General features: G+C 39.4%; 2 protein-coding genes and 1 long non-coding RNA gene across 4 annotated transcripts; 1 reads left to right on the top strand and 2 right to left on the bottom strand.

The window, feature by feature from the left end:
* Positions 1 to 32462: 32462 nt before the first annotated feature.
* Positions 32463 to 60458, bottom strand: LOC139457251 (uncharacterized). Its single transcript, XM_071238662.1, has 10 exons — positions 60395 to 60458; positions 38857 to 39180; positions 37990 to 38088; positions 36432 to 36530; positions 35662 to 35775; positions 35435 to 35480; positions 34801 to 34847; positions 34473 to 34559; positions 33701 to 33805; positions 32463 to 32599 (listed from the first exon to the last, which is right to left on the bottom strand). Exons 1-10 carry the CDS (start codon positions 60456 to 60458, stop codon positions 32463 to 32465), a joined length of 1122 nt encoding a protein of 373 aa, XP_071094763.1.
* Positions 39797 to 44099, bottom strand: LOC139457746 (uncharacterized). The gene is made up of 10 exons (XR_011652628.1): positions 44044 to 44099; positions 43680 to 43718; positions 43102 to 43134; positions 42816 to 42857; positions 42365 to 42394; positions 42215 to 42253; positions 41617 to 41677; positions 40619 to 40721; positions 40041 to 40110; positions 39797 to 39890 (listed from the first exon to the last, which is right to left on the bottom strand). It is a non-coding gene; the product is annotated as an uncharacterized lncRNA (long non-coding RNA).
* On the top strand, positions 46920 to 54574 carry LOC139457745 (uncharacterized). Of its 2 annotated transcripts, XM_071239096.1 has the most exons (5): positions 46920 to 47077; positions 47204 to 47281; positions 53639 to 53695; positions 54090 to 54347; positions 54553 to 54574. In XM_071239096.1, the coding sequence occupies exons 1-4, from the start codon at positions 47074 to 47076 to the stop codon at positions 54293 to 54295; spliced, it is 345 nt and encodes a 114-aa protein (XP_071095197.1). In that variant the 5' UTR covers positions 46920 to 47073; the 3' UTR covers positions 54296 to 54347; positions 54553 to 54574. The 2 variants fall into 2 exon arrangements, 1 of the variants encoding a protein (XP_071095197.1); XR_011652627.1 differs by lacking the exons at positions 46920 to 47077; positions 47204 to 47281; positions 54553 to 54574 and adding an exon at positions 47400 to 47628 and having other exon boundaries at positions 54090 to 54119.
* Positions 60459 to 72089: the final 11631 nt, after the last annotated feature.

The following is a 72089-nucleotide window of genomic DNA, read 5'->3' as shown; positions in this document are numbered from 1 at the left end:
ATGACAAGACAGCTTGAATAAATACCCGCGAATGACAACCAGACAGCTTGAATAAATACCCGTGCATGACAACAAGACAACTCAATGAATACCCGTGCATGACAACCAGACAACTTGAATAAATCCCCGCGCATGACAACAAGACGACTCTATGAATACCCACACATGACAACCAGACAACTCAATGAATACCCGTGCATGACAACCAGAAGGCATAATGAACACCCAAACATATGACACAAGAATCTTCAAACGATAAATATGAAAAGATATAAATGTCTATTTGAATTTAATAAATATAATATGTATATGTAACTTAAACAAGTGAAATATCTTAAAGATCTTACGAATATCACCGGTGAAAGTCATGAATCCACACAGGCAACCTCAGTGGTCGAGAGATGGTACCTGAGCTTCTGAAGACCGATGCTACAGAAATAGTCCCGAGCTGTCAGACACTATCACTATGCCACTGTTGGCAAGAACCCTTTATTTTAGTCAACGTGTCTTCACTTATTCCCCGAAGGACAACAATGGATCGATAGTGTTTCGTTTCAAACCGTTGTTTTTATTCAATGCACGATCCCTTGGACAATACAAAGGGTATAAAAGTATCATTCCATCTTTGTCCCTCGTGGATATGGTAAAGATCAATGCCCCTTTTGTCTCTTATTGTTCCAGAAACTAGCAATGATGCAATGAGAGATATTATTATCTCACGTTGTTTGTCGTGTTGATTGCGTGCCTGGTTAAGGTTACAAACCACTCTACGTTCGCGTATTCTTTCTCAAACAAATTGATTGGATACACAGGGCACAATGACCTGCTGGGTTAATAAAACACGCCACTTCATAGTGTAAACGGACTGTTATATAGGTGTCACAAACGAACCGATTATATATGGAAAGAATGAAACTAAGTTTTTACTAATATTTACTTACTGGTTTGTGAAGAAACGGAGTTGGGGAGTTGTGGTTAAAGCGTTCACTCGTCACACAGAAGGGTCTGGTTCGATTCGGGAAATGAGTACAATTTGTAAAGCCCATTTCTGGTGTCCCCGACGTTAAATTACTGTAATATTGTTTACACCAGGTCACTCTATGTTATGGAAGTTATGGAAAACGTTATGGGCTCAAGTCCTGTCAGCCCCTACCTTATACGGAGGAGTGGCCCTAAGTTATCATCCAAGGGTTTTTTCATTACCGATATATGCGTCTCGCTGCTCTTCCATCTCGTGACATCCACTGAAACAACTGAATTACTGTTCAATACGGCCGATAACCGGACGCGATTACAGGTTGATACACCAGCTCTCGAAACACCACAACAAAACTTGTCGGAAACACCGAAATAACAACATAACTATGCAAAGAAACCCCTTTTGATGTCCAGACACAGTGAGAAATTATTGAAGTTTTAGGCTTAGAAAACGTAATAGTATCTTCCGGACGCAAGGCAGTTTACTGATAGTGAAAGCCTTGCCAAACCAGGCTTATGTCCCTTCTATGTTCCTCCCATTGACCAATCAGATTCAACCTCTCTTATCACTTGCATTTGCTTCTCGTAAAATGGCGGCGCCAAGTTAATAACGATTTGATCGATTGATCTTTATTGTAATATAACAGGGTCCTATCTTGTGAAGTGCATCAACACACTTGAGCACCTTGATTAAAAACTTGAAAAGATTTGGAAAAAATGTTGACGCCCAGTTGACGGTACGCAAATTCTGCCATCGTCTGTACGGCAGTCGCCATGTTGTTTGAGAACCGGATGGTGAGGTGAGGTGAAATGGGATTTAACGCCGTGTCCAAGTGTGTGTGTGTGTGTGTGTGTGTGCGTGCGTGCGTGCGTGCGTGCGTGCGTGTGTGTGTGTGTGTGTGTGTGTGTGTGTGTGATGGGAGTCAACCATGGTCAAACTACATTGTTTAGTCGTCAGACATAATTGGAGGGCATGACCATTTAGTAATCATAAGAAATCTATTCTCTGGCAGTAGCTTTTCAAAGCTGATCTTCCTCTAACATATACATTTCATGGCTCTTACATTTTCAGGAGAAACCTGTTCCAAAGTCTGCAAATCACAGGGTGAGACTGGATACCTTTCTCCAGTTTGAAACATGAGTTAGGGATTTTTTTGAGAGTATATATTAAAGCCGCACTCTCATATCATACTGCTAGCAACCATTGCTTCGGACGAAAAAAATTATATAGAGTGATTATCATTTACAAAAACGATGATGCATACACATATGTAGGAAAAATACACTTCCCAGAAATCATAACCTGTTTCAGTGTGTGGGAAGCATCGCTCTTACTCCACGGAGTTTTAGCTGACTCGGCTAGTACAGTCCGTTTGACTCCAAATGAGAACGATGAATTGCAAAATAACTCGAAATCCAGAAAAGAGTATGAAACATCAATACGTCCCTGCTTTGCCTACCAAGTCTCTCATTGTCATGGACAATGCACCGTATCATAGTGTGCAGGATCCAGAAAGCAAGACTCCAACCTCTTATAACCGTAAAGGAGACATGGTTACTTGGCTGCAACGGAGGAACATTACCTTTCCTTCTCGAGCGACGAAACCACAGCTCTATGACATCATCAAAACTATGAAACCTGACCCCGTGTATAAAGTTGACAGTTACATCAAGGGCCAGGGTCACGCTGTCTTACGACTGCCACCTTATCACTGCGACCTGAACCCAATCGAGTTGGTATGGGGCATCGTCAAAGGTGACGTTGGACTATCGAACACAACGTTCAAATTACGAGACGTTGAACAACTCGTAAAGGAATCCCTTGGTCGGGTAACAGTAGAAACATGGAGGCGTTGTGTGGCCACAGTCGTTGACGAGATAGAGCCTCGTTATTGGTCACTACGGCCAGCAACAGTCCAACCTATAATATTGGCAGTCGGTTCAGGCACCAGCAGTTCTGACGACGAGATCTATGGCATGAGTGAGTCAGATTACGACTGAAATTATCATGAGACGGCCCCTCTAACGTCATTTCCCCTACCACAGAACGTGCAGTGCATGTACGGTTTGTCCCCCTACGTGTCATATACACATTTCTATACAATATTACATGATAATTTCTTAAAGAACTTCATCTGTCATGGGTCTTAAATTAAACAAAATTCAGATTTTGTTGAGTACAGGGTATTCATGGTCAAGTACCGTATTGATGTTTCATACACTTTTCTGGATTTCGAGTTATTTTGCAATTCATCGTTCTCATTTGGAGTCAAACGGACAGTAGCTTAAAACTGTTTCAATATCTGCTGTTCAGGAAGACACAGCCATCAAAGAAGATGCTTGTGTTCTTCGGTGGGCTCATTATCAATCAATAAGTAACACATATTGAAACACAAAGGATTAGGTTTACTATCAAATGCGGAAACACAATTGTTAAAACATGTACAATAGATAACAGGACTCTCACCATCATCCAGAATTAATTCATTGTTACGTGTAGCATATGCACAGTTCTTGAATTCCAGAAACTGTCAGGGAGTGGGTCTTTTCCAATAGGTAGGCTATCTGCACTGGCAGATACATGTGACGCAAGTCCTGTCTTAAAATACCTCGCGAATTGTCCTCGTCTCGCTCTTATATAGATACAGATTGCCTGCAAGAAAACAGTAACCTGGCGGGACTCCTCGAACGATGAAGTGAAGTGACCAACACTTAAGTAGTAGATGGATATATTTTACGGCGCATCAATTAATTTGCTGTCACTGACAATGGACACTTCCTCTCCTGCGGCTGCTACTTATATTACCACCTACTGCAACTTATAAACCTTCTACTCTGTCATAAATATAGGTTCGACTTCTCCCACTGAGCTACTGGGGCAGGTGATAAGAATTATTTCAGATCATCATGTCGTCCAGGCTACACGTGTTTTCCTTCTCGCACGCTTTGAGCGAATTCCTTTTATATTACAACACAGTTACTGAAACTGGCGTGGTGAGTTATTTATTCAGGTATGTGATTATCAATAAAAATACTTATTGAAATATGAACCTGTTCTATTTTCGAACAAAATACACAAAAGCGACATTTTATGAATATTTTTTATGTAAAAATCTTGCATCAAGGTGTCCTTTATTTCTTTATATTTTCAGGTAAAATTGTATGCTGATTGAAGTACTACCTGAAAATAACTATTGTGTCAATGAAAACAAAATCGTGAACGGAGTCATGATTAGTTAGACATTAAGAATGCACGGTTAAAGAGGGCTGTGACAGTACATCAAATGGATATGAATATATTTCCACCGAAACATACGAAGTGCGCTTCTTAAGAAATGTTCATTTTGCGAACGATAAACGTCATCATAAAGTTTTGATCATACAATCACTCTTTATAGTGTTTGCCATGTGACACCATGTAGCGGTGTAACTCGGATATCCTACTCATGATATACTGATCCCGAGTCTACCAGTCCTTGTTTTATCCCATTAATGCCGAGGGCGAAGCTCAAGGTATGTCGGTACAACGCAGCCGGTGATAGAACCACCGACCTCCCGATCTCCGGGCAGACGCTCTATTTACTGTAAACTATGGAGGCATTCCTTCTTAAAATACTTGGTCAGTAATCGACTATTTTATGTATATATATCTTGTTACTTTGGATATCAATCTACTTTGGTAAATCGGAGAATCACTATACCAAGTCTCTGATTAAAATCGAAAACAACAGAAATCGACATCCCTAAGTCCTGATTCACAAATATTTTCCCACAGGACTAAGTTGTAGTACGTTGTATCGTCATAACAGTCGTGTGAAGTATAATGTTGATCTTTCAAAGTTTCTTTTACAGTCACGCTTATCGAGATCGGATTCGGGTGTACGAAATGTTTGGAAACACATCTCACTTATTTTGGTAATATCCCTGTGGGCATTAAAGGTAACAAATAATCCCCAGTGCATACTGCCTGTCGTAATATGAAACAAAAAAAACAACGAACGGGTGGTCAGGTTTTGTGACCTGGCTGATTATAAGAAACACCGCACAATTGTTTAAGGACGTAACAGCAAATTACAGTACGATAGGGGGCCCTAGATTTATCAGTCGTCAAAGGCGCCGCAATTAACTGTGCAGGGTTGCGTCCCATGACAAACTATGATCGTGGGTTTCACCGAAGTGGTAAAGGTCTGAGATCTGCATCACTTCGGCCTTTCCTCCCACATAAAGCTAACACGCCGTGATATAACTGGAATACTGTTCAAAGCGGCGTGAAAAGCCAATCTCGCCCACTCACTACAGACCTATACCGACCATATATGATTGTTGTCATATAGTCATCACTTACTGAAGGGCTGCTATTTGAAATACTTTGTAATAAGAACAAATACATCCCTGTACTTATACCGTAATATATATTTACTTATGATATAAAAGTTGAATATAGAAAAGAATCCGCGCTAATCTGTCAAAGTTGGCTTTAATAGAGGGACTAAACAATTGTGTTGCATTCATTAATTCTATTGAACACCCTACTCGTCTCACTCAACGCATTCCATTTCAAAAATTAACTCGCTTACAACAAATGTTAAATCTCCAGGTAACACCGACCTCTAGAGGTACAATAGAAACACAACGCTGTTGCCAGTGCTGAACAGCCGAAATCAATAATACTTCAACTGATGAGGATAGAATTGAATTATATAAGAAAGTATTTGTTTTCTAAACCATTGGTGGTAATCAGTTTCCGATAATCAATTTGGGGTGTTGTTGGTTGTACATTTGCGAATATTAAAAGTTTGTGTTGTGGTTTATTTTGAACAGAAACATCTACTAAGATATTATGTTCAAGTTTTGTTTGAGGAATTCACCAAAGTTTTAAACACGCAAGATATTGCCACTAAGGGTAAATGATGTCATGGATGAAACTGTCGCAAATAAACAAGATGGCGATATATTGTGCCTTGAGCATGGTTTCGTGGATCTGAACTACCAGCCTCCAGGATTATCTTACTTCAATATTCATATTCAATGTATGAACAATAGTAAATTCCCTAGGTCCACAGACAATAGACAAAGTGGTCAATGTTGCATGTCTTGCGAGTTTATAATAAAATGAACATTGTACAATGAATTATTTACCAATGCGGTCAGGCCGCATCGCACAGCTGATGCTTGACGAACACGCACCTAGATACAGAAAACACACACATCCTCCACTATCACTGCTATACTAAACGACATGGCAACACTCATCATACTCTGTATACTGGTGATACTAACGTCTCCATGTGCAACCAGCCAATTGCTTCTTGTCATGCCGACGTCATCACACATTCAGTGTAAAGCCCTGTGTGTCTATTTTACCCGGTGTACCGGGTACAGATGGGGTAGAGGGGCGTGTACCCTGAATTCCACCCCGCATGGCGACCAAACAACAGATGTTTTCTTCAGAACAGATGGGTCTAGTCACTCCATCAACGAAAACGTCCAGGTGAGTGTGAGATTGTAAATACAATTATAAGAGGTTACAATAGAAGACCAATACAGATTGAGATAAATTAGAAGAAAGATAAAAAGGGATAAATAAGAATAATTTATTTCGAGTTTAAAATTACACATGATATTTCCATGTATGCAAAATTAACAAATCCCCTTTTCTCAAAGTCCGGATAAGTCGATATCTGTTAAATTGTAATAAAATTACGCATATGTCCATGTTTCCAAAATTAACAAATCCTTTTTCTCAAAGTCCGGATAAGTCGATATCTGTTAAATTGTAATAATATTAGTAATACACATATTTCCATGTTTGCAAAATTAACAAATCTCTTTTTCTCAAAGTCCGGATAAGTCGATATCTGTTAAATTGTAATAAAAGTACACATATTTCCATGTTTGCAAAGTTAAAAAATCTCTTTTTCTCAAAGTCCGGATAAGTCGATATCTGTTAAATTGTAATAAGATAAAATAAATCTATCGAGATCATCCAGCATCTGAAAACCTTTAGCTGACCGACCGATATCATGACGTCATAAGTGATATCATGGTCCCCTATGCAGATACTATTCTCCTGAGACATTATAATGAAGGAACACACGAACCCAGGTTGTGTACTGTAACAAGTCCAAATATTCTATTTTTATCAGTATTGGCAGTTGTTAACGTTATATTTTAGGTAGGTCTTGCAGACTGTTAATAATTTTGACACTGGTTTATTATTTAGACATTTTCCACACGTACATGTGAAGACCGCCCATGCGCAGTTGAAGAAGTTTGCGTCCCAGTGACCGCTAGCACAGCTCACATATGCCTCACGGCGCCACCGCGTTACATTCCCACGTTCACCTCTACGCCAACTCCATCTTCAATACAGCCAGTTGATTATTCTACTACTCCGGAAACTGACCCCTCTGTCGCAACAGCTTCGACTACTGTCGAACACACCGATGTCGACATACCCACTGACACTACTATACCCTCAGCTGATACTACTTCCCTCACACCCAAGGCAACTACTACATCTGCTGCAATGACGACAACTACTACTGCCCCTGCAGCTGCTACAACAGGTGAGGTCAGGTTGACAATGTAGTGTTGTTTCTGCACAGTTGGTAAGGGTTCATATTTCGCCATTTTGGGGAATGGCATGCTTCGAAAACGTCAAATCTATAATTTGTTCTTCCCAAATAGTGAATTCAGTATACCATTAACAGCTGAATTAAATGCGCAAATCCACATTTTGCCTTTTGAAAAGAGAACGTATGGTATATTGACTAAATCTTGAGAACTGAAAAAGTTTATTGAGATAATAGGAAAAAAGCTGCCCCATTCAGGAAAATGCCATTGTCGATTGATCCTCATGTGATATATAAACTGACGTCCAAAAGAAACTTTACCAACTGAAAATATAAATTTCAGACAAAGTATAATTATTTTTTCGATGAAGTCTATCTAAAACACAATCTATCTAAATACAACAATAGTGTATGCAGAAAATGTTAATCGTCTGTTACATGTTTGCGAGATAACACGCGAAAAAGTGAAAAACACGTGCACCACGGACAACTGCAAATGCACGTTCGGGTAAGTGTATAAAACGATTGCAACGGCAAGTCAAACATCCACAGTGATAAAAAAAACACAAAAGAAATGCCACGACTCAGAGTCGAACAACGTGAACGAGCCTTTGGTATAGTACAGATGGGAGCCACCCACGTCCATATTGCACGAACCTTCGGTTGCTCCCGTGTTGCCGTTACCAACTTGATGCAACGTTACAGACAGACAGGGCGGACCGCTGACAAGCCAAGAACAGGCAGACCAGGCGTGACCACGCCCCATGATGACCGGTACTTGCGTACCTTGCACCTCCGAAATCGCTTACTGACAGTGACGTCATCGGCGACAAATGCCTTAGGTCACATAGTTAGTCGACAGACAGTGGCCAGGAGACTCAGGGCTCGTGGAATCAGGGCTTTTAGACCATACAGAGGACAGCTATTGACAGCGCAACATCGTCGTCTGCGATTGAGATGGGCCCGCACTGTACGACGTCGGCAACGACGTGACCGGCAGAGGGTTGTCTTCACTGACGAAAGTCGATTCTGTATGTTTAGGGCTGATGGAAGACAACGTGTTTACCGCCGAAGGAGTGAACGAACGGCGGCGTGTTGCGTGCAGGAGGTCGTATCATATGATGGAGGGAGTGTCATGTTGTGGGGAGTGATCTGTGGGCAGGAGAGGACACCGCTGGTCATCGTTGACGGAAACTTGACAGCTCAGCCTTACATGGATAATATTTTTCTTCCAGTTGTCCTACCATTTCTCCAACATCAGCCACGTTGTGTCATTTATCAGCATGACTAACGCTAGAGCCCATACAGCCAGAATTGTCACTAACTTCCTCGCAGCCAACGACGTCCACGTCCTGCATTGGCCTGTACGCTCACCCGACATGTCCCCCATAGAACACCTCTGGGATCCCGGACTTGATGGATCGTCGTGTTCGACAACGACCACACTCTCCAGCCAACCGGCAAGAAATGATCTTGTCCCTCCAAGTCAAATCCCACGTGACCTCATCAGACTGACTTTTTCTGTGCGTCGAAGAGTTTTTGCGTGTATTGAGGCATTTGGTGGTCACACACGCTACTAATGACTTGTTATTGAACGTGAGCGATTGTATATGTACTCTGCCTATTGTCCATGATTCTGAAAGCTCGAGTTTTGTACCACACCCACCTTTGGGGGGGTCTGACGTCATTCTCAGCGCGGTATGATTGTCATTTTCATATATCGATCTTCTCAATACACTTCATGCATGAATGTTTTGTTGTTTTTGAGCAAGATTGATTTCAAACTCTGGTAAAGTTTCTTTTGGACGTCAGTTTAGTTATATTTGCTTAAAATGCACTACAAATACTTGTCAAACTAGAACTAGTCAAATAAAGGATCGGCGTCTGTAGGATATCCCTGTACATTCAGGCCTGACGCCAATAGCCTCTTTCATGTTTACATGCATGTTCGGTATTGGAACTATTTACTTGATCTATGACATATCCTTCTCTTAATTGTATCTTAGATACATATCTAGTTTGTGGTTTTATTGCAATAACTGAACACGACTGTATCACAAAATATGTTTGGATATACAATAGGTCTGTTAAGGCACTTCAGCAGGGAAGCAGGTCAGAGAAGGTATTTCAGCTGCTGAAAGTATTGCACCTACCAGTTTCCTCTTTATTTACACATATGCTAACGGGCCTATAGTACAGCTTGCACGGATAGTGTAATATACATATTCATAAGTCATCCTTCGACATACATTTTTTATATTTTAATTTCATGAAATGCATATTTTGTCACACGTCTTTACACTTGGAGACATTTGGTGGCTGGAACATATAAGGTGCTTGATAATCAATACGGCTCATATACTATTAGACAAGGTGGTTCTTCTTCTTCTACCTGCTTATTGCATCCTTGACAAACTCTAATACTGTGTGCATCTTCTCTGTTCAGTGTTTAGTGGATGCGATGGGCATCTTAGTTGAGAAAAGGATATTCTTCCATTTTTCCATCCGGTAGAAACCTACCAGAAAGATGGACCAAGAGGAATTTAATGTAAACATGTGGTTTGTTTTCATCAGTGGTTGTCAATACATTGCAGATGTGGGACAAAGACTGCTCCTTTAAATCGGAACAATATGTAAGAAACTCATGTATGGATATAACTTGTGAGTTCCATGTAAGCAATTGCTTTCTTCACAAAGATGTGTAAGTATAAATTTCCAGTTTTACAAACTGTCAATGTCTTGTTATTCAAATACTCATTTCTTCTCAGTTTTAGACCAGTACGTTGGCTGCTACACAGACAATAGTCTGCGAATTCTGCCACAGGAGGCAAGGATATATGCGCTTTTGACGACAACAAAATGTTTACTACACTGTCAAGGAAAAGGATATACATATTTTGGAACGCAGGTAAACTTCTTGCCTTGGTGTAGTACAACATGGCCCTGGCGCATCGTAGACAAACAAATGTCACTTGCAAGCAACTTGGAGCCAGGGTCACAGCTTGCTCACAATTCAGCTAGGGGTCACGGGTTGTTCACACAATTCAGCCAGGGGTCGCGGGTTGTTCACAATTCAGCCAGGGTCAAGGGTTCTTCACTATTAAGCCAGGGGTCTGGATTTGTTCACAATTTAGCCAGGGTAACAGGTTGTTCAGAATTCAGCTTGGGGTCAGGGGTTGTTCACTAAAACGCCAGGGGTCACGGGTTGTTCACTATTAAGCCAGGGGTCAGGGGTTGTTCACAGTTCAGCCAGGGGTCAGGGTTGCTCACAGTTCAGCCAGGGGTCAGTCTTTGTTCACTATGTATCCAGGGTAACGGGTTGTTCACTATTTAGCCAGGGTACGTAACGTGTTTTCACAATTCAGCCAGGGGTCACGAGTTGTTCACTATTAAGCCAGGGGTCAGGGGTTATTCACAGTTCAGTCAGGGGTCAGGATTGTTCACAGTTCAGTCAGGGGTTCGGGGTTGTCTACTATTGAGACAGAGTTACGGGTTGTTCACAATTCAGCCAGCTGTCAAGGGTTGTTCACTATTAAGCCAGGGGTCAGGGGTTGTACACAATTTAGCCAGGGGTCACGGGTTTGTTTACAGTTCAGCCAGGGTTCAAGGTTTGTTCACTATTTAGCCAGGGTAACAGGTTCTTCACAGTTCAGCCAGGGGTCAGGGTTTGTTCACTGTCTAGCCAGGGTAACGGGTTGTTCACTATTTAGCCAGGGTAACGGGTTGTTAACAATTCAGCCAGAAGTCACGGTTGTTCACAATTAAGCCAGGGGTCACGGGTTGTTCACAGTCCAGCCAGGGGTTTTGGGGCTGTCTACAATTCAGCCAGAGAAACGGGTTGTTCAGAAATCAGCCATGGTAAGGACTTGTTCACATTTTAGCCGGGGTCAGGAGTTGTTCACAATTCTGCCTGGGGTCACGGATTGTTCACAGTTCAGCCAGGGGTCAGGGGTTGTCTCTATTCAGCCAGGGTAACAGGTTGTTTACAATTTAGCCAGGGTCAGGAGTTGTTCACAATTCAGTCAGGGGCCACGGGGTATTCACAATTCAGCCAGGGGTCGGGGATGTTCACTATTGAGCCAGGGAAATGGCTTGCTCAGAATTTAGCCAGCGGTCACGGGTTGTGCATCCAATTCAGCCAGGCGGCAGAGGTTGTTCACACAATTCAGCCAGGCGGCAGAGGTTGTTCACAAAATTCAGGCAGGGTAACGGGTTGTTCTCAATGTAGTCAGGGATTGTTCACTATTAAATCAGGCGGCATAGGTTGTTCAAACAATTTAGCCAGGGTAACGGGTTCTTCTCAATCTAGTCAGGGATTGTTCACTATTCAATCAGGCGGCAGAAGTTGTTCACACAATTCAGGCAGGGTAACGGGTTGTTCTCAATGTAGTCAGGGATTGTTCACTATTCAATCAGGCGGCAGAGGTTGTTCACACAATTCAGCCAGGGTAACGGGTTGTTCTCAATGTAGTCAGGGATTATTCACTATTCAATCAGGCGGCAGAGGTTGTTCACACAATTCAGCCAGGGTAACGGGTTGTTTTCAATGTAGTCAGGGATTGTTCACTATTCAATCAGGCGGCAGAGGTTGTTCACACAATTCAGCCAGGGTAACGGGTTGTTCTCAATGTAGTCAGGGATTATTCACTATTCAATCAGGCGGCAGAGGTTGTTCACACAATTCAGCCAGGTGGCAGGGGTTGTTCACAATTCAGTCAGGGGCCACGGGGTATTCACAATTCAGCCAGGGGTCGGGGATGATCACTATTGAGCCAGGGAAACGGCTTGTTCAGAATTCAGCCAGCGGTCAATCAGGCGGCAGAGGTTGTTCACACAATTCAGTCAGGTGGCAGAGGTTGTTCACACAATTCAGTCAGGTGGCAGGGGTTGTTTACACAATTCAGCCAGGCGGCAGAGGTTGTTCACACAATTCAGCCAGGCGGCAGAGGTTGTTCACACAATTCAGCCAGGGTAACGGGTTGTTCATAATTCAGCCAGGGGTCAGGCTTTCTTCACTATTTAGCCAGGGTAACGTGTTGTTCACAATTTGGACAGGGGCCAAGGGCTGTTAACTATTCAGCCAGGGGTTAGAGGTTGTTTACTATTCAGCCAGGGTAACGGGTTGTTCACAATTTAGCCAGAGTAAGGAGTTGCTAACAATTCAGCTAGGGGTCACGGGTTGTTCTCAATGTAGTCAGGGGTTGTTCACACAATTCAGCCAGGGTAACGGGTTGTTCACAATTTAGGCAGGAGTCACGGTTGTTCACAATTCAGCTTGGTGTCAGGGGTTGTTCACAATTCAGCCAGGGATCAGGCTTTCTTCACTATTTAGCCAGGGTAACGTGTTGTTCACAATTTGGACAGGGGTCACGGGCTGTTCACTATTCAGCCAGGGGTTAGAGGTTGTTTACTATTTCGCCAGGGTAAGGGGTTGTTCACAATTTAGCCAGGCAGCAGGGGTTGTTCACTATTCAGCCAGGGGTCACGGGCTGTTCACTTTACAGCCAGGGGTCAGGGGTTGCTTACTATTTAGCCATGGTCATGGATTGTTCACAATTCGGCCAGGGGTCAGGGTTTGCTCAATATGTAGCCAGAGGTCACGTGTTGTTCACTATTCAGCCAATGTTACGGGTTGTTCACAATTCAGGAGTTGTAAACAATTCAGCTTGGGGTCACGGGTAGTTCACTATTCAGCAAGATGTCACGGTTGTTCAAAGTTGAAGCAGGGGTCACGGTTGTTTAAAATTCAGCTAGGGGTCAGGGTTTTTTCACAATTCAGCCAGGGAAATGGGTTGTTCACAATTCAGCCGGCGGTTGTTAACACAATTTAGCTTGGTGCCACGGTTGTTCACAATTCAGACATGGGTCAGGGGTTGTTCACAATTCAGCCAGGGGTCGGAGTTGTTCACTTTTGAGCCAAGGGTTGTTCACTATTCAGCCAGGGGTCAGGGGTTGTTCACAATTCAGCCAGCGGTCAGGGGTTCGGAATAATTCAAAAGGGGTCACGAGTTGTCGTCCAACATACGCAGAGTCCTGGTTTTCATATTCATCGTTACCATAAGAAAACTCTTATTTAATATATTTTTGATATGGAGGAATTATTACCAACACTTTATAAACTCCCAAGACTGGGAAAATACTATTGGAAACCCTAGGGTTGAACCGTTAGGTAAACACCGACCCAGATCTTATCGACAAATATTGTTAAACAGAGAGCCTACTGAACTCAACACTGATTTGTGGAGAGGAATCTGAATCGCAGATTTATGCCGATCTTGCATTGGAACATGTTAAAGGCTTATGCCACACCTTGAAAAGTTGATTTCTAGAATACTTCAAAAGGTACATAATATTTCAAAAGTCCCTTGTTACTGCTAGCTCAAAATTACTAAATAATATCGAGATTGCTGGAAACATATGTATCGACATATCAAGTATTAAAAATTAAACGCCATAATATTAATCTGGAAATACATAAAAACGATTGGGAATTGTATGTGCAAAAGAAACGATTTAAGTGTTTCAAGGAAAATGTGGGACAAATATCTAGTTTAGTTTATGCGACTCATTTGACAACCAAAACTATACATGATTGTTAATTATTGTAATTATACTCTTCAAACCAGTATACTTATCAACTCAATATCGTGTAATTACGTAAAACAGGATAAGAGTCTCTCTTCTGAACCAAACTAAATGCCAATTCACAGTGTACTCAAATACGTCACCGCTCTGTCACATCGTCTGGTCTCCACGATACGCATGTTCTTACGCATCTTAAATGTACTACATTTGCATAATAACTGTGTTCGGTATCTTGTGAAGCTGGTCGTGGTATGAAATGTTTATTCGTTCCAAATACGACCTTTGGTATGCCTGCACAATCCCAATCGTCATGGTTTCACAGTACGTATCTTTGATCTCTCCCACGTTCGGTGCCTCACATACAAGTTGGCACAGCTTGATATAACAGTTTATACAACATTTCTACTCAACTTGCGAACGTTTAGCTTACTGCAATTGACATCAGTATGAATAATATGACCCGAGTGATTTGATTGAGTAACATTATTCAACATTTCAACGTTAACTCAACAGGGGCTGTTCATAATGTCAAGGTCTCTGTGTAGGCTGCTAAACATACTACCAAGAAACATGTTCCTAGCAGGTGCCGAACAAAATTGACTCTAATTAATTGGTCTAAGAGACAAATTTATTACAGAATATGGATGCACGATGAGACCCCCGATAGTAAACGATATGCGTCAATTCTTTTTTGTTAGCGGGGATCCCGGGAGCCTGCTGCCTCTACAGATGACTGATCTTGCCCGTAACAAACAGACGGGTATCGACTTCAGATCACTGATCTTGCCTGTAACAAACAGACGGGTATCGACTACAGATCACTGATCTTGCCTGTAACAAACAGACGGGTATCGACTACAGATCACTGATCTTGCCCGTAACAAACAGACGGGTATCGACTACAGATCTCTGATCTTGCCCGTAACAAACAGACGGGTATCGACTTCAGATCACTGATCTTGCCCGTAACAAACAGACGGGTATCGACTTCAGATCTCTGATCTTGTCCGTAACAAACAGACGGGTATCGACTTCAGATCACTGATCTTGTCCGTAACAAACAGACGGGTATCGACTTCAGATCACTGATCTTGCCTGTAACAAACAGACGGGTATCGACTTCAGATCTCTGATCTTGTCCGTAACAAACAGACGGGTATCGACTTCAGATCACTGATCTTGCCTGTAACAAACAGACGGGTATCGACTTCAGATCACTGATCTTGCCTGTAACAAACAGACGGGTATCAACTTCAGATCATTGATCTTGCCCGTAACAAACAGACGGGTATCGACTTCAGATCACTGATCTTGCCCGTAACAAACAGACGGGTATCGACTTCAGATCTCTGATCTTGTCCGTAACAAACAGACGGGTATCGACTTCAGATCACTGATCTTGTCTGTAACAAACAGACGGGTATCGACTTCAGATCACTGATCTTGCCCGTAACAAACAGACGGGTATCGACTTCAGATCTCTGATCTTGTCCGTAACAAACAGACGGGTATCGACTTCAGATCACTGATCTTGCCCGTAACAAACAGACGGGTATCGACTTCAGATCACTGATCTTGCCTGTAACAAACAGACGGGTATCGACTTCAGATCACTGATCTTACCCGTAACAAACAGACGGGTATCGACTTCAGATCTCTGATCTTGCCCGTAACAAACAGACGGGTATCGACTTCAGATCTCTGATCTTGCCCGTAACAAACAGACGGGTATCGACTTCAGATCTCTGATCTTGCCCGTAACATACAGACGGGTATCGACTTCAGATCACTGATCTTGCCCGTAACAAACAGACGGGTATCGACTTCAGATCACTGATCTTGTCCGTAACAAACAGACGGGTATCGACTTCAGATCTCTGATCTTGCCCGTAACAAACAGACGGGTATCGACTTCAGATCACTGATCTTGTCCGTAACAAACAGACGGGTATCGACTTCAGATCACTGATCTTGTCCGTAACAAACAGACGGGTATCGACTACAGATCACTGATCTTGTCCGTAACAAACAGACGGGTATCGACTTCAGATCATACTATCTTGATACTTTTCGTGTGTATCAACATATTTTATGTGTTTGTGTACACAATTATTATTATTACTATTATTATTATCATTATTATTATTATTATTATTATTATTATTATTTCCTATAAACCATTCTATCTGTTTTCTTGCAGAATAGAGTCGAATGTTACTGTGGAAACAGCATCAAAAGTGGATATGAGATGGTATCAGATGATGAATGTTCAGACAAGTGTGCTGGTGATCCCGGGACAATGTGCGGGGGCGCCTGGAGGATCTCCGTCTATAAAATCCCTGTTAATGCATAGGCCATAGGTGATTCTTCCGTGAATGTTAAACAGACGAGTCGACCACGTGGCCTGCATCACATGGGCTTTCCTCCCACATTAATCTGACACGCCGCGATATAACTGCAATACTGTTAAAACCCGACTCACTCACTCACTCGGACGGACATCATCACAATACTCGCCTCGAAATTGCAGAGTTGCTGTAACGTGAATATTGAAGGATTTCGTTAACAAACTATTTGTGAAGAAACACAATAGAGGTCGACACAGAGTGATTTTCAAGAAGCTTGAAACTAGGCGCGTTTTGTTTCAAATAGCTTTATTGCGGTTAAATGTACATTGTATGTTTATCTCTCAAAATATTGTAATAACTCATACGACACACGTCAAACAGCCGAGATATCCGACGTTCAGTTATCTCCCACGGACACATTTGAAAATTCAATCTTAAACAAACCGTTCTTCATGACCCGCCATGTAGATTTATGCACTGAACAGGGCAAGTTAACAGTTTCATAACGGTAACAATTACTCGCTGCAAAGGAAACCTCTTTGGGTTTTCAAAATAACACACACGAGTATACTCAGCGTTTAGTGGTAATTTGAATTATTGAATTATACTTACAGTGGCCTGATCGTTTTTGGTTGACTTGCTTTCTGAGACCCTTTAATTACGCGTGTTCACTGGTTTCGAAGACTTGATCGAGTTTGATCAGGCTTAGAGAGTTTGATTGCTGCAAATTCTCCATGAAAGTGATGGCACTTGAATGTAGTGAAATATGAGATGGAGCTGATTAAAATATACTCAGTTTTCCTGAATATTTTGAGCGAAGTTACTTATCAAGACCACATGGACTACTCCCATTAAGAATATTTTATTTAAATTAGGTTATGGATAATTTGGTTAACACAATCTGTTGGCAATGTGAAGATATTCATTCATCTTTTTAAACAAAGATTATTTTATAACCTTCAACAATCATGGTGTAGTTCTATCAATAGTATATCTGATACCTTTTAATATATTAAACTTTTTAAATCCTTGTTAAATGTAGAAAAATATCTTACACTCCCCATACCAGAGAATATGTATGACTCGTTTCAGATGTAGCAAGTTTAAGCTTGAAGTAAGACGAGTTCTATGGATGATCAACTTCTTTATTACAATTGCTGCGACGTTTCGGTGTAGATCCTAACACCTTTATCAATCACTTGCTTGATAAAGGTGTTAGGATCTACACCGAAACGTCGCACCAATTGTAATAAAGAAGTTGATCATCCATAGAACTCGTCTTACTTCATCACACCAACTTCTAAATGCCACTCAAAGAAGTTTAAGCTTGCAGTTGACTTGAGGAGATACACAAATGTCCTATACACTGAACGATTATGTAAATATTTTATAGAAAATGGTACTTTTTTATTGAAGATGAATTTCATGTTTTGCTTGTATGTGAGGGTTATTCAGCCCTAAGAAATATGTATCTTAAACAGTATATCAAGTTTCAAACTGTAACATCTTTCACTGAAATTATTTCACCAGAAAACTTTCATGTTGTATATATATAACACATGTTAATATCTATATAAAGTCCAACGGCTAAGAGAAACTTAAATCGACTACTTCCTTGGCATGCGTAATTCATGCAATCAACTATTGTCTGTATTGTGGGCCTATGGCCTTTCTACTGAATAAACTGTCTGTCTGTCTGTCTGTCTGTAACTGATCAGAAAATGTCGAGTGACAGTATTATGGACTTTGAGCAATGAATACTGTTCAGTTATAATCTTTTTCTGTGTTATGTTATATTCCATTTGACATAAAGCCCTGATAGAATCTGAAACGATCCTAAATATTGTGTGCAAGTCATGTAATAAAGAAATCAAATGCTTTTTTGTTTCATTGTCACATCTACATCTAGTCCACATTATACCTATATTCCATTATACATATTTTCTATTATACCTATCCTTGCTTAATAAGCTTTTTCAGTATTAGCCGGTCACGGCCGCGTCATACCAAAATACAATAAAATATGGTACTTGTTGTTACCCTGCCTGGCGCTAGGCATTTAGGGGCTAAAACAAGGACTGGTCGGCTCGGAGTCAGTATACTGTGTCTGAGAGGGGTATTCATCTTAAACTGCGGCATGGTATCTCAGTTGGCTAGCACTATAAATCGGCATCAGTCCGGACTAGTTCAAGCAGCCACGCACACACACACACACACACACACACACACACACACACACACACACGTGCATGCACGTCACTATTATGGTGTAATAATCTTGGACGCGACGTTGAACCCCTTTTCACTTCACCTTAGCGGGTGACGGCCATATGAGTTATACACAGTTCGGTGTGCATGCAGTTCTGTAAAAGTGCGACATGAGGATCTCATAGTACATCGCTGATCCCGGCTGGTATGTTTGAGAGCTATATCGTATGCCACTCTAAAATGATAATGACGACCACTTTGGACACGGGCAACTTTCTGGTATCTTTACATGCTCAGGGTCCCGATGGTAGGCCGCAGAATCCACACTCGGCAAAGCTACAGAATGTAGATCAAGTTTGTTGGGCTACAAGATGTTGGCTCGAACTGCGTTTAACGTCATCCGTTGCATATTCAATTTCTTTTAATGAGGGACGTTTCGCTGACCAAGCCATCCCGTGTTACCCTATTCCGTAAATCATCCATTCACAATTGAACTCTGTTTTGGTGAGAATTATCATATTTAGTTTCAAACTGGTCACCAATCCTTCGCGCAAAAGGTACCACGATTTGCCTCAGGTCGACCATAAAGACGGTGATACAAGCCTATGCTGTCAATGAGCCACAACACAATCGGTCATGCTTATCTCATGGTGAAGTCCTGGTTAACGCTCGTGAGCACTGACAGCATTGTAGATTCGGGAAGCTACTTCAGTTCGGTGAACACGATATGAAGCCATAGACGCAACTTCCTGATACTGTGACGCAACTTCCTGACACTGTGACGCAACTGCCTGACACTGTGACGCAACTTCCTGACACTGTGAGGCAACTTCCTGACACTGTGACGCAACTGCCTGACACTGTGACGCAACTGCCTGACACTGTGACGCAACTTCCTGACACTGTGACGCAACTTCCTGACACTGTGACGCAACCTCCTGACACTGTGACGCAACTGCCTGACACTGTGACGCAACTGCCTGACACTGTGACGCAACTGCCTGACACTGTGACGCAACTTCCTCACACTGTAACGCAACTTCATGACACTGTGACACAACTGCCTGACACTGTGACGCAACTTCATGACACTGTGACGCAACTGCCTGACACTGTGACGCAACTTCCTCACACTGTGACGCAACTGCCTCACACTGTGACACCGTGAGTATGTTCATTTATAAATCTCTGTGAATGTCAGTTACCTTGTCGATATCACTGGTCAAAAACCTTTAAAAACCTGCAAATTTCCACCAATTGATCACTCACCGGACCTCAAAATTATCGTTTAATCTTGATGATGATCTGAATATATGAATCCTTTGTGACGTCATAACGGTCTGACGTTTTCTTTTTTTTACGGCTACCATCAAGGCCAGGAAAAAAAATCCCAGTAGTATGTAAATCCCATATCCTTAAAGTCACACATATTGAATTGTTGAGATTTATAGCGACAATTACCTCCCTAATTTACCCGTTATGTGCTCGCTACTGTCATGTGTTGTCTCGCTATTATGGCCTCTGGTACAAGGCAAACATTTCCCTATTACACTAGTACCGTATTAACGGTAACAAAGGTGACAAAATGATGTTGATAACAAACAATGTTTGTTTGTTTGTATACCAGAGAATACGTCGCGTCTGGGGAGAATGATACCTTGCACGTGTAACCGCTTTCCTAATCTTTCCCATAAATACGTTACCCAACTAAATGAAAACAAGTTCAAATGCGTACATTTATCATACATAATGAACGTAATAGTACGCCGAAGCACTGGGCTGAACGACACTGAACGCAGTAACTGTCTTGCTAGACGATCAGTCAAGCAAAGTGATTGTTTATTCGTTTGTTTCCTGATTTCCTTTTCATGCACCTCCTTAACAAAGCAACACCATGCCTCGGGAGTAAACAGATTTGTCGTTGTCATATGAACTGGAATGTGAATACTAAAGGGTCAAAGACTTGTTTTGTCCTTACTGGAAACATTAAAGAACAACACATGCACCGATTCCTAAATACTTAATTAATGACGACGAGAACTCTATTTGGAACACTCTATGAATTGACGTATGTGAATAATTTAAAATGGTCTGCCCGTCAGCAGTCCGGGACGCGAGGAGCAGATGCTCCAGGGAGCTGGGAGACTGACTGCCCTACGTGTGAATATATTCGTAAACATCTCCTCAGAAACTGATGGGAGATGGTGATGACGAATAGCTGTCCATGGCTGTCGTCACGTTGCGCTTGGTTTGGTTAGCAGTTTATGATTATCTGCCTCGCAAGGATTTACTTATTGTGTTGTTGAATGGCATAAATACCCTGATGGTAGAGAGATTTGATGGCTCTTGGTCGAAATACGCTACAATATGTATACTTTATAATGGGGGGGGGGGGGCTAAAATTAATTGGTTAGGACCGAGCATACCAGTGACTGAAATCACGAACAACAATCCACGCCATCGGAAAACAATAACGTTGATTTAACCAAATCACCAAGCCATACCTCCTGCTCATTTGAGTGTACGGCACCAGGTTTTCTTAATACAGATTAGGAGAACATTGTTAGTGAGTATTGTTAGTGAGTAGTTTGTAGTTTTATGGACCAGGCATCTGTAACTATGCCATATGTAAATAATATGCAAATTCGAAAGATTACTTTTTGCAAACTGTTACGTGATTTTTATAACAAAAGACAACTCTAGCAAATGGTAGCAAGTGGTCACAAATCATCTTTGGGGTGAATCTGGGATTCGAACCAACATTGTGCGGATCCTGGTTCAAATGAGGAGAGCACTTAACTGCGAAGTCAAATGACCGAGACGAGTTGGCCATTAACCTTTTCCTTGAATCCGTTAAAAACACGTCATGTCACCTGTAGACAAGTTATGCCATGAGGGGATGAGACGTTATATTTGTGTTCAATCTGTGCCTCACTTTCTTTATAATTAGCTGTTATATGTTCGACCGGACTAATATACATCGTTTAATATTATTGTTATATAATGTCGACCGCGTTTCACGTGTCTCGGTTCACGACAAGAGCGTTAAGAATACATCGAGGTCATGATCAATTTGATTCAATGAAATTGATTCATAATAGAAACATTTAGTTTCAATAAAATCAAAATAAAAAAATAAAAAATCATATGGCAAAAATATATTTCTCGGATGATATCAGTTTCGAAATTAAGTTATGTACTTGAAACATGTTTTCTGAGTTAAATACGTTTTGTAATATAACTTTCCTTATGTTGCACAGACCGGCTTCACAAGATTGCTGTATTCGTACATGAGTGAGAGGTTGAGATCCAGCCTACGCACCATGATACCAACACAGACATTGCAAACAGCCCAAAACTACTTTCCGATACACAAGTTCGTATGAAAGGGTTGTTTTGTTGTTTGATTGTTGTTTAACGCCGCACTCAGCTATATTCCAGATATATGACGGCGGTTTGCAAATAATCGAGTCTGGACCAGACAATCCAGTGATTGACATCATGAGCATCGATCCACGCAATTGGGATACGAAGACATGCATCAACCAAGTCAGCGAGCCTGACCACCCGATCCCGTAAGTCGCCTCTTACGACAAGCATAGTCGCCTTTTACAGCAAGTATGGGTTGCTGAAGACCTATTCTATCCCGGATCTTCACGGGTCGTATAAAAGGGTAATTACATTTGAATAAGTGCTTTGTAGCTGATCATTGGGTACCAAATGAGTAAGATGGGTTAACACTCTAAAACAACCTAAACATTATTTCAGTTATATCACAGTGAGTGAACCTGATGTTGGACTGATGCAGAACTGGTGTGTTTCGCTTTGCTGAGACATTCCAGCACATGATAACCTAACCTAGGCAAGTATATAACCCACACGTACCATGTCACTTCCATTTCCAGGTATATATGGCTCTGACAAACTAAGAATATATCATTCGAACCCACGAACAACATATTCTGGCACGACTGACAGACATTACAGACAGACATTTGTGGCGCGTAAGATGACTCGTGTGAAGAGAGATTTAAGCCACCGATGTCACTGTCATATGGTAGTTGAGGATGTTTGGTTACATGGAGATACATCAATAGACAAGCATAAAATCCACCAAGTGCCTTGTCACCAAATCCATAGTTTAATCGTTTGGGGGTAAATCGTCGGTAATTTAATAACTTATTTTTAATTTTGTCCAAAGATGTGTTTTTGCACAGGAATGTACGTCCTTCTCAGCTTTGAGTAGGGAGTGAGCTCCGCACACCAGAAATGCCTTTGGAAGTTGCAAATGGATTTTGTTTGTTGTTTGTTATTTGTTGTTTCTGTCACAAGTTGCCCAAAAAAATACGTGGCCAAGGGTCAGATCGATTGTGTGTATTCTCGGTAGAGCAGGACTTCTTTTTGGACCAGGGTTGAATGGGAAAATATTCAGTTTGTTCCCTCACCCACCACGGAGTGTCATTAATGTCATACACACAAATATAGTCTTGAATCAATTATCACTGACTCTGAAATTCACACATCTATTCATTTTTTAACAACGGTAAGGCGTCATGATCACGAAAGGATCATGCCATTATTAAAGTGCAGAAAGGTTCTAAGACATTTTGGTCCCCTTTTTAAACTCGCTGTTTTGAAAAAGGCTTTTTGACTCGAATTTATTCCCTGGTGCCTTCACCGCAGCAATAATAATTCCTTAACATTAGAAACATTGATTGTCAAATCTTGATGATGGTGAATATCACCACTGTAACTGAGTATTTAGATGAGTAAGTTTCAGAGGAAAATATTTGAGATCTAAGCTAGCTTCAGGCAAGACTACCCAACCACAGTTCATATATTCACTTCAAGACAAATTATTCTATTAAAAATGAAAATGGAACTTCATGTGTCTTTTGTAGATTTTAATAAAGGCCTCTGAATCTGTATATTGGACTGAACTGTGACAATGTTAGCTGCCATTTAGGTTCAGTGGGCAGATGATGAGAGATCTCAAATGTCATGTATGTTGTAACCGCATTACCAAGTGTAGTGATATTCGTTCCTTTACACATGCAACTTTTTAAGCATGATCGTGATTTGACATACTTGTATCTAATTATTTATTACTGTTCCTGTGGATCTCACACGTATCACATCATGGTTTCAATTCTCAGTCATAGTTATTATCCATCGTAGCATCAGGGACGAACTAGTTTAGTCCTGCATATATACTCATAGTCTACCATGATATTGATGAATGCTTGATTGTGATTGATTAAAAAGAGGTTTCCTTTTTGCTACGGAAACCCCTTTCAAATATATTAAGCCCTTTCACAAATAAACGTGCGTATGAATACATAGATAGCCTACACATCGATTCATAAAAAAATGGCTGCCGATCGATCACCCCCATATGAATTGTAAAACATATCTATATTTCCTCTAATACATGCTGGGTCTCTAATACCAGCCAGGTCTCTAATACACGCCGAGTCAAGGCCTCTCGCGAAATTAATAGATGCCATAGCGTCAAATAGAGGAAATACGGTTGTTTGATATCGGATGTTTTGGGCGTTCTAGGACGCAACCCTGCCTGCTTCGATGATGACATTAAAAGATTTAACGAAGCCATATCTTTTGCATACAAATGAAATGTTAATGAAACTGTTAGGGAAATGTTCTGTGATGATCAGATACGGAACAATGTAAGCTATTTCCTCATTGAAACAACCGACAATGAAAGTAAAATATAACATTATACAAATTGTTGAAAAAACTTTATTCATGACAACATGTTGTTTACAAAACTTTTTGTTATCGATATTCGTTGCCATCTCCGTCAACCACCACCGTTAGAATTTGGCAGGAGGAGATCTGAAAGTCCACCAGAAAACACTCCCCTCCGAAAGTCCACGAAAACAATGTCCCAACTGAAGTGAAAGCTTATCAAACTTGATGAAATTCATTTCAGAACACGCACAATTAAGAAAACCATACACGACCCACTTTTTACGGGCCACAAATGTCTAAGATCTGTCACTATCTGGCTTTTGATTCGTGAAATCTTGAAATTGACAGGTCACACATGCAGATACTGAGATAGGCCCTACTTCGTGTAAAAATGTCCGGCTCGTCGGCAGGCTAAAAAGCGGCTGTTCAGTCATACTCAGTTCCATTGATAATCATACCTCTTTATTTTGAACCGAGCGCTTTAGTGGGACTACATCAAATTTCAAAACACAGTAGGTTTATCTGCTAAAAACATGTCACCCTCTATACAAAGAGGTATACATCCACAAGATTGAGGTAATACAGACGATGGGTTAATATATATCCAACACGTTTTACTCCACTGAAGGACAACAATATATATACACTATTGTTGTGATAATAAACAGATCGTTTGAATAAGATGAACCACAGTTATTTCTCATACAACAGGAGACCTGTAAACTGCGTGTATGGAGACTTGAGTAGAATACACAGGCCAGTGGGTGATCATGTACATTGATCAGAATCGGAAAAAGTCAGTAAAATTATATTCGCATTGAATTTCCTCTACTGCATGAAAAAGATCAATAATGTATTGCGCAACAATTCGACGACTGAGATGATCCGCGATTTGTATGCAACAAGTCCATCTGGTCACATGCTCTGACCTGAGCATCGTCTGATGCTGTTCAACTGATTGGTGGCACATGTAACTGCCTGACTGAGCGCTTCAGCCTGTCTCAAACATGCACTATAGGAGGGTTCGTGTCAATGCTTTGGGCAAAACGCAAAAAGTCATCAATGGCTTAGGCTCTGTGTTGTCGAGCATAGTCATCCTGCAGAAGGAAGTTGTTACATTGTACCATACAACCTGCGAGCATGTGGTTGACAGATGTCTTCCAAATCCCGTATGTACGTCCGCTGATTGAGGTACTGAAACTTCTGTTTTGCCATTGTAATGGATTCCGCCCCAAGCAAGAACAGAATTGCCACCCACTGTGAAGTTAAATTCAACACGATCGTAATGGAATATTTCTCCTGTCAATACAATCTGCGTACCCAAATTTTACCATCGACTCTGTGGAGGAGGAACCGTGAAACATCTGTGAGTTGACGTGACGCCATCAGCGTAATCACACATTCTGCTTGGCCCACACTAACTTATGTTCACCTAATCGAACAGCACACAAAGTCAGGGTTAGATCACTGATGTAATGGCGATTAGGTGCTTCACTCTGGCAGTGTGGGTTCGAATCCCGGACGGGACTCAATCCCAAAAAGGACGAGAATCTGTACTTTACTCCGAAAGTGTTATCCCAAATATAACATTTGTTACATTTGACCACTTTCTAAATGGTATTGTGTGTTCATAACGGAATAAATGCTTACTTATTATGTAATAAATTGTTTCTCTTCATTTTGTCTCAATCTTAAATGTCTATTTTACGAACTGATTTTAAAGATCATAAAAACTTTCTTTTTTTTATCAAATTATCGGGATGAATAACGTGAAGCTGGATCATCAAATTGGATACATGCCACTTTTGTCTCTTCCATTCTCACAGAAATAAACTACGCAGAACAATCTTGACGTATATTTTATAAGATCACTACCGGCGATATCCCTTCAATAAATGGCGTGTTTTCTGAAAATTTGGGATTTTCGTTGATTTATAAATGGGTCATATATATAAGGAATTAGAATTCTGTGAATTAGTGCTTGTTTTTGTTTTCCATTGTAACCAAGAGACCGTGATTATGCCCTTGTAAGGGCGTCTCACGGAACTAAATTGTAATCATTTCTGAACATGTTTATTTATGAATCCATAGTTTTTGCTTCGATTATTTTCCATGCATTTTGTCAACAACGAAAGCCAATGTATGCAACGGATATACGGATGGATCTACTAAAATAGTAGAAAATGATACACAGTGGAAAATCTTACATTTGCTTTGTTTTATTTTTCAAACAGTTTAGTTTCACAGTTTTCACACCTAAATCTATTTCGCTTGATTTCATAAAGACCATTTGTAGTGTAGTTTAATAGATCTCATCATCCAAAACTGGCTCCAACAGGAGATATCGCTTGGCTGAGATCAAGCGATATCAACATTTAAGTTATCGCTGCAACGAAATTGCATCACAATGCTTTGCAGACCATTGTGACGCCATCGGTTACCATGACGTCACAATCAAATGACATCACTAATGACTCTGCTACTGATTCTGACAGAAGCTGTTGGAAGCTGTCTTACGCGTAAGACAACGCTTACTACTGTCTACAAACTGAAAAAGTTGGAAGAATGATGTTGGATGATAAATAAATTCTCACCCTCCTGTCTTTTGATATCAAACATATCAACACTTTGTTGATAAATGTGGAAAAATCCTCGGCAAGCTTCGGAGTTTGTCCACTTTTTTCAACTCGTGTTGATATATTTGATATCAAAATACACTCGGGTAAGATACTATATATACTCAACAACAAAAGTTCCCGTGACACCAATATATCAATGTATTTTTCAAACAAGTAAAGTTTGGTTTTCATTATTGTAGTATATGTATGGAATCAAGTCACAAAAACGCAACTGCTCCAGAAAAGTATGCATTCCATGCAAAAGTTGACTTTTTTGCAAGCCCCATGCATTTCACTACCCAAAATGGGAATAAAAACATGTGTGTTAACGGGATTCCATATTCATTGTTTAGCATCGTGCTGACAACAACCACTCAGAAAAACAACAAAATTACCCAATTATTCAACATTACGAAATGCCACGCCTGTCCGAAAATGAGCGTCTGCGAGCCATTGGTATGCTTGAAGCAGGATCGAGTCAACGTGATGTTGCAAGGCAATTTAAACGTCCATAGAAACACCATTTGGTATTTATGGCAACGTTGGCAATAAACGAATGCAGTCAGAGACCATCCTCGGGGTGACAGGCCACGCGTAACCAATAATCGACAAGACAATTGGATTCGAACAACACACCTACGAAATCGATTCCAGTCAGCAACAGTGACTGTAAGAAGTATCCCTGGCCTTCGACGAATATCTTCACAAACCGTACGTCGTCGCCTCAGATGTGCAGGGACTGTCGCCAGAAGACCCGCCAGAAGTCCCATTTTGACAAGAAACCACCGTCAAGCACCGTCTACAGTGGTGCAGGCAGCGTCTACGCTGGACGGCCATGCAGTGGGGACAAGTTCTATTCATTGACGAATCTCGTTTTCACCTCAGCCACAGCGATGGGCAGATTCGAGTGTACCGACCTCGAAGTGAACGTTACGTAAAAAAATGTGTCATGGAAGAAGATCGGTTCGGGGGCGGCAGCGTTATGGTATTGGGTTGGATAACAGCAAGACAGAGGACCCGTTCGATAGTGGTAGAGGGAAATCTCAATGGACAGCGCTACCGCGACGAGATCATCGGCCCTATTCTTCTACCGTTTTTGCGTCGTCATGGCCCAGGCATTACCTTTCAACATAACAACGCCCGGCCTCATATTGCTCGACTTGTTCAGGATTCTCCTCAACAAAACAACGTGAATGTCATCCCCTGGCCGGCTCGCTCCCCTGATCTCTCACCACTCGAGCACATGTAGGATGAGATGGATCGGCGCCTTCGACGTTAACCACGTGTTCCACAGACACTCCAGGAACTTCGAAACATGCTCCAGCAGATATGGACAGATATCCCACAGGATATTCCATAAGACGAAGATGTGTTGCTTGCATCGCAACCAGATGTGGACACGCACGCTATTGATTTGTAAGTGGACATTTTGGCATGTTCATGTTGTTTATGAAATTACGCATTTTCTGAAGTCAGTATGACAAATTAAACCATTTGAACGCTTACAGGAGTCTTTTATCTGTTGCAAACCGAAAATATTTCAGATTTGGTAAAAACATCTTAACTTTGCATTAAATCTTATACAATGTTACAGGAATTTTTGTTGATCAATATATATGCCATTTAACTATAATATTGATGAGCAATTCAGAAATGAATGCGTTGTGGCTGAGTGTGAAACATGTGAGATGTGAAAAGGCGTTTTATTACCGACATACGCGAAATTACACACTCAAAGGCCTAGGTTTACTACTGTACAGCTTTTGGTTTTACGTATGTTCGAAAATATGGCGTGTTAAGCGATGCTTTCAATGTAGAACTAGCTTCCCGACAGCAAAGACGTACCGTACTGAATTGTGCCAAGGGTTTCGGGTTGTAGGGAGGACATAATTTTATATTCTTAGGGCATTTATAGGATTAAGCTTGTCAGAGGCATGTTGATACACTGTACTGCATAACAAAGTAAAGAAATGACTTTTGCAGTTGTAACCGCTTCTACCACAAAATTAAAAAGTAACCTTCGTGATTTAACGAATAGTTCATCATATCATAGAGGAAACCATATATATCTGCGTGTTTCGTACACGACCGTATATTTTGTTCATATTCGAACTAAACTGAATACACTTTTTTTTCGTCATGTAATTGCTCGTCTGTCCCACCACATTATCTAGACACTTCGACACGGATCCATTGTCTACGGCACATTTTATCCTGAGAGCCACATTATGTTGCGGAACATCACAGCTCACATTGCTACGTCCTGACAGGTACCCATTGAAGACGTTAAGGGTGGATACACTGATATTTCAGGAACATTGTGTTTCGTGGAAGATAAGTCTCGATCTATACCACTCTCTATCAGTGCAAAGAGTTCTCCGCCTGTCGCTGTCAAGGGGGAACTTTTCAAACATTCAGCACTTAAGTTTGTACACGTAATCCAAAGAAAATGTAGAGGGGAAGTGCGCTATTCTGATTTATAAGCAATAACTAGTTGTTGGTTTCACTATTGATCTAGGTTGTTGTTTGAGGTCTTTACTGTTTCTAACTTACACGGACGCCTATTTGGTGTAGTGGATAGGTTGTCTGCCTGTAGAGCGTCATACCAAAATACGTTAAAAGATGGTACCCTGTCTTTCGTGTCTATATTAAATTGCGGAGTGATATCTGAGGGGGCTGAGCACTTTAAATCGGACGAGAATAAGTAGCCAAACATACATACATCCATACACACACACACGTACATATTCGGACACACACACACACACACACACACACACACACACACACACACACACACACACACACACACACACACACACACACACACACACACACACACACAGACACACACAGACACACACAGACACACACAGACACACACACACATTCACAGGTATTTCAGCGAAGAGTGAACTTTAACATGCTTTCACTTTCGCGAAATAACCATTTATGTTACTATCATATCACCTGATGTAAATGGATAGAGGAGGAGGCACTTTACTTTCCAGCAATATCACGGCGGGGGACACCAGAAATAGGCTTCACACATTGTACCCATGTCGGGAATCGAAACCGGGTCTTCGGCGTGACGAGCGAACGCTTTAACCATTAGGCTACCCGACCGCCCCTTACTTTATCGAAAGAACTTAAGGTCCACTTATAACATTGGGAGACAGAAATGCGCTTATTCATCTCATTGGCAGGGGTGTGGTACCATGATTACAGATACACCTCCACCTCGCTGCAAAATATTGACAAAGACTAACATATCCAGCAGCGTTGTGTTTACATGTAAAATGTTAATTCGTTTACTCCTTGTCAGTTCTTATACGGTGAGGGGGCACGGGTGGCCCCGATTCGCTGTGCAGATTTACGTCTATTGGGCAGAAAGCAGAAACCTATAATTGTGGGTTCGAGTCCCGGTTCGCCCCGATTATGTTTCTAGGTTTGTAAGCATCATACCCGTGCTCGTGGGTTTCATGATCACCGAAGTGGTAAACGTCTGAGACCTGCATCACTTCTGGCTTTCCCCCCACACGCCGCGATATAACTGGAATACTGTTAAAAGCGGCGTCACTCTTATAAGGTGAATATCCGAGTGATAATGTCCGAAGAATGAGAAAGAATAGAATGCTAAGAAATTATCCATATGCGCAATAATCGATAATAAAAATCAATTCAAAAGTGCGATGATTTACATATCATTTTCACAGTTATATCGTTAAAACGCCTATGCTTTCCCCTTGGACTGTTTCTTTTCTTAAAGTGTTTTTAGTGGTCAGACGCACAGCGCATTAAACGCATAACAGCCAGTAAACTACTGTCACGTTTACCCAATTGCTCAAGTTGTCTTGTAACCGATCTTGGTCGTGTCTGCAGCAAGCGTTTTCCCATGGCCAGTGTCGATTTACATTCACCCTGTCAACGGACAGGCTATGAATAGACACTGTGTGTAGCATCGCAACACGTACACAATATAAGTTCACCCACAACAATTTAATCAGCTTAGTCCAGCTTAATGCATACAAATTGTCTTTCTCTCTCTCTCTCACCTCTACCTCTCTCTCTCTCTCTCTGTCTCTCTCTCTCTCTCACACACACACACACACACACGCACACACACACACACACACGCACACACACACACACACACACACACACACACACACACACACACACACACACACCGAAAGATGTCGTACCTACTCGATGCGTTAACACATCTACAAAGTGTTTATTGGGTTTTTTGTGTGCGGTTACAACTTGTCCAATACATGTCAGTACGTGGACACTCTGTATTTACATAGTATTTTTACATGTGAATTATGTAACATTCATAACAAAAAGCTGATTGGCACTGAGAGAGTGCATTTACTGCAAAAGACTAATCAGTCTCAACTATCTGCCCAGATAGGTTCCATTGGGCGTGAAAGGCTGAATCATGGTCATAAAGAGAAGATAAAAGTAGTCAAGAATGGTTACAAAAAAAGCATGGCTTGTCAACACCATATCCGTGCTCGTGGCCTTATGGTGGAAGTTACATCGATGGTCTTTATGGTGGAAGTTATATAGATGGCCTTATGGTGGAAGTTATATAGATGGCATGTTTGTGGTAATATATATGGCCTTGTGGTGGGATTCATATAGAGAGCCTCATGGTGGAAGTTATATAGAAAACTTTATAGTGGAAGATATGGATGGCAGTGTTGTTGATGTTAATAATTTAGATGCACTTTGGGTGGAGTTATATAGATAACCTTATGGTAAAATGTATATGGATGACATCGTTGTTGATGTTCTATAGATTGCATCCTTATGGAACATGTATAGATAGCATTATTATGGCTGCATCGTTGTGTAGTGCGTGAGTATTGATTTACGCAGCTTCAAGAAATATTCAATCAATATCACAGTGGGCGAAACCAATAATAGGCTTCACACATCCTACCCATGTAGGGAATCGAGTCTACGCCATGACGAGCGAACGTTTTAACCAGTTTTAACCCGACGGCCCCGGATCGCTCTCGAAGTTTTATAGATGACATCATTGATCAAGAGTAGAACCATGGAGAAACATCACCAGCACATCTTAGAAACAATCTTCAGCTAATCAGTCATCTTCTGAAAGACAAAACTTTAACATTTCACGACTTACAAGACAGATAACAAAACCAGACAGTATTTTCTGAACGTTATCACTAAATGCATGATGCGCATCAAAGTCACTGTGATATTGTATATATATATATATGCATCCATGCAATTTGTCACTTCAAACAATGTTATCAGCATTGTGATCTGTGTCATCATATCTATGGATAAAAAAGTGTGGCCTGAACTTCAACTGTTAGCGTTGTTTAACCTGTCATCAATGTACTATGACAGGGCCAGAGACATTTGCAATGAAACATTATTTCCATCCGCTTAACCTTCCGTCAAATAGCTAAACAAGCATACTGTTGATTCTGTTTGCTCTTCTGGGGTTTGGAGTACATGTCCTCAATATTCTCACTTGTGTCCTGAGGGTTATCTGATGCGGTTTTCTTCACTTTGTTCACCTTGGTATACCCATCTATGAGAAAAGTAAGAAGTGTGTAAATACCAATGCTATACTTTCCATACAGACATGAATATATTCGTTCTCTTTACAGACCGATTCCTTGGTCTAGTGGTAGAGCGTCCGCCAGGAGAGCGGAAGGTCCGGGGTTTGATCCCTCGCCTTGACATACCAAACGACGTTAAAAGATTGTACTTTGCCTGGCGCTCGGGATTAAGCGGCTAAATCAAGTACTTGTCGGTTCGGAGTCCGTATATAATGTGTGTGAGTCACCCTACATGTTCTATTTACACAACTGCCAAATGTTCTTGTTGTTACAGTTGTGTTGACACAATACAGAAACAGTGATCGTTAGATGGGTAGGAAGTTCGTAGGCAACAGTAGTTCCAAGAATTGTCCTCGTCAAGTTTGCAACAATCTATTATTTAAGGCTCGAGGACCATAAAACTGAACATCGACAATACGTCATTATCTACGGAAGCGTAGTAGGGCCACGGTGAATTTTTTTGGCTATGTATAACTCCTACGTAGGACTTAGTATGGACTAGAATAACTATCTCCTACGTAGGACTTAGTATGGACTAGAATAACTATCTCCTACGTAGGACTTAGTATCTCCTACGTAGGACATAGGAAGTCCTTTGTAGGAGATAATAAGTCCTACGTAGGAGATATTAAGTACTACCTAGGAGATACTACGCCGTACGTAGGAGATAGTGATTCTAGGCCATACTAAGTCCTACGTAGGAGATAGTAAGTCCTACGTAGGAAATACTAAATCCTATGTAACAGATACTAAGTCCTACGTAGGAGATACTAAGTCCTACGTAGGAGATAATAAGTCCTACGTTGGAGATACTTAGACAAAAAAAACGTGGCCCCACTACGCTTCCGCAATTATCTGACTACACGCTGATTGAAAAATATGACATTGCTTTCTAGACGATAAAGGAACGGCAACCTGGTGTTTGGAAATTGCGAAACGCCTGAGAAACTGTATTGTCTTTATGTTCAGCCATTTGATAATTGTGTTCAAAGTTGTTCAATGCGACTTGCCTACACTTGTTTTAGACCTTATTCGGATTCAGTGTAACTAATGGCCTCTGACATACACACCTGTATTAAATGTTTCCTTTCTTTTTTTGTTTGGTGTGGCGTACACATCAGTGACAGTATGTTGGCCTGCAGGCTTCTTCTCCTTCTTCACCTGGGCGTAAACATCTGTCAACAGCAGTTATTTCAATATAATTTAATATTATTCAAAGAGCTAAGAATAAAAGACGTCAAAAGATGGTACTTGTTGTTACCCTGTCTGGCGCTCGGTATTAAGGAGCTAAAACAGGGATTGGTCGTCTCGGAGTCAGTATACAGTGTCTGAGTAGGGTACTCATGTTAAACTGCCGCATGGTATGGAAGTGAGCTACCACTATAAATCGGCTTCAGTCCAGACGAGTACAAACAGGCATACACACGCACAACATGCACGTCGCTATATATATAGGTCTAATAATCTTGATCCTTAATCCTCATTTCACCTCACCCCTAAGAGCTAAGTGTATATTAATCAGTTATTTCTGAGCAAGGCAATGTTACTTGTCTGTTTTTGTGAAGTACATGTAAGTTCATATTGGTAGAACATACATGTAGGAATTGAAACATTTCTTATGTGTTTGCATTTTGTAGAGGAGGTGATGCCTTTGATAATAACTTTTAAGACAGAAGTAAAAAGGAAGACTACTTGAGGACTCAAAGTTTTGACAGATAGATAAGTAATCTTATAGTCCTTCAATTAGGTATGCTATTTATTTTGAAGTAACACTTAATGTTATTCCAATAACAATTTGCATAAGACAAGTATTTACAAGTAGGGCATTGAATGCATTGTCACCTTTAACGACGGGGTTGTGATCTTGTATCTTGTAATCAACCGGCGCTACATCTAACGAACTTGTGTACAATAGGTTGTCCTGCATGACTGAAATATGCATGAAATGGATAATTATGTATAAGCATCCAGATATACCCACGTTTAAATAACGATTGCAAAAACAACCATGGATTAAGCCTTAAGGATATTGATGGTTTCTAAATGTCATGCTAATGTTTATCCTCCTGTTTATGTCATTATGAAATTGATCAATACATATCCTGTTCAAAATATGTCATTGGTACACAAGTGTCAATGACAATCGCTTAGAACCATACCAGTGACTTACCTATTTCTTCCACTTCGGAATCTCCACCTTCAGACAGCACCGCAGCCCTAAATGTGATATTGGCAATATATAAATAAAGGTTTAAAACAAATGTTTTAGGAGATACACAACGCTGCGTTTTCAACGTAGAGCTAGGTTCGTTGCTACTGTCGCATTAAATAGAATTTGGAACAGACTTTATCATCAAAGGGACCGCAAATCACCATGATATATACACAATCAGTTGTAAATATTTTATATGAAAGACAATGACTGAGAAGTATTTTCTTAATAAACATAGCTTACTAGTAGGTGATGCGGATGGCATATTAGCTGTTGGAATGGAAACAACTGTGGTTTCTAACAGTGATGCAATCATATCACTGCAACTCAGGTTGAGCGTGTTTTTTTAATGTTTTTCCGACTGTTGACACACAAACAAGCATAGGTATGGTCCTGACAGACCAGGGATGACGAACATGTACAGGCTATATCTAGCTTTTGATCCCACGCCCAGCCGACCCAGACACAAGCTTTGCTTTAACTCTAAACCCGAGACTAATTACCCGCCCGTAAGCACGACTGCTAGAGAGCGTTATTATTATATTCAATGGGAATTACGCTGCGCATTTCCAAAATGCATGCAAAAACATACCTTCCTGAAGGAACAATATCACGCCGTGTTTCATCCCTCACATCGTCTGGAAAAGAAGAAAATATTAAATGTTAGTATGTGAGTTGATACCGCTTTGAGGAATATGTCAATTGTAACAGATGTGGGAGCATAGCACTGCTTATTCTTCTTCCTCATATACAATTTTAATAATTGAAATATACCTCACATCATTTTGAGTGATTATGACTCTATATTACAAGCATTACCTTCGACACAGCGACGTCGTTTTCTGATACAAACAGCGACGGTAATGACAACGGCGATAACAGCAACACCTCCACCAACTGCTCCAGCTGCGATGCCAATAGTGTTGTCCTGGCCTGAACGTATCAAATAATGACTAGGTTATAAAATGTCATAGTGTCATTTATGTATAGATACATGTACATGTATGTCAGAGTAGCCTTCACAGCAACCAGTACACAAAAAGATCAAAGCTGTTGACGGGTTAATCCTGGTACGTTGCTAGTAGAAAAGACAAGATTAAACAAGTCAGCACACAGTTGTTCTAAAGAATCAAAGGAACCTATAAGATGATCGTTTTCTAAGATCTTTACCTGCTGATTAATTATGCTTACCTTTACTTCTTAGTAACTTGCTTACGTCATTTATTTTTTTAAAATGTGTTTGTTAATAAATTTGTTAAGACATTGCTTATATGATTTAAGCTTGAAGATGATAAAACGAAACCTGGATGTTTTTAATACGTTTTCTAGCTTTTCGTGTATTGTTTTCTAGCATGTCGACATTTCACTCGTTCGCGTCTATCAATGCAGCATGGACTCATTTTAATCAGCCCAGTCATGAAAATATCAGCGATACATTAGGATACTTCTGTGACGATCTATTTCTAAGTATTGAAACATGATGACCTAACAATCCAATTGAAACGAGAGCAATTCATGTCTATTCTGTGTTTCAAAAACAATCATGGTGTGTTCGCATACACACTGAACTGAATATACAGTATATGTACCTGTTGTCCCGGACGATGATATTTCTATGGTTCTCGTGGTTGGGAATGAAGTCGAACGTGTTGATGTTGCAGCAAATGTTGTTTGAAGTTGCGTTACATCTGCAATGACGTGTTTTCACCTGTCAGTCTTATTGCATCACCCTTTCCATTTATAAGACACGGTGTATAATTCTATAAAAACTATACATTCTGATACACTGTCAATGTTGCCTTTTTCTGGATGGTGTTAATATTTAAATATTTTCACATTCCAAATGCAGTAAAGCAATTAGAAAGTTGAGTCGCATAACATATTATCTTATCCACATCCCATCACTCAATATGAAAATACGACTTCACGCTTGGAAACATGATATAAATCCAATGATGGGGGACCCTTGCCCTGATTTTGATTATATACTGTAAATGTATATCGGATGATCTCTCACGCACGCACGCACGCACGCACGCACGCACGCACGCACGCATATATATATATATATATATATATATATATAATACGCGACTCAAATGCTGAAAAATAATATGTGAAATCCAAAGGAAAAGCAATTGAAAAAAGTAAGACATGTTTAATGATTCACTTATCATCATCATATTGATCATAGTGAAATACGAGGGTAAGAGTTCTGTATATTTCAAACGAAGCTGATTCATTGGATTTTTTGTGGATTTTATATAGCTATCAGCTTCTCCGAAATCAAATGTAACTTGTGATTACTTAGGGGCTTACATGGGTTATGTAATTTATGCCAAAAGCTGATAAGTCTTTCATAAATTTGCATATTGAGTGGGATCCTACCAATTGCAAATTCGCCATACATTTCCAACTTTTTAATTTTTCTCCAACGTATAAGGATAATTTTGATTTAACTGTACCCCGCCAAATATAATAACATTTGGTTTTGCTATTTTGACATCCAATTTCAATTTACCACATTAACAGTAGAATGCATTTAATGCGTTTTGCTAAGATAATGGATCGTTCCCAAATAATACTGTCATCTGCATATAAAAGTAACAGAAATTGAAGGCAAAACGTTGCAGTGAATTAGTCAGCAGTTTCTACTGTAACACAAATGCATTCAGTTGATACCGGAGAAAATTCAAAATCATTCAGAAAGATTGAAAAGAGCAGGGGTGATGAATTTTCACTCTGACGGACAAAGAGTGACTAAGAGAGAAGTCTGAAATTTCATTGTTATACTTTACAAATGACTTAATATTATATTATTGTGCATATTTCTTACGAAGTGTGAGACATCTTCCCTCTGTATCGAGATCTAGATCCGCCATTTTAAACTAAAGACTGGCCCTCCAAACTCCGTCAAATGCTATACAAAGATCTATATATGAAAGCGCAGTATCTTTTTCTTTATATATATATAATGAAAATATCAGCGATACATTAGGATACTTCTGTGACGATCTATTTCTAAGTATTGAAACATGATGACCTAACAATCCAATTGAAACGAGAGCAATTCATGTCTATTCTGTGTTTCAAAAACAATCATGGTGTGTTCGCATACACACTGAACTGAATATACAGTATATGTACCTGTTGTCCCGGACGATGATATTTCTATGGTTCTCGTGGTTGGGAATGAAGTCGAACGTGTTGATGTTGCAGCAAATGTTGTTTGAAGTTGCGTTACATCTGCAATGACGTGTTTTCACCTGTCAGTCTTATTGCATCACCCTTTCCATTTATAAGACACGGTGTATAATTCTATATAAACTTTACATTCTGATACACTGTCAATGTTGCCTTTTTCTAAATGTTCTTAGTATTTAAATATTTTCATATTCCCAATGCAGAAAAGCAATAAGAAAATTATGCCCCATAACATATTATCCTATCCACATCCCATCACACCATTTGAAAATACGACTTCACGCTTGGAAACATTATATAAATCCAATGATGGGTGATGGTATTGATGCGGTATTGTTGTATCGGACGACCCTACACACACAAACAAACACACACACACAAACACACAAACACACAAACACACAAACACACAAACACACACACACACACACAATACGCGAATCAAATAATGAAAAATAACATGTTAAATCTGACGGATCCATGGGTGTTTGGTACTTGTTATTACCCTGCCTAGCGCTAGGCATTATGCGGACAACTGAAGGACTACATACTGTGTGGTGTAATGTTGCACCTCGGTATGGAAGTACAATTATCTTGAACGTGACATTTGACTTTTCGCCACACCTGACCTCGCTCCTTCATTGTGTCCCAGTCGTAAATATGTATTTTAAGAAAAACAACTATCCCCCAAACGCCTGGCAGAAACCTCTTGGTATATGTACGTGACACAAGTTAAGCAAATACTGGAAAATTGTATTGAGAAATCTGACTGAAAATCAATTAAAAGGGAAGACATGTTTAATGACTCACTTATCTTCATATTATTACTCTTGTGGCTGTGAACTTTATCCACACACTGCCACATAGATCCATTGTCTACGGTAGAGTTTATCCTGAGAGTCACATTGTGGTGTGTGCTATCACAGCTTGCATTGACTCGTTTTGACAGGTACCTGCAGAAGAGGTTATGGTTGAAAACGCTGGGCCTGGCGTAAGGCGGTGTAGTGGTGAAGACGATCTCACCATCTCTTTCCCACTCAATATCTTGTTTCCCCGTGGTGATATTCCTGCAGATCAGCGTGAAGAGTTCCCCGTCTGTTGCTGTCAAAGGGAAACTTGCCAGGACTACAGAACCTGATAAAATTACACATACAAGATATTCACAATCGTAGGAAGCACAATTCACTCAAGTTTGTACATGAATTCCAAAATGATGTAGAGGGATAAAAGTGCTTTTCTTATTTGTAAGCAATAAATATTATGTTATTTTCACTATTGATATAAGGCAGGGCGGGACAACTTAGGAATGGCCAGGAGTCCGAACTTGACCACACAGAAGGAAGCGAGCTACAAAAACATGTTTTATATCATTGGAAAGATCTCGAGGAGACGAATCCAAATAATGTGTGTCCCAGTGTGTACACATGTTTACAAGCTCAAAAATTGGCTCAGAAAATGCATTACTGCAGAAATTTCTGGCAGAATTTTTTTTTTCTGCAGAAATTTCTGGCAGTATTTTTTTTTTCTACAGAAATTTCTGGCAGAATTTTTTTTTTTCTACAGAAATTTCTGGCAGAATTTTTTTCTGCAGTAATATTTAGCAGGATTGTTTAAATTCAGGAGAAATAAGGTTCAATCATTGGATAGTTTAATCTGGAGTTGCTTTAAATAACCTTTTTCCCCAAAAAAAAGTTTTAGTTCACATGATTACAAGCACAAAAAATAAAACTAATTTCGTGAGATCTTTCAAAAACATATTTATTCACATGCTATATTACAAGACATGTCCTTGGGCGACTTTGCACTATGTCTCATGGGTGAGGCGATGTTTCCAGCGATGGGTCCTATCACAGAAGAAAATAGCTGTATAGATGAGTGGATCCATATTGTCTAATATAGCATCAGATAAATTGCAGCCTATATGCAGCTTAGAGTTTACAATAGAGCCTACGGCATAAGACGTATAATGAATGTAAATAGTCTACTTTACTTACGTTTTCTTCTCAACATACTTGAAATGAATTCTTTTTTTCGTCTGGTCATTGAAACCTATGTGCACATATTCTGAAAAGATATGAAAAAACATTAAAATGCTTTTCATTTCAGTAATAAACACATTCCACATGCCTTAGCCACATGAACAATGTAAGAGAGGTGAGGTGAGGTGAGTTGAAATTGGGTTTAACGTCGTGTCCAAGATTAGTGCACATATATGGCGGCGTGCATGCACACGTGTGTGTGTGTGTGTGTGTGTGTGTGTGTGTGTGGCTGCTTGTACTAGTCCGGACTGATTCTAGCCCACTAAAATACCATTCCGCAGTTTAACATGAATACCCTACTCAGTACACAGTACATGACTCCAAGCTGACCAGTCCCTGTTTTAGCTCCCTAATGCAGAGCGCGAGACAGGGTAACAACAAGTACCATCTTTTAACGTCTTTTGGTATGACGAGGCCAGGGATTGACAATGTAAGAAATTATTGATGGTATGAAAATCATTAATCATGTTGTAATCTGTGTGAAAACTTTTATAACTGATTATGTTTATGCTCTATCTTTGTATTCTGCTTACCTCTAACCTAATCTTGTTTGTTGATAGCCACTCGTCTAAGTTGTAGCCAGTCCAATGTAGGTTCACTTTCTCCTTTTGGACCGATAATATTTTGGCTTTATACCTGTATTTGTTTTATAAAGATAAAAAATAAATCATGATTGAGGCAGAAAATGAAGGATAACATGAATTTCCATTTTCACTGTTCTGTAAATAGCTTTTGCCCCACTGACATTTTCCCAGAATCTATTATTAGCAGATGGAAAACACAACACTACTGGAATACAAAGTGTATAGAAGTTCTTTTAAAAACAATAAGTCAAACCAACCAACTCAAACCACTATGCACTTCCTGTCAGAAAACATTTAACTGCTATCACATGTCTCCCTAATTTCGATAATACAATAACAAGTTCTTTTCAGTAACTATAAGCATGAACTGGACTTCAAAAAGAACATCAAATTATAAGAATCATACTACTCAGATGCTACTAACATGTGTTAATCTGCATGTCATCACATAAAATGTCAGCTTAAAACCCAGAGGTTTCGAAAGAGATGAAAACTGGAGTTACTTGGCATAGGTTGTAGCTGGGTAACAGATGGGAATCATCAGACAGAAAGGACATATGTTATTCAGCATAAACTCCAGAAATGGTTCCGTAATGAACACAAATGTCATTTTCACTACTGCCGCAATGCATTTATGTGAGCAATTTCAAGAGTCACAAAAAGTGTGATCCTTCAAGCAAAGTTTCTGTTTCAAAGAGCTAAAAAGTTCAGATGAAATGCCTAGTATGAAAAAGGGGGACGGACAATTGATTTTCAGTCAGGAGAGTTAAAGCAATTAATTGATATGAAATAATAAATATTGATACATAAGGAAGATCATGATCCATCAGTATCTTAGCAAATCGTTGCAATCTGAACATAATCATAAAAAAATACTTGTGTGAAACGTGATGAAAACAATTCAATATATGAAATTTCCTTCAACAATGCAAACAGTAATTACATACCAAAAGCCATCCTCCTCAATGCCTCCACAATCATGCCAACATTGAATTTGCAGGGGGACATCTATGGACAAAATCAGTGTTATATGTGTTTATATTAAAGCATGGTACTAAGTGGACAAAGAGGATTCAGTCATTTCTGTATATTCTATTTTGAATTTTTCAATTTATATTTTAACAATTTAAAGCAAAGGCATATCAGATTGTTTGAACTGGATACTGATAATTCATATCTTATACCAGATGCTGTATGACAAATAAGCCAAATATAAGGGAAGAAAGATACACAAATACAATCCACATTGTATTAACACAGTGCCTGTACCATTGCCTGTGTTAATTTCCAGTTTTTCACAATACTGATCTTGCTATAGGAAATGTGGTGATTATCATTTGGATAAGACAGTGAATCATTAGCTCTAATCTGAATGAAACCCATGTGGATAGTAATGTTGCCAAGGATCATAATCAGGGTGAGTCATCAATTTCAGTTATAGGCATGCACAGCAACAGTGTCCATGGCCCATGAAAATCCACATACATATATACACTAGCATATGAACGTGTCAGTTACTGCCCATTATTTCTACAATCTGCTCACCTTTTTATTGTGCCGCCTTCTTTGCAAGTATGTCTCAACCTGAAAGAGAATCAAACAGTTGGTTTACATATATCAGGAACTATCTACCATTTTTAACATATTAGGGTTTAGTCAATTAACTATAAATCAGTTACATATATATTAACTTACCATTTTCTCAGTTTGCACAATCTTAGATGCCTGAAAATAATAGGTCAGATTAATTAGAAGCATAAAAGGTCATAAAAAGATCCTAAAATGGGTCCTTTTTATAGAATTGGTACTTAAAATGTAGTCTACACCAAAACAAACAATCAGGTGCTTGATCAGTCTGCCTGACATGTATTTGACATTGATATTCCTTTTCTATGACCTGGCACTTAGTTCAGAGAAGATGACAAACGGAAGTTTTATAACTGACAGATAGATTGAGGAACATTGCAGTGAGAGCATTTATTTGTGTTAAAAAATTAACTATTACCAAAAACAACATTGTATTCATATTCAAGACATGCAGTCACTGAGCCTTACCATCACAGCAATAACATTACTTTTCAAGCTAATATAGTAATTTATTTAATATACCGGTATGTTGTTCATGAAATGATTAAAGTTTAATTACCTTTCAACTCTTTTGTGGTGCTCTTCCTTTGTAATGTATCACCTGAAAATAGTAGTTTTTCGAAAAGATACCCTAGTAGGTACATAAAGTTACATAAATTGCATACTTCTCTTATCATAGGTATTCAAAATAGCTTATTTGATCATGTGGATCATAATAACTTTCAGTTACATACATGTAGTAATATTTTAGTATAATTAAGAATAACAAACCATGTGTACACACAATGTTTAATATGCACTGTAAAATGAGGTCAAAGTAGTATCAAATCTGACAAAGTACTTACTGGAAGATCCTGGCATTCCATGATGGGTAGATTCTAATAAAAGAAACATATCATATGGGTGTATGGTTCCATAATATGTTACTCACTAGTCAGTTGAACTTCTCAAACAATTAACACACTTCACTTCACATTAAGTATATGCAGATACATGCAAAAAGAAAACTGCTGAATATTGGGTCAAAATAGCTTTATAAACTTCTGGCATTTTAAGTCTATGGCAAGATTAAGTATACGGTCATAAAGAAGTTAGTGAGTTTAACACCGCTTTTAACAGTATTACAGTTACATGTATATTGCAGCGTGTCAGCTTAATGTGGGAGGAAACACCGAAGTGATGCAGGTCTCAGACGTTTACCACTTCGGTGAAACCCACGAGCACTGGTATGGTGCTGACAAACCTAGAACCGGGGCAAACCTGGAGTCGAACCCACTATCATAGGTTTCTGGTGTTCCCAGGGGATGCAACTCTGTACAGCGAATTGCGGCGCCATAGATGAATAGGCCACCTCGGTTACAATAGTATGCAAACTTTACAGGTACAGGTGGGCTATCTGGGTTTCTGTTTCTGCTTTACTAACCTCATGACGTTCCTGTGCTGATTCCTCATGGAGTAACCCCTGCAACATAATGTCAACGTCAAACTAATTCGGTTGAAAAATGTACATTTTATATAAATGACATTTTTTCTGAGGATAAATAAAATGCCTAGTTCAGACTATCCACTCAAAGAATCAGCAACTGGGCTTCATTGCTCATCCAATATTAGGAGCCTGTACATGTCATGTAGGTTGCTGTTGTCATCATGTCACCGCTAATGGCCTCATGACCAAGATGAAATAATTAAGTAATTGTCCCTGATAAGCCCCAAACATAAAGTAAAAGTATTAGCTCATATGAGGTGACATGGTTCATTTTCATTGAGTATGAATTGTTGTAACTCACCTGAACTAGGGTCACTTGTAGGTCCTGGTCATCATCATTGAATGCATAAACCTGTAATCAAGACAATGCAACAAATACAGAGGTCCTTATCATATATCTCTTATTTTGTAGGAGAAGATAGGGCTCTTATGCTACTGAACTGGGGAATTGCAGGTTAGAATTGGTCCACAGCAACCTATGTTGACAGTGTCATGGCATGGTGGCATGGATTGTTGCTCATAACAACAATCACCGGACCAGGCTGTCTTCAAATGGCTTGAATATTGCCAAGTGTGGCATTAAATAACACGAGGGACTGAACTTGTCATGATATACATAATGCACAAACCACCCAGAGCGCCATGCGGCCAGCCTGGTACAGGACTAGGCTGCTCCTCACCACTGACACCAGCTGATCACTGCGCCGGAATATATATTTGGCGTTGCTGTTCAATTTCGAATTTCCGATAGGCCTGTCTCTACTCAAGAAAATAAAGAAATGTCTTGAATTTCCGACAGCATAACCTGGTGTCCGATCTTAAAAAAGTTCGGAACGAGTGTGAAGCCATGATAAGAAATATTATTATTAATGATTGAAGCCACCTTCCCAAATGTGTGTGCTGCATAAGCTGGAGTGGTTCCCCTTTGATTTTCCAAAATATGAATCGACAAACGAAAAGAAAAGTAACTCGGCCACCCCAGGGACTAATGATATTTTATCATTATTGAAGTATACCGTATACAGTCTGATTGATGAGTGACCAGGTGAAGAACCAACACCCTCGCTAAACCCTCCCCCCTCCCCATAGTAGCACGCTCACGGTTTGCAATATATACAATAACATACTAGATGCGAACTGTTTAACTGACAACTGTTAATTGGTATTGGTCAAGCCTCGGTGAATTTGCTTTTGGAGTGTGTGTGTGTGTGTGTGCATGGGGGGAGAAGGGGGGGGGGGGGCGGGGACAAGTCGAAATAAGGATAAGATAATGATCACATAAATTTTATTGGAGGCTTTGAAAGTTGAGGATCGGCGAAGCATGATAAAGGTGGCGCTGATAAACAATACCCTTCGACCACGCGCGCGAGACAATGTATCACCGTATGAAGTGACAATACCCGAGAAAATTTAATTACCTTGTTGGCAGGAAGTCTGGCGGCACAGTACGTACAATATGCATCGCGTGGGTATTCCAAATCGTCCCCCCCCCCCCCCTCCCCCAGCGCCAGCTTTGATGGAAATGTGTTGATTTTAGGAAAACATTAATACAAATTTGTTATATTCATAAACATCAGGCCTTAATAGTTATTTTTATCGAAATAATTCGAACGTTATAAATAACAGAGTAGCTCGCATGTAAATTATCTAAATACTGCATGGATTGGTAACCGTGTTTTCACTTTCACCGATCACCACAGGCAAATTCATACAGCTACACAAACACAACAAGTGTCGCCATACAGCAACAACACGTAGACAGTATACAAGACATAATAAAACCACAGGAGATGGATCTATCTCCTTTTCAGATTAGTTTGTTTGCGTATCTTTTATCAAAATTGGTAGAAATAAATACGCTACACTTAGACTCTTACAAAACGCGTTTCGCATGTCAGCAAAGCCACACATTTAAATTGTATATTTCCACGTTCTAGGGTCGGCGTATCCAGAAATAAAACAATAAATATTTTGACGACTTACCTGTATCGTAACTGCAAGACGGTAACCAGACGTAACATTGCTGACTGCGCGTGGTTCGGGATCTTTGCTGTGGCTGAAATAAAGAGTGCTATTTTTCACAGAAAGAGACCACGTTGCTTGTGCCATTGTGCAAAGACTTTTCAGGAATGCGAAGGTACTATTCTGAATATACACGAATATATACAAGTCACAAGACAAAGAAGGTATTTACATGAAAGATATTTCAAATCTCGATGTTAGAGACCCTGAGAAATGTAGATTTAACTGAATCCAATCCAATCAAGTGTTACTACCATTCATTACAAATGGATAATACGATATTGCATTATAGAGAGGGTAATTATAGCTACCTGAAGGAGCAACCATTTGTCCACTCTTTGAAGTTGCCGCCAAACCGGACGCGTAAATGTAACTCGCAAGAACACTGTGTACACAGCTTCTTTCTAAATTTGGAGAAGCGTAAGTGTGTTGAAAGAACAATATGAATGTAAGTCAGGCATGAAGTTGCACGGAGGAACCGACTTGAGACTTTATAATCCGACAGTTGTTCATACATGTTATTTAATGCGTGATTGGTATTACCGCTTAACATGTAGGTTTGTATTTATAATAAAAACTATTCGTTTACATTTGCGATACAATATAGAATGTTGAAATAGTTTTGTCCGGATAGCAACATAACTGTTGCATAGGATATGTTGATTAATGATAATACTATATGAAAATTCCTCGAGCTGACTTACACTATGGATAGTGTACAAGACAACAGTTATAGAACATCACGTGTTAAGGTTGATGGAAACGGCAAAATATTTATTTACAATATATGTTTTTCCAGGGGAAGAGCCTGTTACAAAGTCTATGTCTAAAAAAAGAGTAAACTCGCTCCTTGTCGGACAAAACTAAATGTAATTAGGATAACTACCTATGTACATTATCAGTGGATTACTTGAATTAATATCAAATTGTAACCTGAGATGCTGGTGCCAAACCTTACAACAGACTACGTGACCACCCAGTGAACACTCAAGGGGGCGTGATATACACCCTTGTGTTTGATTTGCAAAACCAATCAGCCGTGGACGCCCGACCATAAAAATGGTGTATAAAGATTTAACCCTACCGTGTGCGAAATACGCATCAGTCGAAAAGCGCACGTTAAATCTCCAAAGTAAGTAAGTTTAACCCTAATTACGTATCGTTAAATCTTCGAGAACGTTCAGTCAGGCGGTCAAACGATAACTATTCAACAAGTAGGTAAATCACATCGAAAACCCAAGTTCTGGTCGCAGTGAGAAGCTCTGGATGCCTAAGCAGGGTTCACCAGCTCTGCTTCAACAACGTTATCATGGGTAAGGAGCATTTTATTCTATTTTTGTACACCAAACACTGTATATATCTTGAATAACGTTGGCCTTCTGTTTGTATCATGGTTTCTTTATGAACATATTCATCGAACATGTTGCTACCCATTACAGATATTACAAACCTCATCAACAGTCAAGACAGACACCTTTCTTCAAGAAATCTGCCCAAAAAGAAAAGCACTGAAATTGGTAAGTAATGTTTATGTGCAATATGGTTAAATATAGTTCATTTATTGCATCAGCAATATCAGATAGAGTTGAGCTACGAACGCGAAAATAAACATGTCAGGCGAATGTAGGGGTGAGGTACTCCATCGGTCTTGCGTTTCGCTGGGTGTTTTTACCATCACCGGTGGTGTTGCCAATTTAAATTTCGTTTCGGAATCTAAGCACGATGCATGATTTTTATCAAAATTTCAACATGAGCTAGGAAAGGAAGAGCCGAAGAGCCAGGGCTCTGTGAAAGTACGCGGATTGTGTAGCCTATATATGGCTTCACGTGACATTATATTGGTGTTACGTACGTAGTATACCAGGTAAGTGTTGCCCTCGTTGCCGGCAAGGCCATGACTTAATTAGGGTGTGAGTTGGTGGGTCGCTCGGGCTACTCTGTGGTGCTTACACAGTAGGCGTGGGGCTAGGCAAGTTTACGAGACACACTGTCGAGTGATCCTAGTGATAGAATCCTTTCTTTGTTTTTTATAGGACATGTCGATATCGAATTCCTAAAAGCCCTGGAATAATGCAAGATCTATATTAATAATTGCTGTTTCCAACTGGATACATGTAAAAGTGACCTTCAAAATGGAACCGAATTTAGCATGAAAACAAAATTCAATAAACGTAAGGGTTTGACAAGGAGTATTATGGATAAGACCTGATACTAATTATATACAGACACTACCAGTAGTCTAAGGCATTGCAATTCACCCTGCAAAGTTGTGTCCCTTGGGCACGCCAGAAACCTATGGTTGGAATCCCGGTTCGTCCAATGTTTCTAGGTTGTCAGCACCATATCTGTGCTCGTGGCTTTCCTCCCACATTAAGCTGACACGACACGACATAACTGGAATACTGTTAAAACCGGTGTTAAACCAAACTCACTCATTCAAGACTCACAACTTTATCGTTGATCCAATGTTTTCTGGTGCGTGTGGGGCTATGTTAGTGATGAGTCACAACTGTATATTTTAGGTTACCCAAACATGCATCATACATTTTTATTATAAAACGATATGTCATATTATCACAGGAGCAGTAATCATAACATACAAATAGGTTGACAGCATTGATTGCTAATTCCTATGTAATAAGAACGTGAAGGGGCCCTCACAAGCAGGTGTGTCACGTCTGATTACAGGTGAATGGGTTGTCTGATTACAGGTGAATGGGTTGTCTGATATGGTCGTGTATGATAACACAGTATCACATGCTGAAAGTAATTAGTGCTATTGCACATACACAGTATCAATGAATGTATTTTTTTTAACTATTGTTTCATTATTACTACCAAGCACACATTTGCTATCTGCATAATAAACCTAACTTATTTCTCAGTAATTTACAAACAAGTTAAACATTATTAATTTTCATTGAAATAACTTGTTGATACAATAAGGCAAAACCTTCACATACGTATATGAATAGACTCCATTCTCTATGCAAAAGCCAAAAGTTGAATGTTGTGCTTACGAAAGGTTGGGAGTGTCAGATCATATGTACCTGGTAACTCTTTTGGGGACAAAGTGTCTTAAAACATAACTTAGGATTTATTCATGTTCAAGGCATCTATTCTCAAATCTCACAAATCATCATCCTTGGTACATAGTTTTTCAACCAAAATTTTGTGAAACAGGAATAATCTTGTGAAAATAATAACATGTTTTTGCTCCCTGAGGTAACAAGGTTATCAAAAACATTGACAAGAATCATTGATCACCAGTCAGAATGTGGATAAGGATTAAGGTACTTTGACAGAATCATTCGTTCTTAAAATCGCGAAATCGTCATTACAAAGCACATCGATAACAGAATTGCGTGGCATAAATTGTGGTTGTAATACAGATGGGATCATGCACTATGAGAGATTCAAATCCACACATCTGTTTGTTTTTATGAAGGCTCACGTTTTGCTGTTGTGTTTTATCTCTGCCTGTTTATTTGTCTTTACTGTTTTAGTTCAATTTAATATCCATTTTGATACAAATATTATTAAGTAAGTGAACTAGCCACAAGTTCAAAACATACTTTACATTACTTGTTAACTTTAATATGATATATTGTGTTTACATGTTTTAAGTTTGGCATACTAAAGTAGTATGCATAAGAAAAAGACAATGAATAGACATAGTCTGATGTTTGTCAGGTCATTCATACCATTCAGTGTATTCATATTATTATTTCACAAGGGGTTTGTCAGCTAGGTTAAATGTGAGTTTAGGTAAGCGGACAAAAAATCATGTTCATGACTGTCCATCAGTGTAAAATGCATTAAAAAGTCTATTAAAGTGTCGTCACTAACATTGATTTCAGATGTAGAATACGACTTATCTTGACGTGCCTATTTTAAAGTTTTATGATAACAAGAATTTTAAATGGAAGAAATTCAGTAGTCATTGTTAGGGTTATGTAAACTAGATAAATATCTAAATAGATATTTGTAACTCTTGAGTTAAATCTGATAATGATTAACATAACATTCTATTATACAAAATGTTTTTTTATGGAAGCATGTGTACAATGCATGAAAGACAAAGTTGATATTCACGAAAAAAATTTTCAGTAGTGAAATCGTGAGACAAATCAACAATAATTCTTTTTCACAAGCAGTGCTATAAAAGAGATGTTTAATTGATGCTTTATTAAATTTTTGGATAACCATTAACATTTCAAGAAATCTTTAATCTTAAGTTGCCCCTGCACATCCTTAATGTTTGTCTGCCCTGTTTGCTGATCCCTAAAAGATACTTACATTATATTAATGGCAGATTGCCTTCCAAATATGATGTTTTTATTGGTAATTCATGTTTTATATAAAAATACACATTATAACTTATTTCTACTTATGTCATACAAAAGCAATAACTGCTGATATAGGTTTAGGGAAAATGAATGTAATTTAATAACCAACTGGATACTTTTTACATTATTATTTTAGGGGCGCTCGGGTAGCCTAGTGGTTAAAGCGTTCACTCGTCACGCTGAAGACCCGGGTTCGATTCCCGACATGGGTACAATGTGTGAAGCCCATTTCTGGTGTCCCCCGCCGTGATATTGCTGGAATATTGCTAAAAGCGGCGTTAAACCATACTCACTCACACACACACATTATTATTTTAACTGCCCATTCAAGCAACAACAAAAAACCACACACTTGCGATTCTTATGTCAATTGTTTAAACTTCAATATCATTTAAAAATATACACTTGGAAATAAAAAAGTTGGAATAATTACATCAGCTTGGAATAATTACGTGAGATAATACTGTTTTAATATCTCAAAGGTTTAATTTTTTTATATACAGCAACATGCGAGCGCGACTGTAACACTGATGCAATTATAGGATCTATAGGCTACATGTATCTGAGAGAATGTGATTAATCTTGACAAATGTTGTATGATTTATTCATCATTCTTGTTGTGAATTTCAACCAGTTCCGAACACTACAGCTGGGGCACTGACAATATGGCCCAAAACATACAGTTTATGTTAAGTGCGCACGACATTGTCACAATACTTAATGATAGAATACCATTTTGAAAATACATGACACTGATCTTATTGCATCACAGTTTTGTGAGATGTTTGTTTATGAATGTTTTTTGTATGGCATCATCAAAATGTTTAAAAATCAAGTTTTCATTAAAACATGACATTTTCAGTATTACATGACATTTTCAGACTAACTAGTGTCTTTAGACTTGAAATTAATATCATTCCCATGTTACTGTCACTTTATCTAACTCTATTAATACCTATATATATGCTACCAATTTTATTCAGTATATCAGGAGATAAAAATACTGTGTTTTCAATGTTTCTCTTGTAACCTGTAAACTGCACTAAATTGAACTTGGAAACGAAAACAGAGAATGAGGTTTCAAATCTTAAATTAAGCATGGATAAATCTACAGGTAACCGTGCTCCACATTAAAAACATGTTGTGTTTATGCTTGTCGTAAGAGGCGACTAACGGGATTGGGTGGTAAGGCTAATTGACATGGTTGATGCTTGTCAACATATCCCAATTCATAGATTGATGTTCATGATGTCAATCACTTTATTGTCTGGTCCAGACTTCTGTACAGACCACCGTCATATAGCTGAAATATTGTTGGAGTGCAGTGTTAAACAAGAAAGTGAACAAACAAACAAAATCACCGACAGTGGTGCTGTATATGCTTAAACAGTTTGTTTACACATAGGTCAGGCATTGAAAGCATGTAGCACAAAAACTACCATGAAGTAGGCACCCCAAAAGAAAATTAAGCTAGCCACTAGGATGACATATCACTCACTGTGACACAAAAGATATGACGTAACATTTCGAAAATGAAAAGTGCCAATGTCAAGCCCTCTGTTGTCCTCAAAACTTGAAATTCATTCTCTCTGTAGATTTTTATGGTTTTCTGCACAAAATGTATTGCCACACATCCTTTCAATATTGCAGTGAAACTTTGCATGTTGTATCCTATAAATATAAATATTTTAAAATGCTTATAGACAATGACTGTAAAAAAGTACTACTTTATAAAATATTAGTTTCCGTTTCAAAACAGCCTTTTTAATAAGAGGGGGATTATTGTGATTTCATAACCTGATTGTCCAATCAGAATCAAGTTATTTCCATCAAGTATTTGTGGGAAATCAACTCATCAAAAATGGAATTGGAATTGACTGCCACTTAGCCGTCTTAGATTTAGAACAAATATTCTCCAAAACTTCAAGTGTGTTGATGCCATAACAACAATATTGATAAAGCTATTTACGGCCATTACTTCTAAAGTCATTTTTATTTGAAAGGTGATACATGTGCTGTAATTTTAGTGCTCTAATGAAATCCAGTATGTAGAGATTGTAATGGGGATCATCACAGATTCTGTTTTCGTAATGTTTTATATTTTGACCATTACATGCCCTTAATTTGCACTCTCTCAAAATGCAATTCTTTGCACAATACAAGTAATCTTCTCAGAGACCACTGGACAATGAAACTTTACCTGATTGACAACCCCAATTTCTTGAATTGGAAATTCACCCATAACTCTGTTATTGCTCAAAATAATGACTTGTTCCTTTTCACATTATAATGACATAATAATTCTTCCAATATTAAGGGTGTTTTTCACTTCTTACTCCTCGGTGTTCGGTTCATGGTTCAGCATCATACACATGCTCATGGGTTTGACCAGTGGTAAATGTCTTAGACCTACATCACACTGGGCTTTCCTCCCACATCAAGTTGACACGCCGTGATATACCTGAAATACTGTTCAAAGCGGCATCTAACCTAACTCACTCACTCATTCCAGGTGAGCGAGTGTTCATGTGCCACAGTGAATAAAAGAAACCATAATTATTATAAGGAAGTATGTTGCACAAAGTTATTTAATTAAATGTTACATCCAGTTTCATAGTAAGTCAATTTGTCCATGTGTCTCTGTAACTGATGGCAACCAATGAAACAACACTTTCAGTACAAAAGTTCCCCCAAAGTACTAGTTACATGTGTCATAAGCCAAAATTAGCTGCCCGCTGTGGCTCATTGTATACTCCTGAATGGAATTTGCTAATATTAGCTATATATATGGCATGCATCACAAAAGGTCTTCAGCAACCCATGCTTGCCATAAGAGGCAACTATGCTTGTTGTAAGAGGCGACTAACGGGATCGGGTGGTCAGGCTCCCTGACTAGGTTGATGCGTGTCATCGTATCCCAATTGCGTAACCTGATGCTCAAGATATCAGTCCCTGGATGGACTGGTCAAAACTCAAATATTTACAGACTGCTGTCATATAGCTGGAATATTGTTATAGAAACAAGCAAACAAACACAACAATAAGTTCACTGCTGCATCCTAGCAACAGTATTTTTGTAAACAAAAAACTAAACCAAAACATATATTACTGTCTACATATCCTATTGGTAGGGAGTTATGTAGATTCTTATTTAGAAACCAATGGAGCTTAGTATCCACAGTGCACATATATGGGTTATGTTATTGTAGTTTGTCCAGTATTATTAGGAAAGGATGTAATGGGATTTGTTTTGTAATGGGATCGTGCCATGTATGTCAAGACATTTGTTTGTACATTATATTTGTAACACACGTTTAGAAGGATAGAAATTTATCTTTGTCTTAGCTAAATGCTTGGTACGGGCCTGTTGAATAAATTCGATGTTTGTCTGGTAGGCTTGTCTAATTTTGGAGGCATTGTGGATTTCTGAGAATGGAAATTGGCAATTGTTATATTTGTATGACTATCCAATTACATTAAAGTTGCAATTTATGTATTGTTCAAATATTTATTTGACATTTCCAGGACCAGTAAAGCTGCAAGATTTTGTCGGCCAGTCAAAAGTGGACGCTGCAATCCAAGGTATCACTTTTAGTGCTATCATGAAGATAGTTATCAATGAAATTATTGGTATATGATTCCACATACAATATCATGTATTGTGTATTTATTCCTTGAGGCTATACTATACAATTCAAAGTAAATGCTGAAATCACAGCAGTGGTTAATATTTTTATAATTTATGTAAATTATTTTAAACCACATTAGAATTGTTTTGAAACAAAAGCATTTCATGTCCAATTGCTCATCCCCAGTATAAAAGAATCTGCACACTATGTTGAAACTTGAAAAATGCATAAGATTGATTTTTCTCTCAATATTCTCAATACTCAAATCAGTATTCTGTAAATAAACAAGTTTTGTACAATTTGATTTGTTTTCATAGTGCTAATACTGATGTAAATACCATTTTCAGGTGAAACTTTCTTTCTCATGGTGGGGCACATGCATGAAGATTTGGATCAACTGTTTAGTGTATTTGCAAGGGAACTTAGACAGAAGCCTGCAACAACCCACGATGCCCTCCTTCAAGATTGGGGACATCCGGACACCCACCACCAAGCTATCAGACTTCAAGCCCTTCATGCCTGCCCCAAAGGAAGCGACAACCCTCCCAACTAAAGTTCAAGAGGCAATAGAGAAGAACAATGAAAAACTGCAAAAACAATCAAAGGTAATTTCAATAAATATTGCATTTCTTTTGAAATATGTATTGTGATGTGTAATATTAGGGTTAGTCAGCGTTACTTAGAATATGTGTAATGTGGGCAAAGAAACAACCCAACTTCATGAGGTTACTATTTTTGCTTTTATTGTATAGATGCACTGTGATTTTAATTATGTTCTCATATTCTTTACATTTATTTTATTACTTTCAGATCACTCTGACAAAGCACCGAAAACGAGCGTCAGTATCAGAACAATAATGAAGGAGCAGCAAGTATTGCTGAAATGTACATATTTTTTGTCTAAGCTATGTGGCTAAGATATTGCCGAGGATTGCATATATATATATTAGATGAGATGTGCACAATGAAATTTATGAAACAATATATGCAGTTATATCGTAAAATCTTGGTTGTGTTCTTTTTTTTTCCATGTCTGAAGTTAACCCTACTTTCAAAGTACAGTATATCACATGTAGGTTGTTTCTTTGAATTTCAACAGGGGATTATATATTTGGTTGGCCCCATGGAATAATTATGAAATTTATTTTTTGAGAATCACATTCACCTTTAATGTTGTACACTTCAAAGTCGTAAAAAGGCCATTGAAGATGGTCACTGAAATTCTCATAATAATTTAGATAATTATACGGTAAGCTCAAGGTTCAAGGATTTGCATCTGTCTAGTATACAAAGGTATGAGGCCAACATAATATTATTGTTCCATTGTTTAATTCGAGTGACGTCAACTTTTCCTGATAAATTTGGTAAATATAATACCAAGATAAATATATTCAATTGCTGAATTCAATTTAAACTCTCCAAAGATTGATGCTTGATATTACTGCAGAAAAAAATTCTGCCAGATATTTCCCTAAGAAAAACAAATTCTGCCGGAAATTTCTGTAGAAAAAGGTCATTTAAAGCATCTCCAGATTAAACTATCCAATGATAGAACCTTATTTCTCCTGAATTTAAACAATCCTGCTAAATATTACTGCAGAAAAAAATTCTGCCAGAAATTTCTGTAGAAAAAAAAAAATTCTGCCAGAAATTTCTGTAGAAAAAAAAAATACTGCCAGAAATTTCTGCAGAAAAAAAAAATTCTGCCAGAAATTTCTGCAGTAATGCATTTTCTGAGCCAATTTTTGAGCTTGTAAACATGTGTACACACTGGGACACACATTATTTGGATTCGTCTCCTCGAGATCTTTCCAATGATATAAAACATGTTTTTGTAGCTCGCTTCCTTCTGTGTGGTCAAGTTCGGACTCCTGGCCATTCCTAAGTTGTCCCGCCCTGCCTTATATTCTGTCTCCTTTTAGGCTTTTACAAATTCAAGCTTATCGTTTTGTTGTTTTTACTGCCTCTAACATTTCCAAGAGCTAATTCATACGGTGAAAGAAAGTCGCTTATTCATTTTATTGACCGTATTAACCCTGAAATACTCTCGGCATATTGGTACCCTTATAAATAAAGGCAAATTGAGCTGGATTCTATCTGTAGGTACCAGACGCTATATATTTTCGGTAACTACCGAAACACTTCGTCAGGTTTAAGACGGGCGCTGTGCTACTTTATGGAGAACCAAGTGAATGAGGACGCACTGTAGTCTCTTCTTCACTCAGAAAGGTGAGGTGAGGTGAAATTGTGTTTAACGTCGCGTCCAAGATTATTGCACTTATATAGCGACGTGCGTGCACGTGTGTGTTTGTGGCTGCTTGTACTAGTCCGGACTGATGTCGATTTATAGTGATAGGCCACTGAGATACCATGCCGCAGTTTAACATGAATACCCCACTCAGACACAGTGTAGTGACTCCGAGCCGACCAGTCCATGCTTTAGCCCCTTACTGCTGAGCGCCAGACAACAAGTACACTCTTTTAACGTCTTTTGGTATGACGCGGCCCGGGATCGAGCCCCGGACATTCCGCTCTCCGGTGGAAGCTCTACCAATAGACTACGGAGGAGGTCTCACTCAGAAAGAAGTAGCCTGTGACTTTGAATATATAACTACATACGTTCTTATCAACTTGTTAGAGACCTTGCATTTGGGGGTTTGAAACGTTCATTTCAATATCAAATAGAAAAATTGACACTGTGATAAGTTCAATTACAATAATATGTTTTGTATTACACAGCATACTAAACATATTAATACTAGAGTTTTTACTTTACGACCTTCGCCAATTATTCAAAATTCGGTATTGCGAAAAAGAGTTCTTCAACAGTATTTGACTTAGAACCTCCAACTGTCGTTAGTTCAGTGCAAGAACCTGCTTCACCTTTAAACGAGAGTATCTGACTCCAATACTTAAATATAACATAATAATATACTACACAAAGTTTGCTAAGGATCACGCTTTAAAAGGTAATACGTCAAGGTTGTGTACATCTGTGGACAATGTTGTGGGAAGATATGCTTTATGAACGAAGTCCGTTGTCAAAAAATCAAGAAAACATATTCCCTGTCCAAACAAAAACCTCTCAGAAGCGTGTATGTCATCCAGCCTAGCACCGTCGTCTCATGATCCCAATAAGTGTCTGGAGGGTTGCCAGATTGTTTCATCCTTCATGTAAAAGCATTGCCGTGTTCCTGTACAATTGCCGGATGGACAGGACGTCGTGAGAGGCGATCTGCAGCTCGTTCCACATGATTTCCATTGGGTTAAAGTATCGTGACAACTATCGCTTGCTCTAATTTGGGATCAACGCCCCTGGCACGATGTGGTCGTGCGTTATCGTCCTTGGGGATGCAACTCGGTCCGATTGTACAAGCATACGGTCTACGTATGCATCTCAGGATGTCATCCCTGTTGCACACATCTGTCATCGTGTCCCAGCTCTACTGATCCCGCCCCAAATCGTGATTGTGTGAAGCCCCCTCCATATCCGCCATGTTCGGCTACGTTGGAATCCTGAAATTGTATACGCCACACTCGGGCACGACGACCTGTGAAGTTTAGACAGTATCTCGATTCATGAATGAAAATTACTTGAGCCCAGACCTCGTCTGTCCAATTTACGTGATCTTCAGGCCTGCCTGTAATGTCGGGTCAGTGAGATGCGAGTGCATGCCCTCCGTGACCGGAGACCAGTCGCACGGACACAATTACGCATTGAGTTGAAACGCTGTCGCCACTGATGTTCCCCACGCTATTTCCGAGTGTGGTGGCAATCACGAAGTGATGACATCTTGCTGCAATCAGGAGAAGCCATTCGTCCCGCTGTGTGGAGGTACGCTGTCGACCACCTGCATGTCACTGGGAGCTGATTCAAACGTCTGGTATCGATTCTGTGCCCTTCTGATCACACTTTGGCTGACACCAAAAACATATGCATCGTGACGTTGTGACGTGTTCTCTGATGTGTCTACGTGTCTATGTTAATCTCGAAGAACAAGCATCTCGAGCGGAATGAAAAGGTGCATTGGTTGGACTGCTTTACAGTCACATAACCAAGCACGAATACGACGATTCTTGGACAACGGTGCACCTATTTCTTTTATAAAATATGAATATAATTCGTAAACAATTTGCGATGTTTACCCACAAATGTCAATTAATATACTCAACAACAAAAGTTCCCGTGACACTAATATTTTAGTGTATTTTTTAAACAAGTAAAGTTTGGTTTTCAATATTGTAGTGCACGTATGGAATCAAGTCACAAAAACGCAACTGCTACGGAAAAGCATGCATTCTATGCAAATATTGACTTTTATGCAAGCCCCATGCATTTCACTACCCAAGAATGGGTATAACAACATGTGCGTTAACGGGATTCCATATGCATTGTTTAGCATCGTGCTGACAACAACCACTCAGAAAAACAACAAAATTACGCAATTATTCAACATTACGAAATGCCACGCCTATCCGAAAATGAGCGTCTGCGAGCCATTGGTATGCTTGAAGAAGGATTGAGTGAACGTGATGTTGCAAGACAATTTAACGTCCATAGAAACACCATTTGGTGTTGATGGCAACGTTGGCAATAGACGAATGCAGTCAGAGACCATCCTCGGAGTGACAGGCCACGCGTAACAAGACAACTGGATTCGAACAACACACCTTAGGAAATCGATTCAACGGTGACTGCAAGAAGCATCCTTGGCCTTCAAAGAATACCTTCACAAACAGTACGTCGTCGCCTCAGATGTGCAGGGATTGTCGCCAGAAGACCCGCCAGACGTCCCATTTTGACAGGAAACCACCGTCAAGTCTGGACGGCCATCCTGACGAGTCTCGTTTTCACCCCAGCCACAGCGATGGACGGATTCGAGTGTACCGACGTCGAGGTGAACGTTACGTCAATCATTGTGTCATGGAGGAAGATCGGTTCGGGGGCGGCAGCGTTATGGTATGGGGTGGGATTAAAGCGAAACAGGGGACCCGTTTGATAGTGATAGAGGGAAATCTCAATGTCAGCGCTACCGCGACGAGATCATCAGCCCTGTTGTCCCGTTTTTGCGTCGTCATGGCCCAGGCATTACCTTTCAACATGACAACGCCCGGCCTCATATTGCTCGACTTGTTCAGGATTGCCTTCAACAAAACAACCTGATCTCTCACCAATCGAGCACGTGTGGGATGAGATGGATCGGCGCCTTCGACGTAAACCACGTGTTCCACAGACACTCCAGGAACTTCGAAACATCCTCCGGTAGATATGGACAGATATCCCACAGGACTGTGTGCGACGCCTGGCCCATTCCATGAGGCGAAGATGTGTTGCTTGCGTCGCAACCAGAGGTGGACACACACGCTATTGACATTTTGGCATGTTCATGTTTTTTTTATGAAATCACGCATTTTCTTAAGCCAGTATGTCAAATGAAGCCATTTGAACACTTACATCAGTCTTTTATCTGTTGCAAAACGAAATTGTTTCAGATTTGGTAAAAACACATAACTTTGCATTAAATCTTATTCAATGTCACAGGAACTTTTGTTGTTCAGTAGAGGTATTCGTGTTAAAAACATGTCAACAGATGATTTCGTTATTTATTATTAATGCATCAACATGATAGCAATGTTTAAAAAGTGGCTACACACGTCTGCACGAAGCCTTCCAACCTCTGGATCCGAGTATGATACTTGTCCTACCCGTGACTCAAATGACAAACACAAATTGAATGAGAGTATCTGACTCCAATACTTGATAAGTTTGAGTAACAGATCTTGAGATTGGACCCGTGCGGAATACGTGTAAGTCTCTCACACATACCTCCACATGGGGGGCACGGGTGGCCCAGTCGTCTATGGCGCCACAATTCGATATGGGGAGTTGCGTCCCTTGGCACGCCAGAAACCTTTGATTGTAGGTTCGAATCCAGGTTAGCTCCGATTATGTTTCTAGGTTTGTCAGCACCAAACCTGTGATCGTGGGTTTCACCGAAGTGGTAAACGTCTGAGACCTGCATCACCTGGGGCTTTCCTCCCATACTAAGCTGACACGTCATCTAGAAAACCCGTGATTGTGGGTTCGGATACCGTATCGCCCCAATTATGTTTCTAGGTTTGTCAGCACCATATGTACACGTTTTAAGGGGTTTCACCAAAATGGTAAACGTCTGAGACGCCGTAATATAACTGGAATAATGTTAACAACGGCGTATAACCAAACTCCAAAACAAGACCCACTTACTTGAAACCGTACACATAACAATAAACGTTGACAATATACAGTGTGAATCCCATTTCTGGTGTCCCCCACCGTGGTATTGCTGGAATATTCAATTGGCGTAAAACTATACTCACTCACAACATACACACGGAAAACAATTCAGCTCCTCTTATTATATATTTCCATATTAAAAAGCCAAATCGGATCGTGTATTCAGTTTCAAAGAAACACATTCTCTTAAATTTTCAATGTGACATAATCGCGTACAGAAACTGTTATCTAAAGACAGTTTTGTACCTTTCCAAGCGGACATATCGACATTAGTTTGTGTTTTCTTCCCACGACAAGGTATACTCTGGACTGTAGTGATAAGTTTAGATAGCTCAAAGTAGATTTTAAAAACCTGTAATTCCAACTTATACCCACCTACTTGTCCTGTGCAGCCAATGAAGAACAGAAGCAGGAATCGGGAAATCCGTTTCATGATCATGTATTCAAAGCTATCAGTATGTAAATATCACTCAAAAACACAAGCCTTCTGTAGATGCACATCCATCTATAACTCTACATGGTGATCAGCCTATACAAATCCATTAATGAATTGCAATGTCATCACATGCATCTTCTTCTCATACTTTAGTCATCACACTTATGAAATATAAATCTTTGCTGTACATCCCTTACATGACATCACAAATCTCTTATCTCTGTGGAACAAGGTAAACCTGTCATCCTGTAAAGCCGGCAATAAAACCAGACTGTGAACTAGGCAGGATTTTCCTGCAACCACCGTGGCGTTTATCACAGCAGTAAGATAGCACGCGTTATCCCGTCACTTGATGGTGACTAAAATGAAGATATAAATTGACCCATGGCAAGGACTTTGTTCCTCAAACCAGGAAGTTGAGTACGATCATAATCACACTTGGGTATTGCTCAACAACAACACACATCAGGTACACTGTAACGCTGTGTATTATGACAGTTCACTGAATATATGTACTTGTCGACACTCCTGTCATTAAGCTCAATTGGCATATATGGGTATGTTTATTAAATTACCCGATTGTTGACTATTACCTGTTATATATGATTTTTAGCATACATCATCAGCGTTCGTCCTATTCAAACAGTCACGATTTAAGTAAAGATTTGACATGAAAACCTTACTGTACAAACGGGAAAAAGAAACTTTTTCATAAAAGTTTAATAAAATCGGCGCATGATTTAGAAGTGCCCGTGTTTTTTGGAAGCATGACCCTCACACACGTTTTTTTTTAATGTGAACTGCACACAATGGTTGTTTAGCTATCAGGTGCTCATAAAACAACATCAACGTCTTTCCCCGGTAGGTATGCTGTAAACAAGAATGTGGCAAAACATTTTCAGCAGGGGAATACTCATGACTTGCCACGGGTCGGTCGTCGAGGTGTGACGTCGCGTCAACAAGGCAACCATTTGTGGTTATTGCATCTATGAGAATCGACACCAAACTGCCCCATTAACAGCTTGGACAGTTCCTCGGTTTACATCAATGAGTGGAAGAACCGTACGAAACCGGTTGAGAGAGCACAACCTCCGGTCACGACGTCCAACGACACGCCCAATTTTGCTTCCAGGTCACCGTCAGGCACTCCTAGCTTGCTGCAGACAACACCTGAGGTTCAAAAGACACGACTTGGACGGTTTCATCTGGACAGATCAGGTGGCAGTGCACGGGACCGATTTAGCGATGCTTGCCTTACTCAACGTCGTCAGTTTTGGGAAGAAAGTGTAATGGTATGGAGTGGCATAATGTTGCAATTTGAATAGCGTACGCTGGCGGGACGACATCTTTCGCCATCAAGTTTTATTTATTCTGCAAATGCAGGGACGTAACTTCACGTTGCAGCAGGATAATGTCACGTGTTGTAACAGACATTTTAAGGCAGCATAACATTGTTGTACTGCCATGGCCGTCTATTTCCCCAGACCTCTCCCCAACAGAACATGTCACGGATGACAGGACCGCAACCAGCCGGTAACACTACCTCAAGTGGACCTTTGGTTGACATTTGGAAAAACATCCCCCAGGCTGTTTTCAACCATCTGGTGTCTTCAGTGCACCGCTGCAGCCTCGTCTGTGTCAACGGCGGTCTGACGTGACCCGGGATGGGATGTCCTCAGATCTTTGTTTAGTGGTAGCTTAGAAACGGCATTCCTCGGTCATTCATTTGAGTACAATGTGTGAAAATCATTCTTGGAGTCTGTCGTCATGGCTGGAATAACGGTAAACAACATCTCATTATGAAAACATCTGGAACATGTTACGAAATCACTAGACTTGAACACCACATGCGTTCTCACCAATTCATCTATACTTTTTAATAGCATCCACCAAATTTGTGATATATAAAGGGCCAATAAAGCAAAGCCAGGGCCTGCAGCGTTTTTCATTTTAAAAACATTGAACTTTGTATCAATCAAAAACGTCCCACACTTTATGTTGTGAGCATGTAATTGCACTGCTGATGAACATAATAATGCTATGAAACTATCTAGAACATCATCACAAAGCATTATCCTCACTTAGTGACATTTCATAAGTGGAATATATGACAATACCTAAACAAGTCTACGGCCTATACCAGCGTTTTCAATCACACAAATGTAACTTTGAAATAAGCGAAATCATCCCACACCTTTTTGCGATAAGTATGTCATGTAAGTAAGCTGATGACTAAATAACACCAACGTTAGAAATATAATAAAAAGGTACAGGACACAATTAATTAATCGCGAGGGCTTGTATGACATGAAGACAAACAAGTAAACCTGCTGCCTTGTCACTGATGAGTGGTGTTGGTCCATTTGCTGTTTAACGCCATGAAAACGAAACAAGTGATCCCCATGATTGCCCAAATGAACAGTGTACGACGGCACGTTGTCGGCCAGCTTGCTTGGGGAATCTGACCGCCCGATCCAGTTGGTCACCGCGTACAACATGCCGAGGTAGACTGGGACTCACGCTAGTCAACAATCCTCACAGGGGAGATTATGATGAATATATGTGTTGCCATGAAGTATATAATCTGATCAATAACATATTTGCGTAATGGGCGCGTGGTTCATTGTGAGTGGCTTCACACATTGTACCCAAATCGGGAATCGACCCCGGGTCTTCGGCGTGATGAGCGAACGCTTTATCCACAAGGCTACCCGACTGCCCCGATTCATTGTGTGTTTGCTGATATCGAATCGAGCATGAACGCTTCAATCTCTGTGTTTGAGGGGCAGAGACAGTATTGTCTCGTCCGGATCTAGATTTATAATACTTCTCGTTGTGTGTACATGCATGTCCCTGACTCGAATACCAGCCAGGTTCAATAATGTTTTAAAGCAGATTTAATTATGCTATAAAAGAAGAAGAAGAAGAATCTAGCGGATTCTCTGTTTGAAGCACAGTCGCAATGATTTGCATGTGTCACACTAAGCAAGGAATGCTAACTTCTGAGGGTTCTCATATTTTACAGAACAGGGATTTATTAAAGTGGCATTACTGAATAAATCAAATCTTGTGTCATCCCACTGATTACATTCAGAAAGGAAGTGCATTTCATCTTCTATTACTTTAGTAGTATTGTTATCAGCACAATATTTACATATTCTGTCTTGTAGTGGAATGGGAGGCTTGGAATACCGACCAGTCTCTATAGATAAAGGGAGTGATCCACATCTGAACTTAACTTAGATACTTCTGTCTTCTCGCCGCTTCATGCTCTTTACATAAGAGCTACGATTACATAGGATTCCCATATCTCATCTTGTGGCAAGATTAGAAGAATGCTTACCAACACCATGGTAGTATCTACATGCTTTATTTTGGATGACCTACATGTACATGTATACGTAAGCCTTCAAACGCATTTATACACGAGAGACACACGCACGCACGCATGCACGCACGCACACAGGCATACACACGCACACACGCACGCACGCACGCATGCACGCACGCACACAGGCATACACACGCACACACACACAGGCACTCACAGTGGTATCGCCAGACAGGGCCGATTGTAGTTATGAGATTTTTGCATCCAAATTATTGTTCTTATTGGGCTGTTGTACAGTTTTTCGATTAAAGACACATTCCCAACTCATAAGATCATTTAGCCATGAATATCATACCAGTTGTTTTGTTTTAGTTGTTTGTTCTTTAACGCCGCACTCAGCATCATTCCAATTATATGACGGCGGCTGGTAAACAATCGAGTCTGGACCAGTCAACCCAGTGATTGACGTGTTTGCGCTGTTCCTCCAACAACTTGTTCTTGTGCAGGGCTATGCATTTTCGTGTACTGTATTGACATTTAATAGTCTATTCCCGACCTTGAGTTATTTTGCAATTCATCGTTCTCATTTGGTACCAAACAGACTGTATGTCATGAAATGTTTGTGTACGTTCGTTGTGAATGAGTATGGTTTTATGCCGCGTTTAGCAACATTTCAACAATATCACGGCGGGGGACAACAGAAAAGGGCTTCATACGTAGTACCCAGAATGTTCTTTGTGATTAATGACTTTCCCTATTTGTTCCTCTTACAGATAACCTGCTACCCAGATCGTGATTTATATGAGCCAGGGGCTTACTACAGCTGAAGTTATAGCGGTGTAGGTTACACACAACCAAATGTTTTCCCATAGACTTCTATAGTAACGTTATGATTTTTTAAAAAATAACTAAGCATTCAACAGCTATTACCTGTACGTGTGTGCACAGTTTGGCCTTAGAGCAGCAATAAAAAAAATAAAAATGACTAGCTTAGCCAGCTCCTTTTCCGAGTACCGGAAGCTAAACACACCACCCCCAGTTTCGCACCAAATGTCACCTACTTGAAAATAGCTGTGGTCACGTTCAGCATAAGTCATCATGTTGAAAAAGACAGTACTAAATATAGAAAAACATGGTCAGTTTTAATAACTGGATGGATGTACATTTGAAAGACATAAAAATCTTACAGAATATCCTCCAATCACAGCCTGCAGATATCTCTCGATCTGCACTGAAGGCTACGAAAACCGCACTGTCCCAACTGGTTCTGATTTGGTGTAGTAGAACCTGTAAGGACCGCTTGAGCTCCATTTGAATAACTCTCCCCTCAAGTGTCTGAAATTCAGTAAACTGAGAGCCTTAAGGACAACACATTTAAAAACAAAACTACAGGCCCAGTGGAAAAATGTAGGCCCATGGAGGTAGACATACTCTTGCAATATAAATTACAAATTACTGCCATCACACCGAGTTCCAACAGACTCTGTCGTGAGAGATGAAACCTATATTATTTATCAAGGAAATTACCAGCTTGCGAAACCACTTTGATTTAACATGTCATACACCATTTGAAAGGTCTGATCCTGCTGGTTATAAATATGAAAGTTATGTTTATCATATTATACGTATACTGCGTTTATAACTAAATTAAGTTCGTTTTCAATATAAAAAAATAAGCTAACACATTCATAGCGCGTCTATATTAAAAAGCAAGAAAGCAAAAATTATGGCGATTTTCAGCAATTTTAAGAATTCATAATAGAATTCCACTAACTTTTTTTTCTTTCTTTTTTATGTTAAAGTAATCGGCAAATGATGATGAAAATAATTTTAAGTACGATATATCATCACATATTTCCGCACAGTGACCTGAAAAAAATACCTGGAAATACTTACACTAACTTGCACTTTGATATTTGCCCTTGTATTATTATATATCCTGGTGTTTCGCTCAAAAATATCATCTCTAAAATAATATTTATTTATTTTTCCAAATTATTAAAGTTTAAAATTATCTTTAATTTTCATTCTGCTTATTTTATGTGTGCTTCAGGAGTTTAGCCAAGGCGGGTAACCCTGTTTAGGCTTCATGCTTTCCAGTTTGTGCAATAAGAGAATGAGGACCCATGCGGTCAGAAATAAGAAAAGAAAGAATTAAAAGTTAGAAAAGAAGATGGGTCTCCCAAAATGGCATGTTTTCATGCATTTGTATTTATATTCCAGTGTCAATATATTTCTGTAGCAATCTTATTTCCCAAAATGTTGTATTTGTAACTTCTTCTGAAGTAATGATAATGTGTTCAGTTTTCAAGCACTAATGTTTGCATTCTAGTAAATTTATAGTTGTATTTTCATCAAGTATTTTCAATTTATATTACATCATATAACTTTATATTATACATTCTTTCTGTGCAAATGCTCTTGTAAATATTTTGGTACAATTTAATGTCTTTTGTCAACTTTCGTTGTTTTAGTAATTTTCATACATTGTTGAACTACAAACTTATGATTGTTTAATTTTCCTTTGCAGTCAATCTTCCAACTCCAACGAGGATAAGGTTTTGGGTATTTGTTGATAATTGATGATGATGACATAAGATGCACATTATGAACTTTATTTGAAAATGAATACACAACAACTTGAGATGCATATATTATAAACTTTATTTGACCATGAACTTACAACAACATTGAATTATATTCTCCTTGAAATATGATGTTTGACAAATGGCAAATGAACAATTGAGAATGAGAATAGATATGAGAATGTGAATATAACTTTTGATCTTGGGCGAATTGACACGTATTGTGATCCTTACACCTACCAAACAAACGTTTGTATCGTTACTACCTACAAACCACGATACCATTTTATTTCTCTTTATTAGGAATTTAGAAATTTCCAATAATATTTCTCAACAAATATAATCAAATTGTGCGCAGAACAATGCTTAATTTCTGGAGGAAATCTGGACATGTCGAATCATTCTAGGCTTGTAGTACATTGCATATTCTCTAGGGTCTTGAAGGCAGACTATACAGGTATTAAAAAAGATGGCTACAGGATAAATGACAAAGAACAGTGAAGGGCGAAGCGTGGTTTATTTCACGACATTGTTCTATCATGGCGTCATTTCTGGTCCTCGCAAAATGATGACGTCATTGGACGACGTTATTTTTTATAGGGAAGTGTCTCGTGAGCTGTTCCCCATAGATGTAGCTGGGTACGGTAGGTAAACGCAATACTCGTAAGATCGCATTCAAATTGGAAGAGAGATGACACTCGGTATTAGTAGAAAGGGTAAGAGAAATATTGGTTCAAGAAACTCATTGAAATATCGGTTACTTGTATATGCATAACCTCTTAGAACGGTTTCTCATTGTGATAACTCACATTTTGGGTTGAACTCACATGTATGAGCCACGGTTTCTGATTGTGATAACTCACATGTACGAGCCACTGTTTCTCATTGTGAGAACTCACATTGTGGGGATCACCTACATGTATGAGTCACGGTTTCTGATTGTGATAACTCCATTACAGGTGTCACTCGCATGTTTGAGCAATGGTTTCCCATTGTGATAACTTACATTATAGGTATCACTCATATGTATGAGCCACGGTTTCTCATTGTGATAATTCACATATATGAGCCACGGTTTGTCATGGTGATAACTCAAATAATGGGATCACTCACATGTAGGAGCCACGGTTTGTCATTGTGACAACTCACATAACGGGGATCACTCTCATGTTGGAGCCACGGTTTGTCATTATGATAACTCACATTATGGGGATTACTCACATGTATGAGCCACGGTTTGCCATTGTGATAACTCACATGTATGAGCCATGTTTTCCATTGTGATAACTCACATTATGGGGATCACTCACATGCATGAGCCACGAAATATAAATGAATTTTACAATTATTGTAGAGGCCCTCCTGTACATATTGTTATTAAGCCATGTGTCCCTCGTAATCTTGGTCGGTCATTGTCGTAATTAGAAAGATTTAACATACTACGTGTTGAATTCTGTATGTCTAGGAAGGTTTCAATCAGAAGAAACGGCCCAAATGCGGGTAACAAATCTCATTTAGTAACAGCTGTCCCCCTAACAGAATCAGGTCGGCATCCAAGTGTACATGTACTGCATTAAATGCTTTATCATTCAGTTGGTTTGGGAACTTACGATGTATGATCTAATAAAACAGTCACAATGTAAAGGCAGTGCCAATATGTAATATTTAGAAACACCACTGTTCGACATAACTTCCTTTATCTAGTTCCCCGCCGTGGGATAAGCTTGATTGACATCGGTGGTCATATCAGTTGGAGGGAGTTTTCTTCCTAAACGAAACAAGCTGCAACCGAAGTAACACAGTGATTCTATTTACACTTAAATATATATTTATAACGTGGGTAATAAATAAAATACCACACTCATTCTCGTTTGATACCATTTTTTACAATAGAAAGTCCACTCCTTTCGTAAAAATGGTATCTAACGAGAATGAGTGACTGTAGTATTCTCCATACATGTACTGCATGAATGCTTGATCATTCCGTATGGATTAGGAACTCGTATGTATGCTCTAAAAATACAGTCACTATGTAAAGGCAGTACCAACATGTAATATTTAGAAACACCACTGTTCGACATAACTTCCTTTATCTAGTTCCCGCCGTGGGATATGCTTGATTGACATCGGTGGTCATTTCAGTTGGAGGGAGGTTTCTTCCTACACGAAACAAGCTGCAACCGAAGTAACACAGTGACTCTAGTTTGAAGAAGAGACTAGTGCGTGGTCGTCATTGATATCTGACAAACACTGAGTTGTTATCAGAGTGAGGTATGATAAGTGGTTTAACTTTAGAATAGATTGCCTTTAGCCAATGAATCATTGTCCCATGTCACGATTTTCACGAACATCATTTTTTCATGCCATCACCCGAATCATACATGTTTTAATCAAGTCACCCAAATCAACCCCCAAATATCAATTAATAATGATTCAAAAATATATGAATTGCCATGTTAAGTATTAACATGTCTTTACTTCGAATTAAACTAACTCAATTTTCTTTCATCTTTACAAAGTTAGGGTATCAAAAGTTAATATGAATTAAGACTCAGGAATACCACACAAGAGACATACATGTCAGATTGATCCTTTTATCATCGCAGACGGTTGTAGGAAATTACAATTCTTTAGAAGGAAGCTTTCTTTCGAAACTGTGCACCAGATACATATACATGTACGTATGTACAGGTTTCACGTCTATGCACATTCTTCATAGGCCAGTCTGTTACTCTCGGTTTAAATGATGCAAACTAATAACAACTACATCCAAATATCCCGATATTTATTAAGTTAGAGTTTCGTTGCGAACGGCTGCAGTATTGCTGATGAGCCTAAATATTATTTTAAGCAAAACATCTTGCAACGATGTAATTTTTTTGTGGCAGATAATTTCTTTTTTCCCGCAGTCTGAAGTATAATTATTTTGTTAAAGAATTTTCTTGAAATGGGAAGAAGTAACCTTTGTGCACAAGTGAAGCAAAATCACCAGCCATGGATACAGATATGTCTGCTTCGCCCGACATACTTTTTCATTGTGTTCATGTTTTTTTAGCGTCTGCAATTATACATTTGTACATTAACATGACACTAACATTATGGCAATAGTATTCATGGTGCTTTACGTGTAATGTTGGTATTTGTTGAACTGATCGGCAGGCCATAGGTTCGAATCCACGAATCAGCCAAACTTTTGACTTTGGTCTTTCAGAAATTGTACCCATGCCCGTGGGTTTGTTCAAAGTGAAACGTTTTCAGTTTGCGTTATCACACGACGTGAAATAAACTGATCAAAGAGCCATTAAACCTGAAGTACATGTCCTGAAAATATACGCTTTGTTAAAACTCTATATATTTCCTAAGTATAATGTCATTATAAAAAAAGTATCTGCCAATCATAAATGACTTATGTATCCTCACTTGTTAGATGTGTATATGTAGCAAGACGTTTATTTGCATTTGTTTGATCATTTAATAGGACCCGAACTGTATTCATCCCAATTTCTATGCAACAGATTTTCACATTATTATTACTTTGAGTGTTTATGATCTTTCCCACAATCGCTAGAATATTATATCTGTGAATTATATAAATTAGAACAGATGACACTGTTCAACATTTAAAAAAAACACATCACGATTTCATATAATTTTACTACAAATTATTATCAGCAATAACATATCAACACATTATGATGTGGTATAAGGCAGCATAGGGACATCATTTTTGTCACTGATGCGTCAAAGTTGGTACGGTCCTCCACATGTCTACCATAAAACTGTTTGAAAGCATGACTGAAGCATTGAATGGTGTGGCCCTTAATAACCAACAGCCATATGCCGCTCTTTAAAATCCTCGTCGAAAGAGCATGCACGAGTGTACTTCAAACATTGTGAAATATAGACACCACAGAGATGTGGAATATTGTTCGACAGGGAAGGTGAACTGATGGAAAGTTGAAGTCGCCCCTCTTGCTGCCTAGTCTTGTGGATACTTAACATTGTCATTCTAAGTTTTATGCACATATCTTAATATGATTGAGAAGAGGCGATATCGCTGTTATTTCTAGTTCAGGTTGGTAAATCAGTGGAAGGGAACGCTATTTGATCGTTATTGAACGATATCAGAACACCGATACACCTGAACCTTAAGTTAAACCTCTTGGCCAAATGTCCTTGCTTGATTTTGCCAAACTGAGCAGAAACCCCTCTTCATTTGCATAAAGAAACAGATCAGCAAGGAGGGCCTGCAGACTGGATTATGAAGAATGTACATAAACGTGAAACCTGTTTATACGTACCTGTATATGTGACCTCGGTCCAGCAATCGTATTGGTCAATAATTTGCAGTTTATCAACATGTGACTAAATTATGATATCCGTTATTATGACTTTATATATACGTGACCTGAAACCAGCATATACGTACATGTATATGTATCTGGTGCACAGTTTCGAAAGAAAGCTTACTTCTTAAGAACTGTAATTTCCTACAACCGACTGCGATGATAAAAGGATCAATCTGACATGTATGTCTCTTGAGTCTTGAGTTTTAATTCATATTGAACTTTTTGATACACTAACTTTATAAATATGATAGATATTGAGTTTGTTTAATTCGAAGTAAAGACTATATAGTAAACATGGCAATTTATATATTTGTGTGTCTTTATTTATCTATATTTGGGAGTTGATTTGGGTGACTTGATTAAAACATGTATGATTCGGGTGATGGCATGAAAAAATGATATTCTTGACAATCGTGACATGTGAAAATGATTCATTGGCTAAAGGCAATCTATTCTAAAGTTAAACCACTTATCATACCTCACTCTGATAACAACTCAGTGTTTGTCAGATATCAATAACGACCACGCACTAGTCTCTTCTTCAAACTAGAGCCACTGTGTTACTTCGGTTGCAGCTTGTTTCGTGTAGGAAGAAACCTCCCTCCAACTGAAATGACCACCGATGTCAATCAAGCATATCCCACGGCGGGAACTAGATAAAGGAAGTTGTGTCGAACAGTGGTGTTTCTAAATATTACATGTTGGTACTGCCTTTACATTTTGACAACGGAAGTTCCTAATCCATACGGAATGATAAAGCATTTATGCAGTACATGTATGGAGAATACTACAGTCACTCATTCTCGTTAGATACCATTTTTACGAAAGGAGTGGACTTTCTGTTGTAAAAAATGGTATCAAACGAGAATGAGTGTGGTATTTTATTTATTACCCACGTTATAAATATATATTTAAGTGTAAATACGTAACAAATTTCGTTCGTTTACAGACCAAACTGAAACCGGATGCAAAATATGGTTGTGCAAGAATATTGATATATGCCCAAATATGGGCATTGTTGACAGTTCTATGCATACGCATTAACAACATTCGCCTGCGCAGTTGTGTTTGCAAACAAAACAGCACCGACGCTCAAGATCCTTTTTGGAAGAATTTCTTTAACTTCAGGTAATTCAAGCGCCACGTTGTTAGTACGCGGGACACCTGTAAAAAAAGTCACATTAGCGCCGCGCTTTGAATATCGGACCAACAGTCGATCATTTCCACTGCAGGGTCCCGTCTGTACATTCAAAATGGCTTGGTTTCCTTTGTCTATCAGCTGAATTAATATCTTGTCCGTACCATTTTGGAAGAGGGAATCAAAGTGTTCGCCAAAGACATTCATGTTAACTGTACCCTCCTATACTGA

The sequence above is a fragment of the Haliotis cracherodii genome, unplaced genomic scaffold (genome assembly GCF_022045235.1).
Source record: "Haliotis cracherodii isolate W230 unplaced genomic scaffold, xgHalCrac1.p SCAF_12, whole genome shotgun sequence".
NCBI lineage: Eukaryota > Metazoa > Mollusca > Gastropoda > Lepetellida > Haliotidae > Haliotis > Haliotis cracherodii.
The sequence above is the reverse complement of the archived record's forward strand: the minus strand, read 5'-3'. Positions and strand labels throughout refer to the sequence as shown.

Bases quoted from the DNA above. Each gene is read 5' to 3' on its own strand.
- LOC139457745 (XM_071239096.1), top strand. The intron at 47,282-53,638 runs GTAAGTAATGTT...TGACATTTCCAG, and splicing joins AAAGAAAAGCACTGAAATTG to GACCAGTAAAGCTGCAAGAT. The intron at 53,696-54,089 runs GTATCACTTTTA...TACCATTTTCAG, and splicing joins AGTGGACGCTGCAATCCAAG to GTGAAACTTTCTTTCTCATG.
- LOC139457251 (XM_071238662.1), bottom strand. From the start codon at position 60,458: ATGATCATGAAACGGATTTCCCGATTCCTGCTTCTGTTCTTCATTGGC. The intron at 36,531-37,989 runs GTACATATACTG...ACGTCATTGCAG, and splicing joins ATCATCGTCCGGGACAACAG to ATGTAACGCAACTTCAAACA. The intron at 35,776-36,431 runs GTACATATACTG...TGATACGTTCAG, and splicing joins ATCATCGTCCGGGACAACAG to GCCAGGACAACACTATTGGC.